Genomic DNA, 72,089 nt, shown 5'->3' on the forward strand with positions numbered 1-72,089 from the left:
TCTATAATATGCCAGCCAAAAGTATCTTAAGGTTTGTGTCGGAGATAGGACTTTTCTAAGTCATAGGTCAGGGGAGAACAATGGACCTAGGGTCGAAGTGCATGGTTGGGCATTCATGCCGCCCCGCCCCCTCTCAACAATAATTATAATTATCGTTCAAAAAATAAAAATTTCAAAACGGTGAAAAATTTAACGATTTTTCTGAAAATTCCAAAAGAAAAGGGTCCTTTCTTATAAACGCCTGGGCCGATCAAATTAGGACAACCTATATATTAACGATAATCCTATTCAGCATGGACATTATAAGTAAAGTACTTAAGGTATACTAGTCTTGCCACCTTACCTAGTGTTTCAAACTCCATGTAAAATGACCATGTACCATAAAGAAGGTATTAAGTATGTTTACACAAAGTATTTAGAAAGAGATTATTTATTGTTATGAAAACGGTAAATTTATAACATGGACACGGTAATGTTTTTACGGGGGGGGGTAGTTTAATTTAGCCTCAAAATGAGAGGGGCGCCAAAAATCCCCCTTGCCCGGGTGAAAATAATTTCTTGAGCCGGCCCTGTCCTTATTTGTGAGAGCTGCCATTTTATTACAGGTCTGATTTCAAATAGTGCATGCAAGGCCACGTCGCGGTCAAGTGCACGCGACGTCTCGAGCTGATGAGCACGTGTAGGCGCCCTTGCCTGTACTATTTTAAATTAGGCCTGTAATGAAATAGCCCACTTCGTAAAAGAGTGTATAGTCGCAAGCCAGATTTCCCGCACGTTACTGACGAGTCCCAAGTAGGACGAAACCGGTCTACCGTTGGAATTTGTGGCTATTTAATTTAATTTAATTTAGTTTTTCTCTTGAAGATCTATTTAGTCCGAGTTTCGCGTCTTTTTGTTCGCTCGAAGACCTATAGTAAGTTTTTAAATTTCTTCAAATTTGTTTAGGGTTTAGCTTTATTTTCCCTTTTCATAATGGACTATTCTACTTTTTTTTATTATATATCATCCTTTACAATGCAGTCCATAGGTGGTTCCTTTTAACTTAACACTGGATATTTTAGGTTAGGTTCACGTTAATGTTACTATTTTCTTATATTAACAATATTTAAAAAAAAAACAATTCCTGATGTTCGAAAAAACGAACAAACGATTATTCGAACAAATGAAATTCGCCAGTAAAGTTAACATAAATTGAACGACTAAATCACCAACAAAAGTTGTGATAAATTTTTCGGGCAAATGAAATACGTTTTCGGCCATACGATCCTGTTTTTCGGCATTCGGAAAAATGATCATTCGGACATTTGTACCACCGTTCGGACGAATTAATTTCGAATAAATGTACCCAAATCAATTTAACAACAAGTCGTACGTTAGCAGACCAATTTTCGATTAGTTTATACTTTATAAACGGTATAATATCCTAAGTCCTTCCTCGCTTGCTTAGTTCGTTCGGGCAAAAAGGAAAACCATTATATTTAATACTAGCTGGAAATATGGCTATTTGTATAACCAAGGGAAACACGCCAGCGAAGAAACTCCGAATTAAGAAACTCGGTCTTTTGGCTAAGATCCAAGAGTAGTACCTTCAATATAGTGGACATACCTAATTACTAAACAGGCCTGAGGCCCTTTTAACAGCGATGCGGGGGAATTTGATCCGCGTGGAAAGCGCTGTCACAGGTAATCGAAGTACTCGACGGAAAATGTCAAACGGGCAAACTCTGAGCAGGATGAGTTGTTCCGAGTTTTTACACAGTACCACAAGCCACTTTGCCCTATATAATGATATAATATTAATCAGCTAGGTTGACGCTCAAGGAGCCACCTTAAGCCGAAGTCATGGAGCACTATTTATTGTTAGTAAATTAGGGGGCTGGCTTATACTGCGTAGGAGGGTGCACCGAGAGAAAATGTTCTGTAGACATTACAGATAGCTACTAGCAACCCCTGATGCCAGAAAACCCATATATATATTTCAGACAAATCTGTATGTCGGTACTTCAGAACATTTCTATAAAAGTTACATATTTACCAATATTTTAAAAAACAAACCCATTTCTGTAAAATCTACAGTTGTCATGTATTCCTATTATATTTTTTTACAGAAATAAATATAATTTTCCTGGTTTCGTTCTGCATTGAAAACCGGTAATTTTGACCGTTGCCTACGTTATTATAAAGGCCCGTGCACGCTTCCCTAGAAGGGGGGTACTTTTTAACGTCGCGACGTCTTGTTTCGTTGCTTCTTATTCCCAAGAGATGGCGCACCGAGTTGGACATAATAAGGGGGTTTCATAAAGTTTCTTAATAACTTCTAAGGGGCCATATATAAAAGTAGAAAATTTGTAAGTTAATCAGAAATTTGTTGAATTTTAAATGTTTTATAATGATGACAATGTAATTAAAAGATTGTACAAATAAGATGGAAAAATAGCAGTTTATTTACCATACAATTTTGTAACTTTATGTACCTTCCTTGATAATGGAATGTAATTTAGAGGTTTCCGAATTTGTAAAGTATCAGTAGCGTCTCTGGCCTGATTATAAATATTTTTCCAGAAGTAATTTGGGTCTAGCTAAAATCTTTACAATTACAAACTAACACTTTGGTAAAATGGGGTAATATAATTTGTACCACTGTGGCTAATACTCGGTCTTCAGGTAAATTTTGCAAAACTAACTGTATAAATTTTGTTACCCCTACTAAAAGCAAAAATAATAATCTGCTAGGGTATCTTAAAGTTTATCTTTATAAGTAACATGAGTGAGTTTGCAAGAGACTTCCAAGCTATATTAGGCTTCCCTTTTTTCATTTCTATCAAAATATCTATTACATTTTATACTAAAACCATTTATATTATTGAAAATATGGATTATTAACTTTCTTTTTCTTTATCCTTCGAATTCAATTCTTTAAATAACTTAAGAAAACTTTAATTACATCCCAAGCTAGTCCTAACGCTGCCATTCGGACCGCCATATTTGTTACTAGCTGGGTAGCCCGTCCTTCGGCCGGGCCCCAGCTAGAACTAAAATCCCGTGAAGACTGTTTCGGCCGGGCCCTAGCTAGAACTAAAATCCCGTGAAGACTGTTTCGGCCGGGCCCCAGCTTGAACTAAAATCCCGTGAAGACTGTTTCGGCCGGGCCCCAGCTTGAACTAAAATCCCGTGAAGACTGTTTCGGCCGGGCCCCAGCTTGAACTAAAATCCCGTGAAGACTGTTTCGGCCGGGCCCCAGCTTGAACTAAAATCCCGTGAAGACTGTTTCAGCCGGGCCCTAGCTAGAACTAAAATCCCGTGAAGACTATTTCGACCGGGCCCCAGCTTGAACTAAAATCCCGTGAAGACTGTTTCGGCCGGGCCCCAGCTTGAACTAAAATCTCATGAAGACTGTTTCGGCCGGGCCCCAGCTAGAACTAAAATCCCGTGAAGGCAGTTGCGGCCGGGCCCCAGCTAGAACTAAAATCCCGTGAAGACTGAGTCATAAACCAACCCCCCCCCCCCTCCCAGCGCAGCCGCTAAATTGACTGAGGCAGAAAAATATTGGTTTAATAGGTGTATGGAGGTTGCAGGATTCACGGCACCGTGCCAGGGGCAAAAATACATTATTTAATTAATTAACTTAATTGGAAAGCGATCAAAATTGCGCGACTCGCTGCCTCTGGGAATAGCTGTGAGAAATGCTGAGAAGCCCGGCCCCAGCTAGAACTAAAACCCCGTTAAGACTGAGTCATAAACAAAACCCTACCCCCCCCCCCCCCGGGCCATAAGAATAGCTGTGAGAAATGCTGAGAAACCCGGCCCCAGTTAGAACTAAAACCCCGTTAAGACTGAGTCATAAACAAAACCCTACCCCCCCCCCGGGCCATAAGAATAGCTGTGAGAAATGCTGAGAAACCCGGCCCCAGTTAGAACTAAAACCCCGTTAAGACTGAGTCATAAACAAAACCCTACCCCCCCCCCCCCGGGCCATAAGAATAGCTGTGAGAAATGCTGAGAAACCCGGCCCCAGTTAGAACTAAAACCCCGTTAAGACTGAGTCATAAACAAAACCCTACCCCCCCCCCCCCGGGCCATAAGAATAACTGTGAGAAATGCTGAGAAACCCGGCCCCAGTTAGAACTAAAACCCCGTTAAGACTGAGTCATAAACAAAACCCTACCCCCCCCCCCGGGCCATAAGAATAGCTGTGAGAAATGCTGAGAAACCCGGCCCCAGTTAGAACTAAAACCCCGTTAAGACTGAGTCATAAACAAAACCCTACCCCCCCCCCCGGGCCATAAGAATAGCTGTGAGAAATGCTGAGAAACCCGGCCCCAGTTAGAACTAAAACCCCGTTAAGACTGAGTCATAAACAAAACCCTACCCCCCCCCCCCCCCGGGCCATAAGAATAGCTGTGAGAAATGCTGAGAAACCCGGCCCCAGTTAGAACTAAAACCCCGTTAAGACTGAGTCATAAACAAAACCCTACCCCCCCCCCCCCGGGCCATAAGAATAGCTGTGAGAAATGCTGAGAAACCCGGCCCCAGTTAGAACTAAAACCCCGTTAAGACTGAGTCATAAACAAAACCCTACCCCCCCCCCCCGGGCCATAAGAATAGCTGTGAGAAATGCTGAGAAACCCGGCCCCAGTTAGAACTAAAACCCCGTTAAGACTGAGTCATAAACAAAACCCTACCCCCCCCCCCCCGGGCCATAAGAATAGCTGTGAGAAATGCTGAGAAACCCGGCCCCAGTTAGAACTAAAACCCCGTTAAGACTGAGTCATAAACAAAACCCTACCCCCCCCCCCCCCGGGCCATAAGAATAGCTGTGAGAAATGCTGAGAAACCCGGCCCCAGTTAGAACTAAAACCCCGTTAAGACTGAGTCATAAACAAAACCCTACCCCCCCCCCCGGGCCATAAGAATAGCTGTGAGAAATGCTGAGAAACCCGGCCCCAGTTAGAACTAAAACCCCGTTAAGACTGAGTCATAAACAAAACCCTACCCCCCCCCCCCTCCGGGCCATAAGAATAGCTGTGAGAAATGCTGAGAAACCCGGCCCCAGTTAGAACTAAAACCCCGTTAAGACTGAGTCATAAACAAAACCCTACCCCCCCCCCGGGCCATAAGAATAGCTGTGAGAAATGCTGAGAAACCCGGCCCCAGTTAGAACTAAAATCCCGTTAAGACTGAGTCATAAACAAAACCCTACCCCCCCCCCGGGCCATAAGAATAGCTGTGAGAAATGCTGAGAAACCCGGCCCCAGTTAGAACTAAAACCCCGTTAAGACTGAGTCATAAACAAAACCCTACCCCCCCCCCCGGGCCATAAGAATAGCTGTGAGAAATGCTGAGAAACCCGGCCCCAGTTAGAACTAAAACCCCGTTAAGACTGAGTCATAAACAAAACCCTACCCCCCCCCCCCCCCGGGCCATAAGAATAGCTGTGAGAAATGCTGAGAAACCCGGCCCCAGTTAGAACTAAAACCCCGTTAAGACTGAGTCATAAACAAAACCCTACCCCCCCCCCCCGGGCCATAAGAATAGCTGTGAGAAATGCTGAGAAACCCGGCCCCAGTTAGAACTAAAACCCCGTTAAGACTGAGTCATAAACAAAACCCTACCCCCCCCCCCCTCCGGGCCATAAGAATAGCTGTGAGAAATGCTGAGAAACCCGGCCCCAGTTAGAACTAAAACCCCGTTAAGACTGAGTCATAAACAAAACCCTACCCCCCCCCCGGGCCATAAGAATAGCTGTGAGAAATGCTGAGAAACCCGGCCCCAGTTAGAACTAAAATCCCGTTAAGACTGAGTCATAAACAAAACCCTACCCCCCCCCCCCGGGCCATAAGAATAGCTGTGAGAAATGCTGAGAAACCCGGCCCCAGTTAGAACTAAAACCCCGTTAAGACTGAGTCATAAACAAAACCCTACCCCCCCCCCCCGGGCCATAAGAATAGCTGTGAGAAATGCTGAGAAACCCGGCCCCAGTTAGAACTAAAACCCCGTTAAGACTGAGTCATAAACAAAACCCTACCCCCCCCCCCCCCCCGGGCCATAAGAATAGCTGTGAGAAATGCTGAGAAACCCGGCCCCAGTTAGAACTAAAACCCCGTTAAGACTGAGTCATAAACAAAACCCTACCCCCCCCCCCCGGGCCATAAGAATAGCTGTGAGAAATGCTGAGAAACCCGGCCCCAGTTAGAACTAAAACCCCGTTAAGACTGAGTCATAAACAAAACCCTACCCCCCCCCCCGGGCCATAAGAATAGCTGTGAGAAATGCTGAGAAACCCGGCCCCAGTTAGAACTAAAACCCCGTTAAGACTGAGTCATAAACAAAACCCTACACCCCCCCCCCCCCGGGCCATAAGAATAGCTGTGAGAAATGCTGAGAAACCCGGCCCCAGTTAGAACTAAAACCCCGTTAAGACTGAGTCATAAACAAAACCCTACCCCCCCCCCCGGGCCATAAGAATAGCTGTGAGAAATGCTGAGAAACCCGGCCCCAGTTAGAACTAAAACCCCGTTAAGACTGAGTCATAAACAAAACCCTACCCCCCCCCCCCCCGGGCCATAAGAATAGCTGTGAGAAATGCTGAGAAACCCGGCCCCAGTTAGAACTAAAACCCCGTTAAGACTGAGTCATAAACAAAACCCTACCCCCCCCCCCCCCCGGGCCATAAGAATAGCTGTGAGAAATGCTGAGAAACCCGGCCCCAGTTAGAACTAAAACCCCGTTAAGACTGAGTCATAAACAAAACCCTACCCCCCCCCCCCCCGGGCCATAAGAATAGCTGTGAGAAATGCTGAGAAACCCGGCCCCAGTTAGAACTAAAACCCCGTTAAGACTGAGTCAGCAACAAAACCCAATTCCCCCCCCCCCCGGGCCATAAGAATAGCTGTGAGAAATGCTGAGAAACCCGGCCCCAGTTAGAACTAAAACCCCGTTAAGACTGAGTCAGCAACAAAACCCAATTCCCCCCCCCCCCGTCCCCCTTCTCCAAGTGACGATGACGCATCCGCGGAATTAACTGAGGCAGGAAAATATTGGTTGTATAGGTCTATGTAGGTTGCAGGATTCACGGCACCTTTCCAGGGGCAAAAATACAACTTAAACCAAATTGGAAATCGATGAAAATAGCGCGACTCGCTGCTTTTCCGCCATAAGTTAAGCTGTGAGAAATTTGGAGGTCCTAGGTTGAACGGCTCGGACGCCTATAAAGAAACAGATGCAAGACAGACAGAAGACACTTAGGAATAAAGTATAGATTGTGACTCGAGTCCAACTAGGAGAGATCCTAGCGGTAAGATTTGGCAAGCTAAAATGCCAGAAATAAATATAAAATATCTAGCGTGCACGGGCCTTTATAATAACGAAGGCAACGTTTTGACAGAAATATCTGAACATTTTACGGTTTTCACTGTGAGAAAAATTACTGCTGAAATTACATACCTTTTCTGATAGCACATTAGTAAGAGTTACAGGTACTACATCACGTAGAGTTTAAGAAAGTTTTGGCGAATTGAACAGAAATATCATTATCCGCAATTTCTGTCCTCGAAAACTGCCTATATCAGTGAGCGGGCCATTGCCATTAATAATGAAATTCTTCTCAATAATTGCACAGCGTTTCGATATTTATTGAACAACTTTTATGCTCGGCCATCCGTCGAAATTTAACGTTCGGATAAATGTTCCAAGTCGAAATTTGCAATGCACTGCTTAATTATACCGCAACATTGTTGTATTATAGTTCTACTGATACCACCATTTTCCGAGGATAGCCAGAGTTCCGTCACAGTACCGGTCTACTGTTAGAAGAAAAACCATTAAAATGTAATAGATGTTTAATTTTTTGAATTTTCCGATTTTCGGAAAATTTTCCACAATTCGAAACATTTTAAGCATTATATTTTCCCGGAAAATTAACAACTCTTTTGGAAAATAAATTTAATTCGTTGAAAAATGTTCGGAAATTTAAATGACTCATATTCTATACTGGTAATTTTTGGTCAAATTAATGGTAAACAATTAACATTGTTTTGCAAGAAAAAACATAATTTTCTGAGTACATTGCAAATGGTGGTCAATATTTAAATCATTTCCATTGGAAATATTACACTGCTGTAGTGGCTTCTTGACTGAGACGACCTTCATAGTCTCGACGTTAAGTATAATCTCATCAAGAATCACGGACGACAGATGTTTATGTTTATTTAAAAACTAAAATTATTATAAGATAAATCGTTATCATAATCGTGTATGCAATAGTAACTTAATGTCTACGAATGGTATTAAATGACAAGGATTATTTCAGCATCTTCAAATTGAAATGACTCCTTTCAACTTGATCTTGCTGTAATTCTTCGATTAATTTCTACATATAGTAAAAATATACGTTCCATTACTTCCCCGTGGAACTGAAGTAAGCGATGCTTTTTTGACAAATATGATATAAGGTTTTTATTATGATCAGTTAAGTTTAGAAAGGTAATTTATAGCTATATAAGGTTTGTGAAAGAAGATTAAATAAATGTTTATGAATATATTTTACCTATAATCAAGCTTTCCGGAGCGAATTCATTGTTAAATTGAGCTATCAGTTACATCAATTTATTTGAATATTATAGCTGCGGCCTAGCAATGCTCTACTTAACGACGTTTTTGTTCCTTTTGGGACTGACATTTGCAAATGGATACGTGGAAGACGAATACGACTACATTGTCGGTAAGCACTATTCGTTTTCTATTATTGAATTTTAATGGTAGTATGATAGTGGTTTTGGAACGGCTCAGTTGTACATCAAGTCAGTTGATGTTCTTCACGTTTTACGATTAAAGTGATAAATACAGAAAAGTAAATAAGATTTATCACTAAAGCTACTGTCGGCTTTATCATTGCAACCTGTATTGTGATTAGGCCTTGGTTATAAATATAACATTTATAATCTACTTATCTAAATTATATATCCCATGTAAAATATATTATTAAAAATTAAAATAATTTAAGTTCTTGTCAAATTTAGAAAACGAGCCAATCAAAGCGAAGGATACTTATGTCCCGCATTTTCGGTAAAAAATGTAGCTTAAGTATGTAGCTTTGATTTCGAAGCTAGTGACATCTGTTGAAAAAAAGAGCTACTTTACCTCGAGCCGACACTTGCTTTAAGTTCTTTATTGTTGGAATGCGACATTAGAAAGCATATTTTTCAACTACACAGATAAGTATCGGTTATGACATTTTAGACAAAGTCGTTATGAGTTTGTATATTAAAGGGACTCCAAAGTTCGGTGGCAAAATGTGTATAAAGTCAGTAAAGGCCGAGCGAGGGGTTGGGGGGGGGATGAAAAGCATGCTAGAGTTTAAATTAATATCTTTTAAAAGGGTTGTTTTCAGTTAATGGTGTTTCTTGGTTTTCTTTTTGGCACGAATTATTATGATGCAACATTAAGGATGAAATTGCGTCTTTCTATGAGGACCGCTTAGGTTTTAAAATAAGTAGTCCTGCTTTTAAATCCAAAATATAGTCTTCTGTTTTAAAATGACTAGAACAAATTCTCGAATATTTTGTTATGACTTTAGTTGAATTGCACTTTTCAATCCAAATGTCACTTTTAACAGGAAACCTACGTCTTTGTGTTTGGTCTTTTGGAATTTGTTGTTACATCCAAATACTGCGCAGTTGTAGCTCGACATTTGAGAGCTTTCAAATTAGGAAACCTGAGACGGAAGATTTATTTATTCATAACAATATTTATAAATAATATAATTAAAATCGTACTTACCATAGCTGTAGTAAAATTTTAAACGCAAGGCTTGAAGACGAAAACTGCGAGCGGGTTGCTCTCCTCTCTTGTTTCTCACGGAACGCGTTTCTTATAACCCACTGACGTCACTCAGGAGGGGAGCCCACTCTATACCCTTCCGACTATCACCTGTAAAGTTTTCCTCCGAAAACCGGGTCTATCAGCCAACCTAGTAGTGCATGCACGATTTTTAAAACCTTGACTGTTAATATAGTACTTGTTAAAATAATGGATATCTTTGGCCTTTGCTATTTATCCCCGATTTTCGGTGGTTAAAGATAAAATTATATCTATATCAGCTTATTTTATTTTGAAATAAATGTTTTGAAGGTGGAAATTCTCCATTTTCTTATGTAGTCAAGTTTGATGGACTTTTCGAAGATTTAGTTGTCGCTCTTTGTAGTATCTGTTATCCTTAAGAAAGGGTTTGTTCGAAATCTGACCAATTGATGATAAAAATTTAACCGATCAAATCTTCATTAAAATTCGAAGATCTTTGGTTAATATTATAAGTTTTCATCACGGTTTGGTCCGTCGATTTAAAAAACACACACATTTTGCGTACGAGTATTTATCTAGAAATGTAGGGGTTGTTCATATATAACGAAATGTTACTATATATATTTCAAATAATTTTCAATTAATAAACGTTATTCAATTTAGCTTACTCAAGATTTTGTTAATTAAATGATCAATTAGGAGTCGTCTATGAAGAGTTCTTACTTTGTATTTGTATCACCTTTCAAGGTAATAATAATAACATGAATTAGTATATATTAATCAAGCTTAAAAACTCGCTAAGACTCAGTAGGTTAAGCAGAGCTCTCTAAAAGTTTCAACGACAACGTCGGAGCTACCTAGACGTTCACGAAGAAAGATTCTACAAAATCCGTTAAGCTCGCCTTCATTTCGAGGGATAACGAAAAAGAACACATTACCGATACAATTTTAACCGATGGGCAGGTCACTTCCTTGATTAACAACGCACCCCTACAAAGATTAAATCCAATTTAACCGTGATTATTTTGCTTAAATTCGATTTAATCACGATTATGTTGATTACATCACTTTGAATCATGTTTAGAATGTTTAAATCTGATTTAATCATGTTTAAATGATTAAATCGGATTTAAATGATTAAATCATGATTAAAAAGATTAGATCATGATTAAAAAGATCAGATCATTATTAAAAAGATTAGATCATGATTAAAAAGATTAGATCGTGATTAAAAAGATTATATCATGATTAGAATGCTTAAATCACGTTAAATCATGGTTCAAATGTTTACATCTGATTTAATCATGATTGAATGATTAAATATGATTGAAATGATTAAATCCTGAATAAAAAGATTAGATCATGATTAGAATAATTAAATAACGTTTAAATTGTATTAGATTGATTAAATCATGATTAGATTTTATAATCTCGATTAAATTTTTTAATCTTGATCACCCTGATTTAATCACGATTATCCTGATTAAATCATTTTACTATGATTAAGACGCACCCAAAATGGAAGTGACCTGCCCCTCAATTTTAACACACTAAAGCACGACGAAAACAGAAAGGTGCTTGAACAGGACTAAAATAGAGGTGCAAAGTGACCAGAGTAAATGTAGCCCGAGTAGTCAAAGAAAAATTCCATGCATTTTTTAAATTTAACTTACATGTTTTTTCGACCTTTTCCTCATTTTTGGGGCCCTAGTTTGCTTTAACTTTGCGCCCCTTAAATATTGTTCATGACGGGCCCCGGCCCACCCGGCATTACCCGAGCATACGCCTTTGGACTAAAATGTGCTTTACAGTATTTAAGTATTATCTTAATACAAAATGTTTGTTTTCGTTGTTTCGCGTATACGTTATATTCGCAAATGTATACTCGTAACGATTTCTACTTAAACTATACAAGGCTTAGTCGCCTAGTGAACTCTACTAAATATTTGTTATTTCTTGTGATTACTGAATATATTTTTATTTTAAAGGGAAAAGAACCTTAGGTATTTCGTGTGGCATACCAACACTTCGAACATTGCGCGCTAGCTTCTAGGGCTTTAGACATTTTAGCGCTAGTGAGTCAAATCTTGCTGAAATTATTAGCATAAAAAACGACTTTAGGTTTGAATTCTAGGATTTCGATATATTTTTATTTCTGAAATATTTCTACTGATTACTTTTGAGTAGAAATCATTGGACAACGTTGCAGGCCCTAGAAATAATCGAGGCAAGAAATCATTGGTTCTACTTGAGACGTCGAAGGACTTCATTACGAGCCCTATATATCATCTGGCCTCATTACGGGCCCTAGATATTATCTGACTTCGTGACGCGCCCTAGATATTATCTGGCCTACTTTCAGGCCTTGTTACGGGTCATTGACATCAAAGGGTCTCGTTTCTGGCCCTAGATAATATTGGACCTCGTTTCGGGCAATACACATAATCAAGCCTGGTATCTATCGATTCGGGCCCTAAAGTTGATTGGGTCAATTTATCGGCCCTAAACATCAGAAATTATCAAACCTGGTTTCTGGCTCTAGATACCATCAGGTCTCGTTACAGTGCCTGGAGGTAATCGAGAATCGTTGCGGCCAACAAACAGTTTATTCTCGGACGGGCCCTAAGCCTCATCTAGTTGCGTAACGTTCCCTAAAAATTATTTAATGTAACACCCTTGAAATTATCTAGTTGGGTAACGGGCCCTGGAAATTATCAAGTTGCATAACGGGCCCTGAAAAATACCTAGTTTTGCAACGGGTCAAGATATGTAATTTCAATAAAAGTTCTTAATTTCACTGTTAAAGAAATAACCTTTTTCTAAAAGTCAAATTAAAATAATTTTTCTAAAAGGTGCCAATTACGTTTTCTCTCCAAAGCACATTTTAGGTGGAATAAAATAAATAGGTGCACAAAGGATAAAAGTAATTTAATATTTTTATTAAAAAAATTGTCGAGATGTTTCGAGCCGCGGCCCGTCATTCAGTCTGAATGACCAAAATATTAGGTAATTGTAAATATTGTACGCAAACGGCACTCCCAGCGGCAATTAGAAAAGCGTCTGACAGTTTCTATTTAATCCAGAAATACTGTGATCGTTTTGATGACTATTACTAAATACTACTATTTTACAAATATCTGATTTCGGAAATCATTATCGGTGTTTATTCTGGGAAAATGTGTGGTTACAAATGAGTCCTATAATGTTATTATTTCCGAATTTTTACCTCTCCGAGGGGACTTTTTACCCTAGGAGGGGTTATACAACCACCGTTTCTGTCTGTCTGTGGGTGGGTCTGTCTGTCAGGCCTGCGAATGCGTTCGCATTTTCGGGGCAAAGGGTAATCACTGCGTACCCAGTTTCTTAGAATCAGGGAAAAGGTTTTTCCAAAAGCGCCCTCTTTTTGTCATTGGGTGTAGTATAATTTTATAATCGGCCGGTATTCGAACCACTGATACAGTTACGCTTCACTGCCAACTTGTTCTAGAGTACTATTGTTTTCCTGTGATTGTTGGTAAATTATTTTTTATAACCAAAGAATTCTTGTGATTACCGGTGAATTCTGGATTTTTCTCAAAATATTTTTAAATTCCGCGTGATTACCCATGATAAGTTAAGTTAAAGTATAGGATATAGGTGCTGGCAAAGCTCAGTGCCATAGCGGCCCCCTTAACCCGTTTTTGGCGTGTTTTCACTGGGCCTCTGAATTTTCAGCTTTCACTCTGGACAGCCCTGTGTTACATTTAAAACATTTTCATTAAATACCTAAAATGCAGTGTTCCAAAAGCCTGATTTTTTGTCAAAATTCCAGAGAGTGCATATAATAAATATTTTTACATCATTCGTTTATTCAAATCTAAATATTTTTTGTGACCCTAGCGGCCAAGTTACCTTTTTATTGCATCTTGGACCATTTTGACTAAAACATTGGATAGATTAAGCTATCACGTAGTATTTTTTGGATGGTGATAATAATAAATATCGGAACGAAAACCATCTCAAAATGCAAAAAAATCAGCCATCTTGGACTGGATTTTTCTCCAAACGTTGCTAGCCAATTGCGTTTATCTTTTCACTGTGGGTTGACAAGATGTAATAAAGTAATAACGGTGCAAAATCGTCGCGATCTCCGTTGATTCGGAAACTATTGATAAAACAATTTCTTTAATATAGCAAAAAGCTAGCCAAGAATTGGGCGGTTTTTGGGCTAGATAAATAAAATGTTTAAAAAAAAATTGAAACTTTCCAAGTCTTCATTGCAATATTTTAAATCACGAAACGAAGAGCAAATCTGATATTCTAGGCCTAAAAATGGCAATTTTAAAATGAGTTTTTTTTACGTTTTTAATTTTTTTTTCAATGTTGTGTCACGAAATTTTATTAGGACACCTCAGATTCGGATTCAGCACTCCAAAAAAATATAGAATTTTCCGGGTAAAAACACAATATGGGTGGACTATTACTAGACAGAAGGAAATATTTAGGGTATAGGTTTTTTCCTTTTATTGATGGAGCCGCTACTTGTGTTATGAAATGTCCCTCACTTATACACCTGATTTGCAACCAGGGACGGAGTGGTGGCCTACTAGTCAGTTGAACATCTGAGCCTCACTGACCCCAACTCGTTCATTAACTAATATTTTTCGCGACCCCGTAGGATTTAACCAACTCTCCCGTGGCTTTCCGCACCTGATTCCTAGCCTTCTTTCTAAAAGACTAGCCTTTTTACCAGCTTTCGCTCGTCGAGTTTCGCATAATGGAAACATGTCGGTACTGGCTCCTTTTGGGGCCCTTGGCTAGAGAATGAAGAAGGGGCCCCTTAAGGGTCGTCCGGGGAGTATGGAACAAAAACTAAAATGGTTATTTATAGGGCAAAAATGACAAACGCTTTAGATTAAAAAAACATACCTACGTTACATCTAAAAAACCTCACTATCACATCACCTCACATCTCATACCTATCACCTCACAATATCACTTCAACACCTATCATCTGTACCTCACATATCACCTATCACTTATTATCTCACCTCATTTCACCTCACTGGCACACACGTATTAACTTTAACCTGATACTTATCACCTTAACTCACCTATCACATCACACTTCAACTACATCACACTTCACCTATCACATCACACTTCAACTATCACCTTAACTCACCTATCACATCACACTTCACCTATCACCTAATATCACCTATTACCTCAAACCTATCACATTACCTATCACCTCACACCTATCACTTCACACCTATCAGCTTTCCCTTCACCAGACGTAAATAAGATAAGTGGACTTTTCTATCTTTGGCTACTGCAAGACGTCCATTGACACCAGTAAAACCGGTTTCAAAATGAAAATTTAAAATAAGAAAATAGTTCTATTTTAGTTTGGCTCTTTCTATCTTGCTATAAAAATCCAACGTTATATTTGCTATTGATAATCCCTGAATGAACAAATTTGAAAATTAGACGCCTCTCCAGAAGCTAGAAGAGGGCCGCTTCTGATACTTACTTTTGCTATCACCTGTACCTTAACTATTACCTTTTACCATTCATCGTACCTATCATCTATCACCTATCACCTCACCTAAACAATACTTTAGTCGCAAGGAAGTCACTTGGGGGCCCAGAAGGTGACAGCAAGGTCATAAGTGTGGCGTTGACTTAGAAAAAGAAAGTCGAGAACGTGGTGAAAATTTCAGCATGCTACCTAGCAGCGTTTAAAAGTTATTAAAGGGATAGACATACATACATCCATCCAATCCATACAGGACAAACTGAGAAATATATAATAGATATTGTTACTGGATAACCTAATATGACCAACAGGCAGACAATTAAAGAAAATAATGTTTAAAAAGGCACATTTTACCTTTTCGGTTTGTGTGGAAAACCCCTGTGTTTTTCGTGAAATAAGACGGCAATCCGAGCAAAACCAAATCAACGCTTACGTAAGCTCGGAAATATAATATTTCGAATACAAATACAAAGTAAGAAATCTTTTTAGACGACCCCTAATTGATCATTTAGTTAAGCGCCCCAATCTTATAGTTCAAGAAACATTTGAATAAGCTAACATGAATAATGTTAATTAATTGATAATTGATTAAAAATAATACATACAGTAACATTTCGTTCTATAGGAACAACCCCTACATTTCTAGATAAATACTCGTACGCAAAATGTGTGTTTTTTTAAATCGACGGACCAAACCATGATGAAAATTTATAATATTAACGAAAGTTCATCAAATTTTAATCAAGATTTGATTGGTTAATTTTTTTATTATCAATTGGTCAGATTTCGATCAAACCCTTTCTTAAGGATATCCGATACTACCAAAAGCGACAACTAAATCTTTAAAAAGTACCCCAACTTGACTACATAAGAAAATGGAGAATTTCCACCTTCAAAACCTTTATTTCAAAATAAAATAAGCTGATATAGATATTTTTATCAAAAATATATGGTAACCTTTTAGTCTGTATGAACAGCCCCTGAAAAGCGGTCACTTATGAAAGCCGATTTCTGTATTTAGCCTAAAAAATTTAAGACCGACTTTCGGTGGCAAATAGCACGGTACGCGCGGCGAAGACTTTTTACCACCGAAACGAAAACACTTCAGATTTAGGGTGGAAATAGCATCCATCATTGATGAGACTATTTGCCACCAAAAGTCGGGGCTCGGTTCATGTCGGTGGGAAATAGCTTTGTCCGCGCGGCTTCGCTATTTGCCATCGAAAATTAAACACCACCGATTTTCGGTGGCAAATAGACTCGATCGCGCGGCGGTTGCTATTTGCCACCAAAATTCCCGAGCCCCGATTTTCGGTGGCAAATAGTCGTGGCCGCGCGATCGAGACTATTAACCCCCGACTTTCGGTGGCAGATAGCAATGGCCGCGCGGTTGCGCTATTTACCACCGAAAATCGGGGTATATAGACAGGGCGGAAATCTTTTACCTTTATACGGCAGCAACAAGCGTTCCCTTTTAACCAGGTAACATTTTTGACATATTAAGGCTCGGCAAAAATACGAAGTTGTGTTTACAGGTGAAAAAATTCCACTATTTCAACAAGATTTTATAAAAAATACCTGTTGGGTCCTGGCTCTCGGAAATATTACTTCTGGGCGATTTCCTGGGAGGATGATTTATTTAAGCGCCTACTGGGAATTTCAATTTCATATTTTGATAACCATGAACCAAAAAATAAATACAGAGATTGTCTAGCTAGAAGACAAAAAAATGGCTTCTAACGTTTGTTGAAGTGAAAGACGATAACTTAAAAAGATTGTGTCTCAATCCTGTTTTCAGACTTTCTAAACTCTCATATCTTTAAATCAGATTTATCCATAAAACCAGTTTCTCGCTACACTCATTCATTTGAAATTCAATATTTACAAAATGATAATTTAGATGAGTTCCTCTACGTGAAATCTAAATTAACGGATTTCCTTTAGCAGATTTCCAACCGGGCCCCTATGTAAAAGATTTATAATTTTTCTCAATAAAGCTATAAAATATAAAACCAATTCCTACTTAACTAACTTTAACTTAATTTTAATTGATTAATTTTGAACTTTAGGAACATTTTGCTTATAAACAACTAACAATTTTAAACTCTCACTACATATTTTGAGTATTTAAAAATTAAACATTTTTAAATTATTTTTTAAATTAACTTTCAAGTCTATAAATTGCTCAATAATCGCATTACAATTTAAAGAATTGTTTGAGAACTTCTTTTCTATACACAATATAGATTAATAGCTTATTTTTCCTGGTAAAGAGTTTTTCGTAGGTAATTTTTAACTCTTTTTAATACAGATAAAGATCTTTCGCCACTAGCGTTACAAATAGGTAAAGTCAAGTAAATTCTCAGTATAATTTCCAAATTGGGAAACGTTGATAACAGTTTGTGTCTATGAATAAATTCATTGAACTTCCCTCACTTTTCACAAAATAACTGAATTGCACCACCTCATTCTCAAGTTTTTCAACGTTTAGGTCGTTTTAGTATATCTCGCGAAGTCTTTTTTAACGCGTCTGAAAACGATTCAATATCGGCATTTACATTCAAGATCGGTTCGAATCTTACGTCCATTTTTTGTACACATCAAACCGTTTCTTTGTGTCGCTTATTAATATGTCGCGCACGACGTAATACAATTTAATTCCGAAGGTTTTGTAGTATGAGCTCTAGCGAACCAAAGAGTGTCTGTTATTCGTTTAATTGTCAGCTTAAAATAACTTTCGAGGACGTTTCATCAATCAGTGGAAGCGGAAAAAATTACTGAATAAAATTGAAAAATGAAGTTACTTCCAAACAACTCTCAGCCGCGTCAATTCCCACCAGGTTAAGAGAAAGGCTAGAGCACGGTATGAATGCCGCTGACGGACTATGCTTCTTCATTCGGTTAAGCAGGTCTTTGTATTTTCTCGACGTGTGAGCCGCACTATCGTTGCTTTGTCCGCGTCAGTCCTTAACATCTAATCCCAACTACTTAAGATACACTAAAATATCTTCTTCTGGGATTTTCCCAGTGTGAGACTTAATTGGTATAAATTCTAAAAGGTCTGTTTTATGCCATATGGTAGCACGTATGGAATAACAACCGTTCACTGATCGATGTGACTTATCTCCGGTGTTGAATCTAGAATTGTGGAGAAAAAATTCACGTCATTTACTTTTACCATAATTTGTTTCAAAACATTGTTATTAACAAAATAAATTCATCACATTTAGTGGAAGATAAATAATGAACATTGCCTTTTTCCAGGCTAACATACAATGCAATTGGCATTATGTTGATCAAAAAATATTTCGTTGGACCCACGAAAAGCGAGCCCGTAACTTGAGAGATATTTGATTATGGTCACTATACTCGTCTTCAAACTTGGCACCAGTATTTCTTTTCATTTATATGAGTTTATATGGTTGTGTAAATTTTCGTGTTTAAGGCTGAAGCTTGTTTCAAAAATATTTTACAAACATAACAAAGTAGTAAATCGTCTTTATGTACTTTTCATCCGTTGTACTATTCATAGCTTATTTTTGGGTAATTTTCTTTCTACCATATACTAACAAGAACAAGTCCACTTTGTGTATTATACATTTATTTAAAATAAAATAAAACGACTAGTTTCGTCATCCCATTCCGGGGCCTCATCAGGTCTGAATTCGACGTAGTTTCTAAACTGCTCTATAAAACCTCCGTTAGAGGGGTATTTTATAATAAAAACAACGGATATACAGGTTTTTCAGATCAAATTACAATACAAACTGAAGTATGAGATAATAGTTATAATTTATGTAAACCTCGTTTTTTATACAGACATTCGCGTCAATATTAACTGCATGACACGAAAACTAAAAAATAAAAAATTAAATTAAATTGAATAATAAAGAGCTTTATCGTGAGATAAACAATCAAAAGTTAATAATAACTTAAATTTTCAAACTATTAGTAAAAATTTCCGATATGATATTACCAGGTCCATTTTCTCTATTAAGTACTTTAAATTATTTCCAGAGATTTACTAATATTTAATTTCAAATAATTAACTGTTCTACTGCTTATTTTTACGTTATTAAATAATATTTCACGTTTTGATTTGGCAATGTGTTCGGCTAATGGGGATATAAAAGTTTTATTATTACGGACATAACCTTTCTGGTCGTTTCAAGAGAGCAATCCTATGTATTGAAAGAGCAAAATATTAAAATTTAAATATAACGCGCGCGGACAAACCAATTAAATACAAGTTCTTAATGAACTTCTCAGTGACAAGAACCCCTACACAGAAATTAAAAAAACCAACGAACACTTTAATTCCATCTGAATATAAGGAATTAGTTGGCTCCCATTAGTCTGCCCCAAGAATGTATGTCCTCCCCAAAGTTCATAAACCCGCTCTAAAATCCCGGCCCATCGTTGAAAATATTAACTGTTCAGCCAATCCAGCCAAACATTATAGAAAATGACATATTCGTGTCTTTCGGTATATTATTGCTATTCACCTGTTTCCCAGTCCAAAACGCCATAGAAACCTTTTGGCAACGCTTAATGGAAAATAACTTTAACTATTTAGAAATTAATTTACCTATTAGAACTCTGTAGAAGACCCGTTTCTTAGGGAAAACGATTAAATGTGCATACAAAATACAGGCCTCACAATGGGATCCCCTCCTAGCCCTTTACTCTGTGATATCTACCTAAACGAACTCGGAACCATTGCAAAATTGAACTCACAGTTTAAGAATCAATTTTGGAAAAGACATGTAGATGATAAACTTGCATTTTGGCACCATGGTTTAGAAATTTTAAATAATTATAGAAACTATTTAAACTCGATAGACCCGGCAATACAATTCACAATAGAAATAGAATCTAATAACCAGATACCGTTCCTAGAGGTCCTGAATAAAAAAAGTGCTGTACAATTCTATAAGCACACAAATCCATAGGAAACCATTCTCTGTAGCTACGCCCCCTTGCGAAATCGTAACACCCACCAACCCAAAAACATTGTCAGCGTTTTATTTATTTATTATATTAGCTCAAAATTAGCTCAAACGATTTTTATTTTAGACAATAAATAGCGTTCATAGAAGCCCAAGCTGTCAATCGCGGATATGATAAATCTATACTTAACAGAGGCATCGACCGCATCTCTAATAGAAATTTCAAAGCAAAAAATACTGCTCTTTTAAAGGACTTAAATTTATTAGGATGTGCTGTATTACCTTATATAAATAATATTTCTAACCCGATCGACAATGAGTTCACAAAAGAACACAATACACCTTGTTATAAACCTATTAATAAATGAATCGATAACCTCAAACAGCGTCGAAGAGATAAAAAAAGACCAACAACGTTTGGGGAAAATAAAAACATTTATTTATTAAATTGAACCGATTGGTGGTACTTCGCAGGAAAGGCCTTCTAGGCGAAGTTACAAGTTAATTTGCTTGCAATCAATACACAGTGTTTCGAAATCGACTTTTTAGTGACACAATTAAATATCAACTTAATATTATAAATGCATATATATTTTTAATTGTTGTTTGAAGTTGTATCCGAAAATATAAATTATATTTCGCTACCTGCCACCAGAGGGCCAAACGTTCCCTACATGGAATTCCACTGAAGTTCTTTTTGCAAAGCGTGTATAGAATTATGTTATACATCAATTTTAAGTTTGGTGAAATTCGGTTGCACAGATATTCTTTAACATGTAATCAAAGGGCCAATTTTGACCAAAATACGGCTTTTTCTAAAAGGCTTTTTATCCAAAAGTTGCAAGTTTTTGCAAAATATTTCATCACAGTCTTGTAGAACCGTTCCCTTAGGATAACTTACAAAAAACCTGAGCACCAATCACCTCCAAGTTTTTAAGATATATCAAGTTTTATCACATAGCTAATTCATGGTGTCTCTATATATCTTTTTTGCCTTTTCGTTACTATAAAACCTACTACGAAGGAGAAACCCCTAGCTCATTCTAATATTAGTAGGATTTTGTCGCGCTAGGCTTCAAAAAGGTTCGGTGCATGCGCAACTGTCCAAATGTAATTTTTGAAACTTGTAACTGTGAGGTGCAACGGGTACGCTACGTTAAAAATAAATATAAACAATTTTAACAAATGTCCGGGATTGACTATTTTGCATTTATAGCTGTCAGAACGGTTCTCTCTGACCTTTTTGACTATTTCGTTGAATGCTGAATTTCTGAACTGTCTGAACTTTTGGACTATTTTGCTATATGCTGAATTTCTGAACTGTCTGAACTTTTTGACCATTTTGCTGAATGCTGAATTTCTGAACTGTCTGAACTTTTTGACTATTTTGCTGAATGCTGAATTTCTGAACTAAAAATGTCAACAACGCATTTATAGCCGTCAGAACGGTTCTGTCTGAACTTTTGACTATTTTGCTGAATGCTGAATTTATGATCTGTCTGAACTTTTTGACTATTTTTCTAAATGCTCAATTTCTGAACTGTCTGAACTTTTAGACTTTTTTGCTGAATGCTGAATTTCTGATCTGTCGAAACTTTTTGACCATTTTGCTGAATGTTGAATTTATGAACTTTCTGACTACTTTGCTGAATACTGAACTTCTGAACTCAAAATTTCAACAACGCATTTATAGCCGTCAGAACGGTTCTGTCTGAACTTTTTACTATTTTGCTGAATGCTGTATCTCTGAACTCTAAATTTCAACAACGCATTTATAGCCGTCAAAACGGTTCTGTCTGAACTTTTTGACTATTTTTCTGAATGCTGAATTTCTGAACTGTAAATTTCAACAACGCATTTATAGCCGTCCAAACGGTTCTGTTTGAACTTTTTGACTATTTTTCTGAATGCTGAATTTCTGAACTGTCTGAACTTTTTGACTATTTTGCTGAATGCTGAATTTCTGAACTAAAAATGTCAACAACGCATTTATAGCCGTCAGAACGGTTCTGTCTGAACTTTTGACTATTTTGCTGAATGCTGAATTTATGATCTGTCTGAACTTTTGACTATTTTGCTGAATGCTGAATTTCTGAACTGTCTGAACTTTTAGACTTTTTTGCTGAATGCTGAATTTCTGATCTGTCGGAACTTTTTGACCATTTTGCTGAATGCTGAATTTCTGAACTTTCTGACTACTTTGCTGAATACTGAACTTCTGAACTCAAAATTTCAACAACGCATTTATAGCCGTCAGAACGGTTCTGTCTGAACTTTTTTACTATTTTGCTGAATGCTGAATCTCTGAACTCTAAATTTCAACAACGCATTTATAGCCGTCAAAACGGTTCTGTCTGAACTTTTTGACTATTTTTCTGAATGCTGAATTTCTGAACTGTAAATTTCAACAACGCATTTATAGCCGTCCAAACGGTTCTGTTTGAACTTTTTGACTATTTTTCTGAATGCTGAATTTCTGAACTGTCTGAACTTTTTGACTATTTTGCTGAATGCTGAATTTCTGAACTTAAAATGTCAACAACGCATTTATAGCCGTCAGAACGGTTCTGTCTGAACTTTTGACTATTTTGCTGAATGCTGAATTTATGATCTGTCTGAACTTTTGACTATTTTGCTGAATGCTGAATTTATGATCTGTCTGAACTTTTGACTATTTTGCTGAATGCTGTATTTATGATCTGTCTGAACTTTTTGACTATTTTTCTAAATGCTCAATTTCTGAACTCTCTGAACTTTTAGACTTTTTTGCTGAATGCTGAATTTCTGAACTTTCTGACTACTTTGCTGAATGCTGAATTTATGATCTGTCTGAACTTTTGACTATTTTGCTGAATGCTGAATTTATGATCTGTCTGAACTTTTTGACTATTTTTCTAAATGCTTAATTTCTGAACTGTCTGAACTTTTGGACTATTTTGCTATATGCTGAATTTCTGAACTGTCTGAACTTTTTGAAAATTTTGCTGAATGCTGAATTTCTGAATTGTCGGAACTTTTGGACTATTTTTCTATATGCTGAATTTCTGAACTGTCTGAACTTTTTGACCATTTTGCTGAATGCTGAATTTCTGAGCTCAAAATTTCAACAACGCATTTATAGCCGTCAAAACGGTTCTGTCTGAACTTTTTGACTATTTTTCTGAATGCTGAATTTCTGAACTGTAAATTTCAACAACGCATTTATAGCCGTCCAAACGGTTCTGTTTGAACTTTTTGACTATTTTGCTGAATGCTGAATTTCTGAACTCTAAATTTCAACAACGCATTTATAGCCGTCAAAACGGTTCTGTCTGAACTTTTTGACTATTTTTCTGAATGCTGAATTTCTGAACTGTAAAATTCAACAACGCATTTATAGCCGTCCAAACGGTTCTGTTTGAACTTTTTGACTATTTTTCTGAATGCTGAATTTCTGAACTGTCTGAACTTTTTGACTATTTTGCTGAATGCTGAATTTCTGAACTAAAAATGTCAACAACGCATTTATAGCCGTCAGAACGGTTCTGTCTGAACTTTTGACTATTTTGCTGAATGCTGAATTTATGATCTGTCTGAACTTTTGACTATTTTGCTGAATGCTGAATTTCTGAACTGTCTGAACTTTTAGACTTTTTTGCTGAATGCTGAATTTCTGATCTGTCGGAACTTTTTGATCATTTTGCTGAATGCTGAATTTTTGAACTTTCTGACTACTTTGCTGAATACTGAACTTCTGAACTCAAAATTTCAACAACGCATTTATAGCCGTCAGAACGGTTCTGTCTGAACTTTTTTACTATTTTGCTGAATGCTGAATTTCATAAAACTATCTTTGGCGTATGACTTTGGTGAAACGTAGTCTTTGCACTGGCGAAAATTAATTAAATTCCTTTAATTTGAGCCAAGGAAAAATCATTGCTTATAAGGTAACTATTCTAAACAATGAAAAAAGTTTAAATGATAATAAAACAGAATTGTACGTGATTTAATGCGTTTTATCATTTTTCTTTACTGTTTTCACACTGTTCAATAAATAGATATAATTTTGATGATTTTTGGTGGCTTTCATTTCCAAAGCAACAAGCTTAACTAGAACTTAGTCCATTTTTATTGAAGTGAGCTAGAAATTTTACCGCGGGTCTAAACGTTCATTCATGAACAACGTACACAATTTTTGATACTGAATTTTTTAACTTTCACGTCGGCTTTCAGTAGGGGGAGGGCAACTGATGGCTTTAAATGGTGGTCATACTGCTTAAATTTATTTCGTTATTAAAAATAACATCGGTGAAAATAGAAAAAAGTTGAAAGTACCTTAAGAATTGTTTTTAATTGTTAGTGTGTACTTCTTTTGGTCAATGAAAATTGAAAACTAATAAGTTTATAAAATATCTAGCCTAAAACTCTTTTAATCCGTTTGCAAACTTTTATGGTGGCGAATAACAGTTTCACGTGGTATTTAATCCTCAATTCTTTTTGCAGTCGGAGCAGGTTCTGCTGGAGCCACTTTGGCGAGTAGACTTGCAGATATAGAAACAGCCAAAGTTCTTCTGATCGAAGCCGGTGGAAAGCCTTCCGAAATAAGTGAGATCCCACTGTTGGCGCTCGATCTGCAAGACACGGCTGAAGATTGGAATTACACATCGGAGCCCCAAGAATTCGCCTGCCAGGGATTTCAAAATAAAGTAAGACAAGATTCCATATAACAAAATTACTCAAACACTGTTTTCAAGAAAACAGTGTAAAGAAAGAATTAAGGCTGTGGTGGTAGGGTTGGGTAGTTATATATTTTGGATCATCTAGAAAATATTTTACCTATATGTATATTTTATCAATTTTGAACCTTTTAACGGTTACCTTAAAATGTGAAAACGTTATGTAAATATTATCAAAGTTGATCCATTAATGGTGTTCGTTGAAACTCTAAAGCGTTGGGTTCTTACTCTGATTTTCTATTGGAATCGACTGCTACACTGTCGTAACTCTTTTGAGTACTATTTCCTCAAATGTTGAGCATTGTGAGAGTAAAGACTCTCTTTTCAAAAGACATTTGGCGCGCGACCCAGTATGCATACACTGATTACTTAAATATATGTTTTCTTGTGATTATATCAACTAATTACTGAGTAAATTCACTGAGTGTTCACGCAATAAACGAGTATTCACGAGTGCTAAGCCTAAATGTATTTTACATGGCTTTTTACCGCCTGTTTACTCACAATTATTACCGGGGGTCTGGGTGTGATCTATAATAACGTAATTCACCATCGAAATCGGTCTCTTCACTCTCTGTCTGCAGCCAGAGAAAACTTGAGGTACTCAGTATAAGGAGACGTCATAAGGCATTGTAGTCTTAACGACCTGGTCGTTAGAGTCATCACATATAATGATGACGAGAATATCTTAGCAAATTACGAAATCGTCGAGCCACAAGACTTGCCTCTACTCTCTGCAAAAGCGAATAGGAAGGCTGTGATGTGAAGGGAATCGCTTAAGAATTGAATCTAAGTATCGCACCGATTGAGAAACGAGATAGTTTTAGTATGGTTACGAAACAAAACCGTTTAGGAATTGAAAGTTTTACAAAAATACCTTTACTTAAGTCAAGAACAAGAATAAACAGTCCAGCCTACGTTATCGTTCCAAGAGCTCAATCACTTCTAAAGTTGTTTTCCAAAAGTGAGGCTAGCGCCAAGTCATTGTCTTACAGGAAACTAAACATCTTTACAAAACTCCAAATTAAATATAATTATTTTAGCATACGTATTATTGGCTATATACAAAAATAGGGTATATATTTTCTAACCAAGTAAACAAAGCAACGGAATTTCTCAAAATGTTTCTACAAAACGCTTCAGCCAAAGGAATCACGAAAATACAAAAACACTTAGTGTCGAATTTCGAATTGAAGGTAATGCAAGAAATAAAATTTGGTAGGGCTTTTCCGGTGATTTCTTCGTGAATACCCTGATTATCTCAAGATTATTAGGAGGTTATTATTGAATATATTTATTTTAACAGATAGTTTTTTATTTCGTTTTTATATTATTATTCCTCCAATGATTACCGATGAATTCGTAAGATTATTTTAAGTTCTGTGTAAAGATCGAAAAATTAAAGTGTAGGGCATTGTTAATAATATTAATTATTAATTTTCCAATTAAGATATAATAAATCATACAAATCTTCTGAAAACTGCATGACCTAATGAAGGGCTTTTCCTAGAAATGTTTTTACCCGCGGGGGAAAGTGCTAGGAGGTTCCAGTACTTTGAACTATATGATTTACGCCAGAGGCAACAGGAAGGACTTCGACGACTGGGCCGCGAACGGAGCGACCGGATGGAGTTACGACGAGGTTTTGCCCTACTTCAAAAAATCGGAAGACATCAGAATAACCGAAAATATTGATCCAGGTATGAAAGTTTGATTAAAAATTTAAAATAAATTACACTTTATTATAATAAACCGTTTGTTATCTTAATAACAAAGATTTATACTCCGTTTAAATGTTACTTATGTACAGTCCCGGACAAAAGTTCCGGGCCGTTTAGTTTTTGTTGCCATTTTTTTGTAGTTCGAGCTGGAAATTTCAGTGATAGCTTTTTGGAAAGAACAACATCGTGAGCATACAAATCTTTAAATATATTTGCGGTAACGAATATTGCGCCAAAATGAAACCGGAAGTGGTCACACCCCTCGAAGTCAACTTCTCATAATTCCCCAGGAACGTTTCTACAAGGGTTGCATTATACGCACTGAATCCAAATATCTTTACAGATTTAAAATCGCTGAAGTATTTCAAAAGATATTAAACAAACAATTGAGCTTTTAAACTAAAAGTTTAACCCTAATGTTATTTATGGAGTGAACATTGTAGCAAAAGTTAATACGGTAAAACAATACTGTTCACTACCACAACATGTTTAACCTAACCTTTGTTTTTTTATGTCGTAAGTTATGAAATTTCGTATTTTTATTAACAAATCACAGAACTGTTCGGTTTTAGTAAATACGAATTTAGATCATTGGTGACCGAGACTACAATTATTTTTCAAATCAAAGCCATAACCCATGGACAACACCTTGAAAATAATTTCCTATTTAAAAATTCGGTAAAACTCTTTCGTCGTCGTGTGTCCATTAAATGTCTTCTCTAATGTAGGCGCACAATATTAACAAGTCAGCAAGCCAAAATATACCTCTCCTCGGAAGAATGGTCCCTAGTGGTATTAATTTCTCGACACGACCCCCAAAGATATCTCCGCAATTCAGAGTTATTTACGAAAAACGTATTCTCGGTTTAAACCCAGCCCGGTATAAAATTTTAATATTAATTTAAATAATTGAGACGAAACAATCGAGTTTAATTTATTCAGAATATTATAAATTAAGTAGTTACAACAGCGAGTTAGACTTACTAAAACAATGCACAATTGAATTTAACCCTTTTTACAGTACATGTTTATCAGTTGAATATAATACTAAGCAAATTTTAATGAAAGAAATATCTACAGATGGTATTTGTATTTTTCTCGCTTACGAAATACTTGCCGCATCTTTAACGCTCATTATATTTCAACGCTCGTAGACTTCCAGTTGACGTTGTGACACATACCGCGTGAAAAAAACCAATGCCGTCCAATTTCCTATATCATATAATGACTCGCGCACCCAGGAAATCATTGACTGCGTTAGAAATCGTAGATATCCAAATATCCACTCAAATATATTTACAAGAAGCAAAAACCTTACCATCAACAAAGCACAAAGAGCCACTTGACTAACCGCCAGCTCTTAAAGCAATTAACGTTAAATTATCTCCTTTGAATTAACACAACTATATATAGGTCGTTAAAAATACCCGTAAATAAATAACAAAAAAACTAACAAAGTGGACCACCCACAGGGTCTACCCTTTAACCCTCTAATCTCGGCTGACTGCGCTAAAACAAGATTTAACCTTTAAAATTTCATTCGTAAAAAAACCAGATTAGGCCATCATAAATTCATTAATAAAAAAAGACTTTATTACCTATTATGCTTACGATGGGTGTCTTAATTTCAGTGAGCCTAAGCAGCTATCGGTGGTTCTGTGGTAGAGCGCTCGACTGCCAAGCCGAATGGCCTGGGTTCGAAACCTGGGTGGCGCATTTGTTTTTAATCAATAGAGAAACGCTAAATTAGAATTTCTTCGATGCAATAATTTCAATTTCAATTCTATTTCAATTAAACCAAAATTTCGTACTCTATTAAATACGCTTCCGATAAAGCTGAAGGTCTAATTTTCAATAAAGCTTAACAAGTGTCGGTGGTTCTGTGGTAGAACGTCCGCCTGTCAAGCAGGAGGTCCCGGGTTCAAATCCCGCCCGATGCGATCGCAAAATGATACTAATACGATTTCCGTGTACAACTGGTGGAAACCCTGCCATTGGACGTTGAGAGGTAGCATTACACTCAACACTCGGTCCGTCCCAAAGTCATTAGGAAGAAGTAGGAGAGAAAACGCCCATACGAACACAACAAACTCAACATGCACAACCATCAAAACACAAACACAACAAACTCAACACTCACAACCTACGCATAAACATTACAAAAACGTAATACACCGAACCGTCACGACGGTGAGCGAAAAAACACCATCCAAACCAAACCGCAAATGATTCCATTAACGCTCACCGTCACACGGTGGTTTCGCCAACCCTTCGAGAAACTGCGCACGCAGTTATTACACTTTGCACCGAAAATGCGAACGCGTTCGCAGGCCAGACAGACAGACCCACATACAGACACGGTGATTGTATAACCCCTCCTAGGGGACATAGTCCCCTCGGAGAGGTAACAATGGGGGGAGGGGGTGAAAAACGCGTTAAGAAATATGTCGATAAATAGTGCTTTTATAGGTATGGAATTTCGAATTTTTCGTAAATGCATATATAGAATAGCGTCACAGTCGAACCTTGCCGCGCAGAAATAATGCTGTCGTATTTACTTTATTGTAGAACTAAGCGACGAAAAGAGTTTTACAAAATTTTTAAGTGAAACATTCTGCAAATTTAGAACCAAATAGGAAATTATTTTCAAGGTGCTGTCCACGGGTTATGGCTTTGATTTGAAAAATAATCGTAGTCTCGGTCACTAATGATCTAAATTCGTATTTACTAAAACCGAACAGTTCTGTGATTTGTTAATAAAAAAAAGAACATGTTGGGGTAGTATTGTTCACGCCATAAATAACATTATTGTTAAATTTTTAGTTTAAAAGCTGAATTGTTTGTTTAATATCTTTTGAAATCTGTAAAGATATTTGGATTCAGTGCAACAAGGCGCGTATAATGCATAGGTTTCTTCTAACTTAACTTAGCGTATAATGCAACCCTTGTAGAAACGTTCCTGGGGAGTTATGAGAAGTTGACTTCGAGGGGTGTGACCACTTCTTGTTTCATTTTGGCGCAATATTCGTCAACGTAAATATATTTAAAGATGTGTATGCTCAGGATGTTGTCCTTTCCAAAAAGCTATCACTGAAATTTCTAGCTCGAACTACCCAAAAATGGCAACAAAAACTAAACGGCCCGGAACGTTTGTCCGGTACTGTACGTTGTCTGCCACTACTAAGATATCTTATCTTTAGATGTCATCCATATCAAAGATTTAATTATATAACATAAGCTTAAGCTTTTAACTAAAACTGGTTACTGAAAAAATATATCATTAAAAGAAATCGGAAAATGACTATCTTGGAGGTTTTCTTTCTTGTCTTGGGTCGAGCTCCGATCTGCTTCGCTACAAGCACTTCTTAAGGTTGGAGACTTGGGATCAAAAGCTATACGCAATTGTATCTTCTTTTTTCACATCGATTATCCAGTCCTCTTCTCCATTTTAATAATAATAATATTAATTATCAGCTAGGCTAATACCCAAAGTTATGCAGTTTTTAATGCTATAACGTTGCTTTCTGGGTTTTCAATTTTTCCAACGAGTTATCATGGAGAAACTGTGGGATTGAAATATTCATTGGTAATTCATAATGTTAAACTAAACTTACGCGTAATTAATAGTTTTGCTGGTCTCTATAATAATAATTCAATTCAATTCAAACTTTTTTATTCTGTATAAAAACATGTTAGTTAAACACTTTTAAAATTTATACAGGGTTAGTTTGTTGTTATATTATTTTCTAAAACGTATATTGAAAAAAAGTAAAAAACGACACAAATTAAATAATAATAATAATAATTATAATACTAATAATAATAATAATTTGTCAGTTTGCCCAATAAACGCCTAACTGCTTGACAGATAGGATTAAACTGAAAAAACCAAATAATAATAATAATAATAATAATAATCAGCTAGGTTAATACCCAAGGCACCACCCTAGGCCTAAGTCATCAAGTGATTTTTTTAATTAGCCAATGGTGGAGTATGGTGGGCTAACAAGGCTTGATAAGCATCTTCGTATTTCTGAAACTTTTAATTATCTTAAATTTTGAATAAAATGCGAATTAGGGCAGCGAATACAAATAGTCACCAAGCGAAGCCCTATGAAGAAAGGTTTTGGATACGAGGGATACATTGTCATGCTAAAGTGCTTTCGCGATTTTTGAAATAAAAATTCGACAGAACTAGAATTCCTGGAGCTAACGAGCTATTTCTAGAGCAACAGCCAAACCATCACGACCGAAAGAACCAAGAATTTCGATAGTTCTCTAGACCAAAGCATTTGGCCTTCTTCTATAATTCAGCCTGAGTGACGGCGCAAAGAGGTTCTATAGGGGAAGAAGACCAATACGAAGTCGCGAGTAAAATCCCAAATCACTGTGTGTCCTCTAGATAATGGTATCAACGACAAGCCATCCGGTTGTTGGTCATCTTCTCGTGAGAAATCAGGGGGTTCAAAATTTACGGGGTAACAAGAGCGCGTTTTATATTGTCATTGACGCCCCCTTTTCAGGAAAGACGTCTGAGCTCTTTTTTCAGCTCAAAACGTGAGTTCGGAAAGAATCTACATGGTTGCCACAGTTGTAAGCGTGTGGCACCAAAATTCGAGCACTAAAACGAAGGCCGGCAATCCTAAAGGAGTCGTCATTTAAAAGCGTACCCAACAACGGCGACAGTTCAGCGCTTAGCCAACACCGGGAGTCTTTAGAAGCTCATATTTCCATTTATTTGTGAAAAGCATTTATTTATCTGCATATTCTTAGTACTTTGTAGCACAGTTGGTGGCTTAAGTATATTCGACAAACATTGGCAAATAATTGATAGGTAGGTTCGTAGGTTATATGGCATTTTCCGTCAATTAAATGATCCAAACATTTTACTCTTCCGAATAATAACTGTCATTTTGCTCTGTTAAACGTGATTAACGTATCTGAAAGGCGTTGTAGTACCATTTTCTCTTCCCGTGCCGTTTACATTTCTGTCGTAAATCTCAAGTTTCTTCAAAATGTTCATCAATCTTAATGTAATCAGCTAGGCTAGATTAAGTCATCAAGCGCCTTTTAAAGCCTTTAATTTAGGTGGCCAGGTTAGAATGCGTAGGAGGGTGGTGGGCTGGTGACAAGCCCTTCATGCCACGCGAGTCAGCAGCTCCCTAAACTAACTATTACCGTTAACCTCAACAAGTTTTTATGGAAGGGGAAACCGCAGAACTCGGGGGTAAACCCCTTAAACCAGTGGGAAGAGAACTTGCAAACTCAACGCGGAAGTAGTAGTTCCGAGTTTCCATCCAGTGCCACAAGCTGGGATTGAACCCTAACCACTACGCCATCCCACCTTTAACCCACTGAGGATCAGTGCTTCTTACAACGTGTACTGAGGTTTTCGTGCATTGTTGAACAATGTGTGCCTTAATACACTTGTAGAAAATTGTATTTGCTTCTGGTCATTTCACTCTTGAGTGATATCTCACTAGACCTCTTCTACGATATCCTACTTGACATAAAGACCTGTTTTGCTGTAGCAAACGAATTTCAAACTTCGGGGTTTGGTTGTATCTTACCAGGCAGTACAAACAACTGTACATACAACCACATACTTTCTCCCTTTACCCGCGTTAATTATAGCTGACTGTCAAGTGGTAGACGTTCAGATGGGGTTTGGTCCCTTATTTCGACTACCAGCCTATCACAAATTAACTAATCACACTTATCTATAAGATTAGGAATTCTTCGACAAACCATATAAAGCTGTAAATAATTCTTCCCTGGTCAAGATGGCTCCATAATGGCTGTAAAAACGATCTTTATTATACGGTAATTCCCTTGATCTGTCATTGAAAGTTAAAATTTAACTATGTCATATACTTGAGGACACATGAAATATAACAAGGCATTAAGTTTATCATTTTCATCACTCCCGCTTGCCGGAACCTCCGACCACTTCAATGTTTCTAGAGCTGATATTTAGAAAGTGGCAATTAAAGATTTCACCCCTTCACCGTCTGAGAGAGCATCAGCATCATGCTCACCGATCTATGACCTCGATCCTTTATAGATGGTCCCTGAATTAATAATAATAACCCAAAGCATCGTCTTAGTCCTAAGTCGTCTAGCGACCGTTAGTGCGTTTAAATCAGGTGGCCGGGTTACAATGCGGAGGAGGGTGGTGGCACGCCTTTTATACCACGCGAGCCAACACCTATCTACACTAACTATTAATGTTAACCTCTACAATTTTTTACGGAAAGAGGAAACCAGTGGGTTGAGAACTGCAAAGAAGGAGAAGTTCCAATTCTTCACCCAGTGCCACAAGCTGGGATCTAACCCGGCCCCTCTTGCTGCGAGGCGAAACCACTCCACCACCCCACATTATTATCTAATTGTCAAGTTACGGTTTGACACTCAAATTTCCCCAGTTGAAAATTTGGTGAAAAAAATTATAGCCAGTTTTAATGTGACTTAAAATGTTTAATAAAAGTGCATACAGAGCGCAAAGTGTCTCACAAGATCCATGCCTGTACCTTGTCCGCCATCTCTAACAAAGATGCGGAAATATATTGAAATTACACATAAGAAACGTATTATGTTTTTTAATTTCAGAATTTCATGGAACCAATGGGGAATTAACAGTTTCTTCTATTGATTACCAATCGAATCTTGTAAAAGCCTATTTGGAAGCTGGTAAACTGTTGGGCTATCCAACATTAGATATTAATGGGAAAAGTCAATTAGGTAAGTAAATGTGGTACATTTTCCAAATTATATATATTTTATTTAAAATAATATATTTTAATATTGTACACAATCAATATCATTGACTTTAAATTTTTATTCTTTTATTAAATTACCAGTAGCCAAATAAGATTTTAATTATACATTTATGACTATAATTAATCGAAAGTGGAATTGTTTAAATATTCGTTGTGCCTTTTTGATAGTTTAAAATTTACCTACAGGGTTCACTCCAGTTCCAACTACAACCAGGGACGGATTAAGATGTAGTACCGAAAAAGCCTTTATTCGTCAATCAGACCAAAAGAAAAACTTTAATGTCATTACAAACGCTTTGGCCACAAAAGTAAATTTAAATGATTGAGCTTTTTTCTAGTTAATCTAAGTTTAAAACTTGGTTTCAGTAATAATAAATATTTTTAGTTATTTATATTGTCTAATTCTTATGAAGATTAACATCCAGGACAAAGTAGCTCGTGGCGTTTTCTATAAAGTTGACGGAGAGATCCGTCACGTTAAAGCCAGGAGAGAAGTGATCGTGTCTGCTGGAGCAATTAATACGCCTCAACTTCTCATGTTGTCCGGAATCGGACCTAAAGAACACCTTCGTGATCTAGGAGTACGACTATGCCGGATACTTTAGAGCGTCTGAATTAAAAAAGGGTGGCTTTTAAAGTAAAACGAAAAATGATTAACGTTTAAACTTGGATTATAATCCTGGGTTGTTTTTTATTTCGTTAAATGAAGCATGCTAATATTTTGTTTTTAGAATTGAAAGCTCTAAATGTTTCCTGGTAAATCAAACGCCTTATTGAAGATTTATTTATAATTAAATACTTTTACCTAGATTGAGGTAGTAGCGGATTTGCCAGTTGGTCAAAATCATCAAGATCACGTATTATCTTGGGGTGTTCATTATACCATAGACACTCAAGATGCCTTTGTTTTTTCTCGATTTCAAGAAGACAAAATTACTCCTGGAACCGGTTAGTTTTGAAATACGTTCTCAAGTGTCTTTGTTTAAAACGCGTGAAAATGCTAGTTTTTCTCGAAATGTAATTAACATGGAATTGTAAAACGTGTAGGATATATTTATTCTTCACATAAGAAAGCTGTAAAGCATAGTCGAAAATAAAAAATAAGGTGGGCTCTATTTTTAACTATTATTGTGGTTATGGGAAAAACCATGTTAGTGTTACCTTAACTTTGTTTTTGGTGGGATTTTTCTTTAAATCTTTGAATTTTATTTATACGAGATTGAATATATATTTAAAAGTGCACAAGATGAATTTATTTATTTATTAATGAAAATGAACCCGACTAGTTTCGGATACGCGATTGCTCCGTCATCAGGGCTCTAGTCCATTTACAAACACTGATCCTTATAAATAACACCTGGTAGTTTCTCATTTGAAAAAGTAATTCATTCCATTGTTTAAAAGTATCGACACCAGGACCTAGGTTACTGTTTAAGCATTGATTTTTATCTATTGATTTTTTAATAAAATATGCTTCACAAATTCTAATTCTATTTTTTACAAGTTTGTAGTTTACTGTTCTCGAATTCAATCTTGTGTTGTAAGTTTGTTGCATGTGCCACCAGAGCTGATTTATCTTCCCTTTTGCGTAGAAACGAACTGTACATATCGGTGACGACAGACACAAAAGGTAAGATAAATCAGCTCTAGTGGCATATGCGACTAACTTACAACATAAGATTGATTTCGAAAACCAACTTTTCTCTACGACCACATAATTTACTCAAAAATAAGCTAATTTACATCTTACCAACTTTATTTATGAGTTTTCGACTATATATACTGTACAGGTTTCTAATTGAAATGTTAAATACATTTAGAGACAAATAATTTGAGTTCAATTTAAGACATCGTGTCACCTCACGGCTATGTTTCAATCATTGATATTATAAAACGTCATTTATTATTATTTTCATAATTGGCCACAGGATATTCAACTTCGTGTGGTGGTGTTGAAACCATTGGCTTCGTGAGAACTAAATATGCAGATGGCCCTGATGACCTGCCGGATGTTGAACTGGTTATGTTGTCTACGATGATGACTTGTAAACATCACAATAATAAGGTAGTTCGTAAATATGGTACAAAACTTACCAAAACAATCAAATGCTAAAGAAACTTCAACAATTTACGGAGCGCCATGGTTGATGAATGCGGTTGCGGCAAATCCCGTACACTCTAGAGAAAATTGATTTTAGAAATCTTGAAGTCAACTTGAAAATCCCGAAATCTCGGCGAAAATTAGATCCAAAATTTGGAAATTAGCTTTAAAAACCAGAACTCAACAAGAAAATCGTGCTCTGAAATCTAAGTTAATGATTTAAGAAATCACTTTGTGATTCAAAACGTGCACATACTCAAAGAAATTTTAAAACACCAATTTGGAGACGAAAACTAATTTTTTAAAACTATCTATGCATTTGCGCAATCGTTGTGAAATACTCTGATACAATGGTTAATCTATTTTTAACCGATTGGCGTGGTTGTTAATTTTGATAGAGCTTGGCATAAAATATGTTGACCCAATACGCGGCTTCAGGGATGTCAGGGACCCTAATTAAGCAGAAGCATAGGGACTCAGATTAACTCCACAAAATTAATGAGACCCTCAAATCTTCCTTTTCCTTTTAGTGTAACGTTAGGTTAGGTAAGAAACCTTATGGATATGTAATACTGTTTATTTCCTAAGGAAATATAATTTTGCTAAAACCCAAAAATTAATTAATAATTTTTTAGCTTAAAGGTTTTTTGGGGCAGTACCTCGATCGTGATGTGTTCTCTATCTTGCCCATAATCATGCGTCCTTTGTCTGTTGGTAACGTCACATTAAGAAGCGCCAATCCAGAGGACAAACCACTTATCAATATGCCCTTTCTTAGCAACAAAGACGACTTGAAAATTCTTGTGGAAGGTAATTAGTAGTATTTATTTAAATTGTTCAAAATATATTTTCAGTTAAACATTTATTATACCATTTAAAATCCTCGATAATACGAAGGAACCTGATTTTCGAATTATTTGATGGGGAAAACTAATTTCCGTTTGTTTGATGGGTAAATTAAATAATTGCAGAAATCACACGTGATTTTATTAATTTTTATCCTTTAAAACGAAGATTAATAGATTCCACGACTTCGCTATCAGTAATGTATCAAAAAAATCAGAAATATAAAAAATTTATCTTACTAGTGAAGTATCAATATAGAAATTTAAAATGAAACACGTACCTTGACGAAGATTCAGTTGGGATTGAATTTCGTTAAAAATAGTAAAATGTAAAAATTACACTGCGCAGTTATATTGATAGACCAGTGAGTTAGTATTCGGAAATTAATATTGGACGGTTTTCATCCCTCTCAATATTTACTTCGCAAACTTGATTTTGAAAATTCAACGGAATCCTGCTTGTACATGTTTCTACCACATCACATTAACAAGATAGGTAGATTAATACTTATCCCGTAAGATATTATATACTTCTGATGATATCTACTAGTCAACTAAAGTCCACAATCTTAATTATATCCATATGTTTTCTTAATTTTTTTTGATTAAAAATTGGTTGTCAAAGCTAAAGGTATTTACAAAAATTGACGTGGTACCAAAAATTAAAAAAAAATAAAAGTTTCCTAATATCCTCAGAAATGTGTATCTTTAAAGTTTTAACATTGGTCCCAATAGGGTTGAAGATAGCCATTCAACTCGCAGAATCGGAGCCGTTAAAACGCTTCGGAGCGAAGCCAATTGATCATCCAATTCCCGGTTGTGAGTCGTATCAGCCCAGCTCCGATCAGTATTTGGAATGTCTTGCTAAAATGACTGCCACTACGGCCTATCACTCGCTTGGAACTGCCAAAATGGGAGACCCTGAAAGCCTGGACACGGTGGTCGACCCGCAACTCAGGTGCCGTATTTTATTTTTAACGACACTGGAGTTAGAACAAGGTTTTTTATATTGAAAGCTTGGAGTTTGAACAAGGTTTTTTTATATTGAAAGCTTGGAGTTTGAACAAGGTTTTTTATATTGAAAGCTTGGAGTTCGAACAAGGTTTTTTATATTGAAAGCTTGGAGTTTGAACAAAAATGAGCTAGCTAACGTTTCATGATCACAAAAGATCTTATGATTAAACGAGGAAACTTTTAATATAAGGAACTTTATCAGAAGTTAATGTAAAGAGGTTTTCGGATAAGAATAGCTTAAACGTGACTCTTAACGGACCGAGGGCTGCAAAACCTTGTGGCTTTTCCAGGGTGGGGGGTCCGGTAGAAAAATCTCATTAATAATCGGTATGAAAACCGTTGAAAAATAGTGATGGAAAAATGGAAAACATTACATTTGGAGATAGCCATACCAGTTCTTTAGTCTGCTATAAGATCAAGTAGATGTATTTTACATTAAGCCACTGGTGACTTTATCCTCATAGTATTAAATTAGTATTGAAATATTTAAATAAAATATTTAAAATAAAAATACACAATGAAAGAATAGAAACATTTTCTTTTCTGGACATTCCAGAAAATTAAATATTTAAAAAATACTAAATACCTAGAAAGATAATATTAATTGAATATTATTAACACAGTCCTTATTAATTCAGTGCAAACATGTTTAAAGTGCTGTTGCGAGCGAAGTCTTAGTTAAAAAAATGTTATACCCCACTAAGATATTACAACTGATTTTACACTGAGAGATCAGTATCGAAGAAACTTAAGCACATTAAAATTTGGAAGTTTTTATATTTCCATGCCTAAATATTAATTTGATAATTAAAAGGACACAGGGTTTGTGTATATTAATCTAGTTCAAATATGTTTAAAGGGCTGTTAAAAACATGCATATACACCCATGAGATATTACAAACAATTTTAGACTGCGAGGTTCATATTTATATCAAAGCAACTTAAGGATATTAAAATATAATGTTTGTACATATTTATCATTAATAAACTGTTTAAGCCAAATGTAAAGGGGGAACTTGTTCTTCAAGTTCTACATTTTCAGTTGCTGGCTTAACCTCTATAATATTGGGCGTTTTAATAAACTTCCATTATATCCTGTGGGCTAAAAGGTGAAATACGTTTGGTGCCAAATTTTTAATTTAGTTTGACATTTTATGTTTTACTGCCTATTAAATCGATTTATTTAAATAATTACAGGTAGTCACTGCCAACTATTTTTCGAGGGGCTAACCACTCCCCGTAATCGGTGTACAACCTTTGACTGCACTAAAATGATTACGTAAATGAGTACAGATTTAGCACTACCAAAGGCTGTACTCATTGGTAATCGGTGTACAGATTTTCAGTGAGTGGTTAGCCCCTCGCTATTTTTATTCCACAAGATAGGCATTTTTAATCTAGCACTACTCATAATTTTCTTGTAAGGCTGACAGAGATAACTACTCTCTTTATTAATCCTAGGGCATATGCTCATTTCAAACCAAAGTAAAAAAATTTGATTAATAAAGGTTGATGTTTATTAAATATTGAAATACATTTTACATAGATAAGGTAAAAATAAAATGTAATATCGCAGCCCATTGCATTCACCTATTTTAATTTGTCAATAGGTGAAAGCAATAACCTTGGTCGACTTTTCGGATCCAGCTGTGCTTGGGGCGTCGGAAACTTCACAAAAAAATAATAAATTTTAGCTAATACCCGAGCACCACCGAAGTCATTTAGCGACATTTAATGCCTTTAAATTGGAGGCCGGGTTACTTCTGGGCGTGGACTCTCGTGGGCTGGGTGCCTATCGGCGTCGCTACATGAATCATCCTTATTCCCTCCCTCTGTGTGTGTGTGTGTGAAGTATGGATTTGTCTTCCCATTGCAGCATTTTCCCTATTCGTTGCCCTTATTTCAGAGTGCATTCCCCTTTCTAGCCAAATCTCCTCCCTCGCACACCTTTCTGTCTTATGTAAAAACCTAGGAGCAACAAACACAGCACCCCACACAAAGAGAACGCAACCCGTCCAAAGTAGTGCATTTTCTTGCGTACATTTTTCATTGGTTAGACGCTTTAGCGTCTGCTGCCGTTGGAAGGGGAAAGTACGGAAATTTTCTTCCCCCCTGCCCGGAAAACGCTCAGCGTAAAGGCTCGTCCAATGAAATTTGTACACCGCGTTAGCGTGTTTAAAGGCTAGCTGCGTTCCCCTTGCGTTTGTTACTCCTAGTGTAAAACTGTGTTAATGTAATTTTCGATGTCTCTTAAAGTTCTAGGCGTGTGCTTAGTATGCCTATTGGGTAATCCGTCACTTCCTTAGTTTGTGGTTTGCACATGAACCAAAGCTACAGGGTTAATTGATTTTGCAATGGTGTAAATAAGTCTACTATTTGATAAAACCCATCTCGCTTTATTCTTTAAAAATATCAAATCTAAGAAAAGAAAAATGGTAGGTTTGACCTTTTACTTAATTTTATTTCCAGAGTGAAAGGAATTCGAGGCTTGAGGGTCGCGGATGCCTCAGTGATGCCAAGCATGATAACTGGTCACACGAACGCGGCTGCCATCATGGTCGGAGAAAAAGCCGCAGACTTGATCAAGGAAACGTATTACGACACTAAGTCCAAAAATACTCACGAAGACGAGCTGTAGATTACCAACGTTTTTATCAGTTGTTATCGTTGTATTTTACCAGGAATTAATTAAAATATTTTATCACACATTTTCAAAAAGTAGATTTTTATTAGTATTTCGTATGTATTCGTCGTAATATAGTACAAATGCGTCTATATTTACCAAATATAATATAACTACGTACCCTAGATTCGAAATCACGGCGTTTATCGATAGCGCGTTTTCTCGTGAGGCTTTTACTGAGTTCGCGCCGGAAGTCGGAAAAATCGGGCTCCATAGGCAGGGTGAGAAATAAGGAATTTCAATAGATAACCCAAGATTATATTACTCACCTTTAGTTTTCTTTCGTTTAGAAATATTTTTAGAGCTACAGGCATGATCCATTATTGTTTTAAAACAATAACGCAAAAATATCTGGTATCTTGAAAACCGCGAGTCCAAAACCACGGCGCAATTTTCACTAAAACATTTTAACTAGATGTCGGTAGCCGTGCCAGCAGCGGCTCTATGGAGGCAGTTTTTTCCGCCTTCCGCCGGGAACTCAGTAAGAGCCTGCGTTTACGTGCAAGGAGCTGGATTTCGAATCTAGGGTACGTAGTTATAGTATAATCTTTGTATTAACATAATGAGGTTACACGTTTTTCACAAAGAAGTTTTTACATATTTAAATGCAATGAGTTACTCCGCGTAAGAACGTTTCTCTACGGTTCAACATAAATAAGATATTGCAATTAATTATTTTTATAACACATTTGTCAAAAAACGTTTTTCGTTATTCCTCCTTTTACAGTAAAAGCGTCGTTGTAAAATTATCTTAAGTTCAAAGTTTTTAAATTAATAATAAATTACTGTAACTAGAGAGCACCTATAAGGTTTTAGTGCTAATTGAAACCGAGTTGTAATTGGAGATTTAATACAGTTATAAAGCCAGTGGCGGCTTTTTCATTGCCACCTGTGTTATCATAAGTGTACCAGAAACGTTATTTCCTCAATGAAACCTTGTTCAGGCGACGTCACTTTCATTTCGTGACGAAATTTAACAATAGCCTGACGAGAGGCCACAGCCCGAAAGCTAGCGTATTTTATTTTATTCTAAATTTACGTTATCTTCGGAGATCGGAAACGGAAACTACGGGGACCGCCCACTTAAAATCCGGGCCGCGTAAACAGACGGATTTTCTCCAAGGCTTAAGCAATGAATCTTGATGCTATAATTTGTGATAAAATTAACTTAAATATAATGAAAGTATTCAGCCAAACTGGTAGTAAAATTGATTTACATAACATAATAAATAATATAGGTTGCTTAATTGTAATTGTTCGCGATCTTTTAAGTACTTTTTTAAAAATTTATGAGAAAAATAAGCCATCACAAAAAAATGTTAAAGCCAAGTTTCAAGTTTCAAAGCGATCAAACATCAGATCTTATAGAAAATTTAAATTTATGTGGCGTACCTATACGATAAGTAATAACACTATCTATTGTCTCGGGAAGCACAGACTGCAATAATTAAGATTTAGTAAAATTATTTAAATAAATAAATACATTTCTTTATCATTTCCAGAATTTTGTCCATCAGCGTTGTTCAGAACTTCTTCCATGATTGTTAAAAATCAGAGTTAATCCACGCATTTACTTGCTTCATTTGGTTGTGTTTCTTTTCCCTAAGGTTCACTCGCATTTCTTTTAGTTTAGCTTCAACCTTGTCAGCTTTTATTTTAAATTTTTGAAATCTATACACAGTGAACTTCGGTTTAAACTTGTTGGAGAAAGGTATTTTGGAGGGCAGTCAGATGATGGTTGAATCCTCTTTCTACGAGCTGGGGACAATATTGCTTCATCTCGACGCTTATTACAAACTTTCAAGTATCTTTGTACAAGTATGTATTTGCATTCGCTACAAATATCTTTAGCTTTTTCATCATACTTCTTAAACCAACCTTCACAACTTGTTGAGATTATGTGTGTGCAAGGAAGTTCTCCCTTTCTTAGTTTATTAGGTATGTTTGGAAGTTTTTTATAATGGTATCTTTTTCAATCCCAAGGCCTTCGAAATAAACATAATTTGTTTTCCGTAGAAGATGTTCTTCTAAATTCAACTGAAACTGCACTGTTACTGGAAATTCTTTTCTGAAAGAACTCTAAAGTGTGAAATTCTGCAACTACATTTCTAAAGGGGATTCTAATGTAGTCAGGAAATAGTTCAACAACAATGGTTTGAGTCAATTTAAGATAAAAATTTAGTTTTAAAACGGGGATAATTTATTTAAAAACAAATAAAAAGATGAAGAACCATGGATTTTAGATAAAACATGATGTTTTTATTTTGATCTATCAAAATAAAAACGTCATGTTTCATCTATAATCCATGGTTCTTCCTCTTTTTATTTTTTTAAATAAAATATCCCCGTTTTAAAACGTTTATTCATGGACACTAATTTTTATATTTAAAAATTTAGTTTAGTTATATGATTTAATTTACTAGGATGCGTTCTTTAGAAACTTACAGCACAAGCTTTACTGACTTGGCTTTTCTTTAACAAATCTTGTATCAAAGTAATAGATATTTTTGGTTCAAGACATTATCTCTGTAATATAACAAATTTAGAAAATGTTATTACTCAAGGTTTTTTTTACAAACCTGATTTTCTTTTATGACACATGATTTTGGTTCTACAATGGGCCTAGGTTACCCCGCAACTTAAATGAACCTATCCCAAGTCCCAAACTTTCCAGCATCGGTGAAGGTGAGGTACTGTAACCCTTCCGGTTCATCTTCCCCCGCATACTTAAATTTTGTTATTTTTTTTTAGGATCTATTTACTTTAGTTATTACATTTCCCCCCGCTCTCTTGACCATCTAAATTGATTATTGTTAAGTATTACTAAAACCAATATGTCAAATGACCCAGAATTCAAGAATCGATTAAATAAAAATCATTCCCAGTTGTTGAATATAATTTAAATTAATTAAGCTAATTAATTAAACCATTCTCTTACAATAAAGTATTAACTAAATCCCTGCCTTCCGCAAGGCTAAAATTAAATCCCTCGTTAATCAAAGTGTTTTCTCTCTGTAACAAGACCATGGTGCAATACTTTCCGAGTCGTCCCAACCCAGGTTTTTCCCAAAACTTGACGAACTAGCCCCAAAAGGTCAGAACTAGCTAGCCATGTAAGGATATTTTCAAGACTTGGACAGTCCGAGTGCACGGCATGCGCGATCAATCGTGCTGATACATTTTATGAATACCGTCGCTAACTATCAAGATGAGAACAGCATTGTACAAATTGCTATGAATCCGGGAAAAGTAATGCCCTCAACACCCTCAAATCACCCAATATCTAGCAGTTCCGAGAGAAGAAAACCAGATGACCGAGACCGATTCCCCCGCCTAACCAGACGTTTTAGACCGAAACCCGAAATACCTACGCCCGCTTGTAAGTAGTTCGTCTTCGTCATCCGGAAATCCGTACCGTAATCCGGCTCGTTAGTTACCGTAATCCGTAACTTTCAATTCCAGTAGATTATATATTCCGTATGCAAGGACTATATATCGATTGAGTTGTGAGTCTACTTATATGTTCCATGTGAAATAAGGTTTCATTCAAAATTTTTGTAATTATGTTACGTATGTTATTATAAAAAAGCCTCTGCTATTAGAGATGGCCATGAATCTTTCCGATTCTTCTAAAAACGCGACTTTACTGGAGAGCGTGGTGCCATCTATTTATAGCAAAACGAAACTTAAATGTAAATTAATAACGTAATCAGAGGGCCATTGTAGAGTTATCTATTTAGTCAACTTTAACCTTAATTATATATCACATCCCATGTAAAATGTTTGTTTAAATTGCTGTAATTTATGTTATTGACCAATTTATAAAAGATCCAATCAACGCGAGGGTCCCAGGTAGAAATTGGACGTTTATATTTGGTATATTTCCGTATACGACATGGATATAACGACTTACGTTTTATTTTAGCGTCTTAAAAACGTTCACGTTTGGTAAAGTTATAGCTAAGATATAACGCGTTAAGGCAGTGGAACATTAAACGATTAAATATGGTCTACCTTTGTTTTAAATTATCACCACTAGAGGCCGCAGTAACGGTTATTTATAAAACTTTATTTAAACGTAAAAGATGATGAATCTTAAACTTTTAACATTACCTGATTTAAATCATATTTAACTTTAGAATTAAGTAACGTGTTTGGCATTAAAAATATTTAAAACATTTAATAAAATGTACGATATTTAAAATTGGATTTGGCCAAACAAAACCATTAAATTTTTGACCATAAGTAACTTCTGCAAAAGGCTAAACCATTCGTTATTGACACCATAAATATATTCATGTTAACACTGTTTTATAAAATAGACCTATTGTTAAAATATTGTAAATTTTCAAGCGACTGCGAGCCAGGTTGTGAGAAGGGGGGGAAATGGCATAGAGCTTTATGATAAGAGCGATTTTTTTCTCCTCCTGCCCAACCTACGACCAAGGTTCGAACCACGGCCAACTTCGACCGAGCTTACCTCGGTAGGCGCGGTCCAAGTTACCCCTGTGGAGCCATATGGCGAGAGAAAAAAAACTATAAAGTTTTTTTGTTCATATTTTTTTGTATTTTAAAAAAAATTGATTTATACATCCCATAATCCTATATTTTATAATTTCCCATGGTATACCTCAAATATAATCAAAAATCCCCAATTGATTAAAAATCCTTTAATACACTTGATTAACCCCTACGATACTTGGTATGTCATGCGTGGTATGGTTAGAAAGCCCCAGAAAAATCCCAGAAAATAGATATAAATTTAAAATTCTAAATATTAAAATTAAATTAAAAAACCCCTAAAAACTGAAAAGTTTATTTAAAACCATAATTTAGCGAATCCATTCTTTGTCCCACCTTAGTGTTACCTTCCCCCTGATAGACAATCCGGCGCCAGGAAAAATAGAAAATCCACCCAGAAGGTCAGGTTGCACCATGAGTTCGAAACCAGAATGAGCGTCCGGATTTCCCCCTTTCTCCACGCAAACTATGTGACGGCCGACCTAACCCCTGCCTTACAGTGTGAAAAGTCATATTCGGCTCTGGAAAAATCCCTCAAACTTCGTTGCCAAGGACGAAAACGTGAAAATCGTCCAAATGTATAGAAACAGAGACCCCTCCAATAGAAAATAGCGCCGCCTTCCAAACCCCCGAGAAAGTAAAACTGCAAATAAAAACCACTACCAAGCCTACACCCGACCCCCCTCCCCTCCCCTAGACGGAAGAACAAGAAAACCAGAGAACGCAAGGGAACCAGAGGAAGAAACAGGAAGGGTTCGAACAGAATCGGAACTAGGAGAGATCCCCAACCCAGTCCGGGCTTAGGCCGCGATATCCCAAGAACGTAGTCCCCGATGTCCCAATAAAAGATGCATAATGCATAATTTAACGGTCAACCCAAAAGAGGCGAAATGCCCAGCGCGTTTAATTTCAAATGAATCCCTAAATCAAGGAGCATTTCCCCGTTGTGGAAAAACTATCAGCAGATCGAGTCAACTAAGGGCACCCCTCCAAACCCATCTGTCGTCGAAGTATCATCCCACTGGCAAAGGACATTCCTGGGTTCCATTCCCCTTCTTTAGAAGCAAGTGTGCGTGTGTCTTGCGTTATCCGGAACCCCGTAACCCGGAAGCTCCCGTCATCCGGAATCCCGTAAATCGAAGAGCAGCCACAAAGAAATAAAGTTGTCCACGTCGCTTTGCAGTAACCCGATATTCGAGACACCAAGAGAAAGAGCCAGCAAAAAGAAGACAACATCCCCTGACTACCTCCTTAAAGCCCCCCTCACTATTACCTGAGACGGAAAAACTACGTTTAAGCATATATGCCAATCCCCGACAAGTTAAAATATTGAGTCTAGAGCCCCTAAAACTATGTTAAATCGATACTCCCCAATGATTCCTCCAATACCAAGTTAGAGTGTTTTGTTAATTTCCTGTCCAGAGAGCGAGAAACACCCCGTGTCGAGAGCCCCAAACAATACTCCTTTATCCCGACTAGTATAAAGACCGAGCCCCCAGCCCGTAACGGTATCTTAACCGATTTCTACCTATTCCACGCCAGTCATAAGTTTAGAGTTACTTCCCCAATAAATCTTATTAATTGTAAATTTAAGCGCCTAACGCAAGTTCTTTTTCTTTATTATTTTTCTTTACCGCCCCAATTTAAGTGTTATTACTCGACATGGCTACCAGGTATCCCGAGCATACACCCGATTTATATAAGAAGTCCCATTTTTAACTTTTCGTTTATAGTGTTCATTTTTGTGTTATTTTATACCTACCAATAAAAGCATTTCAATCAAAGTTTCATTGAGTATCCTAATCACTGTCCGGCATTATCATCTTTCTTTTACTTATTATCATCAACGCACTGCTACGTCGTAATATAACGATACGCGGGAGCGAAACGGTAATAAGTATTGATTGTTTCAAAAAGTGTTTTACAGCTATTTTGTAAATTTTAAAATGATTTTAATCACAGAAAACGAATAAATTGAAATAATAACGTTCTAGTCCTTTAAATCGGGGTTCAGTTAACTTTTTATCTCTGCTCGAACTCGTGCCTCGTGGGCAAGGCTTAGGTTTACTCAGTGGCGTAACTAGGAACTCCGGGGCCCCCCGCGAAAAACGACTCAGAGCCCTTTTAAATAGCACCGATTTTAATCATACACGTTTGGGGGCCCCCTAGTTCTCGGGCGCCCCCCGCCCCCCGCGCCGCGGTGTCTGTGGGGGCGCTATTTACGCCACTGGGTTTACTGTAAAGGATAAGAGCTAGGTCCGTGGATTAATAATATAGCACTTCTACCTTCCGCAAGGCATTCATTCGGGTCGCTCAAAACGGAGAAAAAGTCGATGGGTATCGCGTGGGCGGCATGAAATTTTTGGTGATACAAGCTCTTTGCGCAGGCGAGGTTTTTCGAAAATTCAAAATAACGGTTTTAAATATTTGCCTCCAATTTTTTTTATCGTCCCTTCAAGAGCTCCAGCAGTTTTACTATTCGAATTAAAAATTATAAAAAAAATCAGACAAACATGGGCGGAGATGGCATCCACTTGCAATAAAATGGGGTTTGTACCAATATCATAAATCGCCCACCGCCTATAGAAGTTTAGCGGATTCTAAAATATTACAGTACTTTGTTTCGTCTTACACCAAAAGAAAAGGGTACCCTGGGATTTTCTGACGAGGTGTTAAACCAAATGAAAAGAGACAAAGCCTGAAACTCTTCCGCCTTACAAGCAATATTACAGTATCCTCTTAGATGAAATAAAAGCTAAAGACGAACTAATTTATAAAATGGAAACTGGTGAAATAATAGGGTACACTAACTTAAATGAAGCCAGAAATAATATAAATTCAAAGGATGAATATTCAAACAAAGCAGTTGCGACACAGGTGTTAATGTTGATGCTTCGTGGTGCAACGAGCCACGTGAAATATCCTTTCGCACATTTTGCAATGAACAGTTTAACCGCAGACGATATGAATTCTATAATAAGGGAGGTTGTGGATAAACTAGAATCTTTAGGCTTCAAAATTAATACCATTATTGGAGATTGGGCGGCAACCAATCGAAATTTTTACAATATTAACACATATTGCACTCCAGAAATTCCTCACTGCTGTGTCAACCCATACTGTTTAGATGAGGAAAGACCTATTTTCTCTATGTTAGACCAGCCCCATCTATTAAAAACTACTCGAAATTGTCTGCCAAGAAGGTTCCAAGATGTACAAAAATTGGCAAAACATTACTTGGCACCCGATATATGAGCTTTATAGAAGATAAATGTTGAACGCAGAAAATTTACGTAAAATTTACCATTTCAGGCTTAATTCATATAGCAAGATGAAAGTTCGTTTTGCTTCTCAGGTGTTGAGTAGCTTAGTTGCAAATGCAATAGAATCAATCTTCGAAGAATATGAGAAAGAAAAATACACCGAAATAGTAATTTTATCCGATTATTTGATAAGTGGTTCGACATCAACTTCAAATAATCTTACCACAAAAGAAAGCCGAACAAAATGCCATTTTGCTCTATTAATCATAGCCGTCTTAAGGTGATAATAATGAAACAGTTGTACTAATTTTCAATATATTAACATTTGGTACTCTTTCAGTGGCTGGGAAATTATTTTATAAATTACTTTGATGACTGGGAGCAGGATATCATGCAACGCCCCGGTAATTATGAACTGGCTGATAGAAATAAAATTATACTCTCTCTAGAAACTCTCTCCGGATTAAAACAAACGGGTAAATACCAAATTTCTTTCTGCACAGAAAAAAATCATTTAATATATTCATTTCATTACAGCTAAAGCCATGATAGGAATTCTTAAATTGCTTTTGCTTAAAAGGGCTAAATTTGTACTTACGGGCAATTTTAACTAGGATCCGATTGAGTTAGAGTTCTCTAGACCACGAGGAGCAAATGGCTCGAATGAGAACCCTACTGTAGATACAATTGGGAACAACCGCGAAGCTCTGTTTATGCTATAAACATATAAAATTACTTTTCACAGTACATTGGCGAACACTTCAATGGAGTCTGTGGAAGAAACTTTGGAATAAATTAAGTCATTTTAAAAACAAACACTTCATTTATTAAACCCTAATGACATTTGCTGTAATTGATTTCTTTCCCTATCTTTGGCATTGGCTTTAGATTTTGAAGCTTTTGTTTTGAAATCGTCTTTCAACTTCTTTCAATGTCCGTTTGATATAATTTCGGATGCAATGATTCAATAATTTAATTTTCTCTTTTTCCGGAACATTGTTTTAAAAAAACTATTCCACTTTAATTGAATGGTTTCGCTCGACAAAATTATTATTTTTAGCCTTTTCCACTCTATTGTCGGTAGTATTTTGCAATCTGACTATACATTGCTACAAAAACCTCATATGCTTCCGTTGTTGGCTAAAATAATCCCCCTCTGTCTTGAGCCTCTATCCATGTACTGAGTTCCTTAGAGGTATTTTCCTTAGTAGTTGTTAATCTTTTAGCCAGTTCAACATCCAAATCAGACCTCCTACCAATAGGCGAAACTATAAATGATTTTTGGTCTTGCTCAACTTGTTAAAGTGGGAAAACAAAACCCCGTGATCATCAAGCTACGGCCAATTGGTTCAGGGTGAGTTGGCTGTTTTTCAGTAAATAAGGAACTTGGCGCGTAAAAATCAAGGAGTGAACTATGGAACTGGAACTTGCACATAAATTAAAAAAGTAAGATCAAAATACTATATATGTATATAAAAGCTAAGCCTTGTATTTAAAATTGTTGAATGTTTCATTGAAAATTACTATTTTAGTACTTCCTTGAAGCATAAAACGAAAGCAATAAATACTAAATTCAATTTACCAAAGGGAAACTGGAGCAAGCAGCTAAAATTAGTCCCTGCTCGTATAAACGAATCCATTATTACTTCACATCATCTTAACTTGCAAGCCAAAAAACACCTGACTCTTGGATACCGCATGTTCAAGGCTAGTAAAGTTAGCCAATTATTTTTAAGCCCTGGATCAAAAACGTATGATAGTAATTCGCTATCGAAAGACTCATCGCAACATGTTTATATTAAAAGCATTGTAGAAGCTTCGTTTACTATCTCATCGAAGTACGAAGTTGCAATAAAAATGAATAAAGAAAGTGGAAACATCGACAAGACGGTGTGGTTGTAAGGCGGTAAGTAGTGATGTATGTAAACACGCTGGCCCATTAATGTGGTACATTTTGATTTGAAAAAGGGGAGCAAAGACTTTTGTTCCTGATGACCTCGTTTGTACACCAAAGTCAAGCACATGGATTGCCCCAAATGAAAACAGGAAACTTAACAAAACCAATTTTGACGACTTCGATTTCGTTAAGCACAATGTTGGAAAATGTAGTGAAGACCTTAAATTGAGGAAGAAAAACCAACAAAAATATTCAGCTTTGGATAATAAGGGAATGTATGAGGATGAAATTAACGTGCGAAATAGGATTAAGAACGTAACTGACAGATTGAATTCCGGTACACGCCGCCCATTTTTCTGACTTATACAAGAAGATAATAATTTCAATTATGCTAAACGACTACCATATAATCCTGAAGAGCCTAGTCAAACCACTACCAGTACAATGACAGCACCCAAAGATACTTTGGCTATTAGAATCTCCCTGCCAGTAGCAGCGTTAGAAATGGTTGACAATCTGAAAGATCTCATAACTCAGACAATGAACAGAACTGCAGATGAGTTGAAGCAAAGAATATAAAGCCCCGTGAATGGAAGGATTGATATTATTGGCTGCGTGTTTTGGTTGCGTTAGAAACTTCCAGCAAACAAAGCCAATCAGAGTAACCGGAAACGGTTAACGCAACCCGGTCTCTCTTTAAAAACGAGAGGCGCAAAAGTACCACTAGACGGAGCTACACCTTCCATTCCTGGGGCTTTATATTCTTTGCTTGAAGCTAACATTAGCTGCCTCTATTAACCTGGAGTTGGAAACAAGGGAGCAGTCAAACTGCTGGAGATTCAGAATTACTGCGTCCAAGTTTGGTGCCATATGTAAGTGAAAAAAAGAGGTGAATGAGGTTTTTTTTAAATCAATGTTTAATGGTGCCGATCTGTCTCGCAACTGGCAGTAACTTGTCTTAAATGTTGCGACTTCTTAGTTGACATAGGTGATGAGAATCCGTTCTGCCAGCGTATAAATTTTGATAAGAAATCTTTCAATGAAAATATGGTTACTATTTTGTTACAAATTTACAAAAAACCATGCCAAATCGTACCTTGAAAAGCAAACTTAATATTTTGAAAGCATTTGTGATATCCAAATTCAATTTAAATGAATTATTTTAACTAACGTCGTAAGTACCTGATTGTAAATGAAACACATAAGGCGAGTTCATAAGTACTGCTTTATTAGCTTGAATTTACAAATTAAAGTCCTAGGTTTTCTTCTGCCGGTCACCCTTTAAATTTACTTTCCTGCCAAACAAATACCCTGGTGGAAGGCCAACCGCAGAAAAGTTGGCCTACCACCAGGGTATTTGTTTGGCAGGAAAGTACATTTGTAGAGTGACTGGCAGAAGAAAACCTAAGTCTTTAATTTTTTAAATAAACGTGTTTTTAAACTGATTTGTTTGCGTTATCACTCTTTCTATTTAATAAAGGCTCTTTGCAGAAGTTGACTAAATAGTTACAAATCTTCCAAATTTTGTTAAGCTGATTGTGCATCGAGTTAGGGAAAACATGGCTTAATATATTGTACTCCTTAACACCTCTGATTACTCGTTCAACGGGTATGCTTACACTTGCGATCTCTCTTGCGTATTTCTCTTCTTCTTCCGAAAGTTGAGCTTTGCCGTTTAAAAAGGGAGGCATGTTTTAAGCGACTCCTTTCTCATTTAGGAAATCCCTATCCGCCATGACAGAGTCCCCCGGTTCAAGAAGTTCGAGTAGGCCCGATCGTTCAGTCAACTCAACATCAGACATTCTGCCGGGAACTAAGTTGGAGACGAAACTAATAAAGCCATTTGGTGCTACACCGATGAGTCCTTTCACAGTGTTGAGTCTTGTAATACGACCACGTATCACTTTGCGTTTTGAAATCATTAGGTTTTTGAATAAGCCAATCCGATGCATCTATGATAACCCTAGTTTTTTCGAACTTGGCTTTAATTCTTCTGGCATGAAACGATTTACAAGTTCTCGTGAAGGCCAAATGTTAAATTAAGTTAAACGATTTTCCATTAAACCGATGCAAATAGTACAGACGTTAGAAACTGTGCTCTTCGATACACAAAACCGATAGGCTAAATCTTCCTCCAATAGTCCTACTTTCAAGCGGCATAATACCAAAAACAATTGTTCTTTTAAGTTAATACCATTGGGTGACCTACTCAGTTTTCATTAATTCGATCAAATTTTCGTTTATAACCCATGGCATTGTTATACATTTTTAAATCTTTAAAATCAGGTTCAAACATCAGCACTCTCACAACCTGTATAAAACCGTAATTTGGCTGGGGGATCCTCTACACTATATAAAGAAAATCGCGCACTTTCAACTAGTTGCTTTCCTAAATTATCAATTTTCCTTTTTAATTCGTTATTAATGCCTATATTGGCCTTGATTCGGGTCTGATAAATCTAGGTTTTGTTTCTCTAACTCTTTTAAGTCGCTATTTAGATTAGAAAACGAAGCTTTCATTGTCACATTTTCATTTGTTAAAATAATATTTACACGTTTAAGCTGTTCGTTTTCTAATGCAAGTTGTCTCACTGTGGTTTCATGTTCATGACACTCTGATAGAAGATTTCCTATTTTTCTGGTTAAATATAAGATAATTCAACGGTTATTTAAGAATTTTAACTAGAATTTAAAAATATTTACCTGAATGGTAGACGCTGTTGTTACGATTAATACACGTCTGGTTTTCCAAAGAAATTCCCACTTCATGAGTAGTAGAAGACGAAATTACTGCTTCTGTAATGTCATATTCATTCGATAAATCAGGGACATCATTCCGTTCGACTTTTCTTCCGAAGTACTTTGGGACCTTATCCAAAATGTTGACGTTCTAGTGGTTTCCTGGCTGGAATACTCCATGGTCGTTTGTCACTCACTTCAGTAATACTGAAAGTATTTATCTCAATTATTCTCAGCCATTCCTTGCGAAGATTATCATTCTTCGGAAATGGGCTAAAACGTATGCAGGGGTTTCGAAGTGTGGTTGATTTACAATTCAGCACACAACATTGCCGAACCATAACAAATGTATCAAAGTTGAAATTTCCTTCAATTAAAGCAGGATTGGGACATAGGGATGATTAGGCTGATTGTTGCCCAAGGCTTAATAGTTAAGATGAAAATTCCTAAAAATAACGACCAAATTAATGGTAAAAATAATTTAGAGTGAATAAAGGTACTTGTAATTCAAAAATTCAAATTTACCTGAATCAATCACTAGTTTGATTAAGCTATAACTCCAAAATAACTTAAGAAATTATGTTGTGCCTCGTTAAAAAAATTCGAAGCGCAATTTAGAAAATATTAGTAGCATTTTTTGATAATAGATGGCGCGTAGAGCGCACTTGGTCACGTGATTCCCATTTTTTCGTCCCCCCTCGACTTTATAGTTTCGCCTATTGACCTCAATACAACCACAATGACATACATTAACGTATCTTTTGCTTCTTCAACTGGAACATTAAGGTCAATTGGTGTTTTTTTTGGTACTGAACCAACTTCTACAGTCTCCTCAGTCTGCCTAATTATTAAACTGTTCATAGCAAATTTCCGTTCTTGTAATTGCAGATTTTGATAACCCCATAATAGAAGAAAATTTCTTTGTTGAATGAAACTAAGATAATTTTTCAGAACTTCGTTGCAAAAGTTTACTTAATGTGGAATGTTTCAATGAGTGGAGTATCTGTTGAATTTTCTTCTGATTCCTAATTAATTTATTTAATTTTATTGACACTTTGTCTTCCGTTGTTTGAGTGAGGATTTCTCTAACTGCCCCTTTGAGTTCACTCAATTCCCTGAAATTCAGGCAAGAAATACATGCTATTGCACGTCTTCCCACTTGCTGAATATTCCAATTTCGTATTTTTCATTCTACTTTGAACTTCAGTGATAATACCACCAAGTTCCGCATCATATATGTTGGCTAAATGTGTTAAAAGCATTAGAAAGATATTTTTGCCATCACTGTTATTTTTACACTTACGTTGAATCATATGATGTCGAATTATCCTTTATCCCCTTTTTAGTGGAGGCTTTTGTTTCTGACTAGAATTTGAGATGCTGCGGATGGAAATTAACAATAAATATTTAAAATTTAAATTGAAAAATGTTAATCTTTACTTTGTTAAAGTCGCTAGAGGTAATCGATTTTTCCCTTTCGTTTTTAAAGAAGACGTGTTCATTTCTTGGTAAAACCTATCTATTTCTTCATTACTGAGAAATTCGTCACCACTGGTTAAATGTTCATCTAGGTAGAGGCAAAACAAGCTATACATATTCTAATTATAAAATTAAATGTTATCTTATATACCTGAAGAGCTATCAAGACCACTATCCCTTTCTTCCATATTTTTAATATGGATGCTTATCCTTTCATTCACACTGTCATCTAATTGTTAAAAGGTTAATTTCTCAAAGAAGTATGCTCCAATACCAATAAATAGAAAGAAATCATACCAGATGATTCCGATATGTTGCACTTTCCTGTATTTCCATCTGATTCTTCCGTGAGTTCTGTTTCAAACAAACAATTTAAATATCTCTTATTAAAGAAAAAAATCAATGGTTTTTACCTAAAGATTCAGTATCTGAACTGACTAAGTTCCTTTTAGGGTTCGGAATCCCTAACACTTCATAAGTGTCCCAACAATTCATTATTTTACTTCAATTTAATTTCCTAAAAATTTAAAACTGTTAACAGTTTAAAAAAAGTATTATTATTATTTTATATTAAATAATAAATAAATAGATACTTATAAAACTTACCAAAAGAAATTCTATAAATCCATTGTTTATGTAATTAAATCTATTGTTGCACGCCGCCGAACACGTGTCTAAATAACAACGCGCGTGTACAAAAAAATGTGTCACACCAATCCAGTAGTTACATTTTCGTACCGATAGATGGCGCTAGAGGTGCGCTGCGAACTTTGAACGACGCCTAAAAATTTAAGTGCTATGTCCAGTAGCATATTATTTATCCAAGCTAGGTCTGTGTATTGTTTTATCTAGTGGCGTGCATCGCGAAAAAAGGACCGAGCTTTCATGCGTATTCAGTGGCTAAAGAGAAGAAAATCATAATTTAAAAAGTAAGTAAAGTATGTTTTATGTTTTTAAAGGAGAAGTGCAGGTTCGTCAATTCATTAAGTCGAGAAATTTAGCTACTTAATAAATTTGTTTGGACAAAATTTTGGGCTCGTTTGAAATTTCCGGTTTTTTGGTTGGGCTAGATTTACGATCAATTAGGCGATTTTCTCCAAAGGGTTTCTGGCAGTTCTGGTCAGTGCGACAAAAGCGCGGGCTGTGACGTCGGTGCTACAAAGTGCAGGTTGGCCGCTTACAAGGTTAATAAATTTTTGGCAAGGCGGCTTACTCTTCACTGTTTCATATCCGCGCTCTTGTTGGCCCTGGACTTGACCTTTAATTGAAAAATTAATTACATAGTTGTGTCATCCTTAATCCTTATGATCGAATGAAACAATTTATATTGCCCTCCAATAGCCCAACTCGATTTTTATTTGGTCTTAGATAGTAGCCAAAAATAAAAAATCGTTTGGTAGTTATCTTTCAAATTAAAAAGAAAGTTTCCAAAGTATAATTTTCCTTCTAAATAATCTCAAATTAAATTAAAATCCCCTTACGTAACAGGCATCATTTATCGCTATTTGTGAATTTTCTAGAAATGAAGCGTTATGGGCAAAAAATTCGAAATATCACGGTTAATGTAAACCAACATATCAGAGATTTGTTAGCCGACAGATCAGAATTGCAAGCTGAGGGACCAAACCACCAGAGGAATGAAATATTTTTAAATCCTCCGAAAATAGTGATAGACCAATTTAATTTTATTACCAAAGATTATAATTCTGAGCCTGAAGAACTTAGTGCGGAAGAGAATTCAGACAATGATTCTGAGCGTGATAATATTTATGTTAAAAGTGATAGTGACGGAAATGGTTCAGCAATAAATTTTTCAAATAGCGATCCAGAAACCAATGACACTGCTGAAGAAGATATGCCAGATTTACGCCAAGACATAAAACAATGGGCTCTGAAGGACAAAATTAGCCATGCTTCATTAAATGATTTACTTGAAATTTTGAAACCTCATCATCCTCTTCTACCCGTTGATTCACGTACATTTTTAGAAAGTTCAGGGGCGTCAGCACTTGTAGTTGATAAACTAGACAATGGTGAATACTATCACATGGGCTTAAAAACTGGTCTTTTAGAGAAAATGAAATGTTATTATAAAAATGGGAAAAAAGTTTATCGTTTTGAATTTATTGTTTAATATAGATGGAATACCAGTATATAAGAGTGCCTATTCGGATTTCTGGCCAATCTTAGCGAGATGTTGTGATACAACTGATTCCGAGCCTTTGGTTGTTGGGTTATTTATTGGTAATGGCCGAGGGGTAAGTCACTCTCGTATGACCTGTACACCGAGTTCGCGTAATTAGTACTGTTAATGGAACTGATTTTAAAGAGTTCACGAACTCTTATTAGCACAGTTAGAGGAACGACAGTGTACACCGAGTTCGCGGAGTGACCAACCAAAACCCCTTAAATCATATCTAGAAAAATTTATTACTGAAGCGGTTCAGTTATGCCAGTTGGGTCTTCAGTTTGAAAATACTATATACAGAATAAAACTTGGCCCCTTTATATGCGATGCACCAGCTAAAGCATATATAAAATGTTGTAAAAATCACAATGGCTATTTTGGTGGCGATTACTGTGAGCCACGAGGCTAAGATGAAGTAGACCAATGGAAAGCAACTGAATTCAGACAGCACTTATTGTATACGGGAGTATTTGCTTTTAGATATATTCTTCCAAATAATTTGGTAGATCATTTTCAGTTATTGCACTGTGCAATTACAATCTTGTGCATAAAACCCGGTAAATGATATGATAGATTTTACTGGTATTCTTCTTGTTAATTTTGTTGAGGTAGCTGATCAGTTTTATGGGAAGGAAATGCAAATATACACAATCTTGTTCATCTATCGGATTTTGACCAAATATACGGGAGCTTGGATAATATTTCAGCTTTTCCATTTGAATCCTTTCTAGGACAGTTAAAAAAGTTGGTTAGGTCACCCTACAAACCCCTTCAGCAAGTTGTAAATAGACTAAATGAACTAAAAACTTTAGAAAAACAAACATTAGATCAAAAATATATTATGAGATTAGAAGCCCAAATAGATCATAGTAATGGCCCTCTGATAGATGGTGTCAACGGATTACAGTTTCAAAGATTACTGTACAAAGGGTTTGTTTATAGAAATAGATCTCCAGACAATTGTTTGTTTAAAAACGGGAGAGGTTGTCCTTATAGTTAACATTGTAAAACATTGGCAAACGCAAGAAGTTATTTTAATTGGTAAATATTTTAAATCCTCTGGTGACGCTTATACATATCTTTTTCCGTCAACTAATATTGGCATTAAACGAGTTTCGGGGTTGTCTTATTTAAAATCGTGGTCTGTTGATATGATTGCCCAAAAGTGCTTTAACTTGCCCATTTCTAAATAACCGTTAATTGGTACATTAGTTCCGCTATTACATTCAAATGATATATAATTTTTTTCTATTGAATAAGGACAAGAATGTATTTATATATATATTTTTTTTTAAAATAGAGCTAATACCCAAGGCATCACCTTCGACCACATAAGCAATGTTGCTTGTGCGTGATCAAGTAACAGGTGGCCGGGTTACAATGCGTAGGAGGGTGGTGGCAAGCCCTTCATGCCACGCGAGCCAACAGCTCCCTACACTAACTATTACCGTTAACCTCAGCAAGTTTTTATGGGAAGGGGAAACCGAATATCTCGGTGGAAAACCCCTTTAACCAGTGGGGAGAGAACTTACTTACTCTACGCAGAAGGAGTGGTTCCGGATTTTCACCCAGTGCCACTAGCTGGGATCGAACCCGGCTCCTCTTGCTGCGAGGCTAAAGTGCTAACCACTCAGCCACCCCACCTTTTAGGGAGAATGATTATGTTGCGACCATCGACGGACACATTCAACGCCTTTTTTTCGTCTCGCGTAGGCTGTTTGAAAAAAAAAAACGTTTAAAAACATCTCGCCGCCCCATAGACATTCTCCCTAGGTATAAATAAATACATTCCTGAAAAGTAGTGGAATTCTCAGAAGTATATGGAAGTGGAGAATTTAAGGAACAAAGGCTTGATGCTCATAAAAAAAGTGTTTTTGGCCACCTTACAAATCAAAGTGGTAAGTTTATTGAGATAGAAATTAGTAATTATAGTGATTGACTAAACATGATTAATTTTTAGATACCTACAAGGAAGCGGAAGAAAAATCTTTTTTTTTAAGTCAGCTCAGATGTAGGACAAAGGACTGAGGTTGAACATTATAGTAGTGACCTACGTAACCGAAGGAGAAAGCACGTGGGACGTCCGTAAAACGGATTTTTGGATTCTGTTTATCTAGTTTCTGAAGACGATGATGACGGTATAAATTTTATATTGTATAGTTATGGTTTTTGAATTTACATGACATAATATTTTTAGAACGAGATGAACCACATGAAAAGAAGAGACGGACACCGCAAAAGAAGAATATTAGCCTACCTAAACCACCACCACCACCATTTCCCAGCTCGGGTAATATTTTTTTTGGATTATACATTATCAAAAGTGACATAATTACTTAAAGTATGACTTATACTAAAGTTTTAATGAATAATGGACTCGAGGTCGACCACATGAAAGACTATTTATGATCGCCCCTTACTGTCTCTTTTTTAGTCTGGTATTATATCGTAGGTAGATAGTGTCTCTATAGACTGACTAAAAATCAATAACTACACTAGCTTTGACCAGTTCTACAATTTTTGTAGGAAGTTAAAGCGGACACCTAGTCTAAAAAGGTGAAGCATGTATTTGTAGGGAGGGGAAGTGTATGCCTAGTGAAGGGAGATGAAGCCTACATTTTATGTAGGAAGGGAAAACGTACGCCTAGTGTAAAGTAGTGTATTGAGGGAAAGCTGTCAGAAAGGTTTAGAGGGAAAGCCTGTATTACAAAAAATAGTAAACGATTTATATATCCGTAAATAACGTTGAAATCCAAGTATCAACCCGAATTTAAAAAGTATGTATAACGCTTATATTCGTTACATATCTTACCCATAAAAACTGTATATAATCGTTTTAATTTCGTTGAAAATACTTCATTCAAATGAAATTGCATAACGTTTAATATTCCGTTTTTTGAGGTGAAGTCGTGAACGAATTTTATACGTTCGAATAGAAGTTTGAAATATATCGTTTATCGACGTTTAATAATCCCTTTTTCCTACCTGGGGTACCTATAAGTACCTTCTTTTTGATTTCTACGTTAGTGACATCTTTTGGAAAAAGAGCTACTTCATGTCGAGCCGTCTCTTGTTGTAGAAAGTTTTTATTAATAGTGACGTCGTTGGGATTTCGATTGAGCTAGGAAACTAATTTGTTTAATCATTTCTATGGCGGGAGTTGAGTAATGTTTGGACGCAGACAAAGTTTGTTATATCATTTTCGCTGCTTTATTTTCGATAAATAGAATTGACTTTTATTGTTCGATCAAGCGATTAAATATTTATGAGTTTTAAGAAAGGACTTTTGTTAGGGAGTTTAAACTTAATCTGGAAATAGTCTTCAAAAGAATGAACTGCTGTTAACGTTACTATTGCCAACCTACATTTACAATAAGAAAATCGAACACGTGCCACGCCTTATTTTGCACGTTAGTAGCGCCAATCATCCTTAACTGCTGGTTAACCTGCTGGCAGAAACGTGGGAAATGAAACTTTATACTCCCTTGAAGAACCGTTCGATATAAATGGCACTAGAAATATCAACGGTTGGCGAAAGCGTTGTAGGTGGGTATTTCCTCAGCATCCATATAATAAGCACATAATTTGTGCTAATAAATTGACGTTTTTATTTAAACGCTATAAAAATTATCGAGGGGGTAACGACTACGTTTAGTAGGTGTACATTTTGAAAAAGTAATACTTTAAGTATTAGGAAATATCGAAAATAAATAATAATGTATTCAAAATCTTATATTACCGCTTAATATTGTGTTTTACGCGGAAAACGAGATGAAGCACTCAGAATATTCTTAATATTTCGTGAAGTATAACGAATATTAAGAATATTCGTGAAGTATTTCGCGAAGTATCACGGATATTTAATAATTGAGAAAATCACGAAATATTTCAATTCCATATAATATTGAGAAATACCGTAGGAAAAGGAGAAAATATCGTGGGAATACGGTGAGCGACGATGAGTATTGGTAGTAGCGAGGATTTGAATTCTTGATATTTGGCAGTTTTTCGGTGTAGTCTAAATAGTTTTTTGGTTTTCGTCGCGAATCTTACTATACCTCAAAATCTTCTTGGGAAGTTATTTCGACCGATTATCAGTGGTTCAAAACCTTCTAAAACTCTCATGGCATTGGAGTCTACTTTTACTAATGAAAACGCCTCGTAACAAGCTAATATGGTAAATTATTATCGAGATTATTCTAGACCAATTTTATAGGGATGTGCAGATTATTCAATTAGACCAAATAATTTTATGGAAATCAAATAGTACTCGAAAAGTTGGCGATTATTCATTAAATTACTGACGTACTTTTGAAATTTACAGAGCAGCAAAGTAAAACTAAAACAAAGCTGTAATCTCGGCGCCGATGCCAACAAAATTCATTCCCGCTTAGTGTTAAAAGCAAAAACTCAATTGGAGGGGGGGGTGATATCCTGATTTTAGGGCCCCTAATTCCTAAGTAGTCGTCATATCTTTCAAATGCCTTACGCTATAATAATTTGAAAGGTATCAGTTTAAAGATATGTGATCAAGGAATATCGATGAATACTAAGATACAACCCTACTATAATTATACGTAATGTTAAGTTAAAAGGAACCACCTATGGACTGCATTGTAAAGGATGATAAAATTGGCGAATAAGTAGATAAGTCCATAATGAAAAGGGATAATAAAGCTAAACCCTAAATAAATTTGAAGAAATTAAAAAACTTACTAATAGCTCGTACCGATAGGTCTTCGAGCAAACAAAAAACGCGAAACTCGGGCCAAATAGATCTTCGAGTGAATAATTAAATTAAATTAAATTTAATTTAATTATTCACTCGAAGATCTATTATGCTCCTTGCAGTGTTTGGTTTGTACCTTCTTAGACTAGCAAATACAGCCGACTAATGAAGCGTGTTATGGGAACGAAATAGGCCGTGGAACTTGGCAGTGGGTGCATTATAAATATGTGAGTACGGCCAGCTAGGATCAAGTGTTACCATGGTAATCAAATTTGGCCGTATAATTTAAGTTTTGGGACCTGTCAAAGCTGTTCAGTACTTGTTTGTTCAACAAATGGAGAAGTTAGGTGACGCCGGAACAGACGTTTTATTTCGGTCGCGGGTCTCGCCTTGGGAATAAGGGGGAAGGGAAAATAGGAGATGGTTGGGCAGTGCGTCGGAATAATGATGAAACTCAAGTCAAAAGTAAATAAAACTTTAATCGACACTTTTTCAAAATAAACAATAAAACAACAAAATAAAGGAAATTATAACTTACACATATCCCGATCAGGGTTACTTTGAATCGGAGACATTAATTTAGAGAATTGTAGACGGTTCCCCATAGAGGGGATATAAAACTATTCGTGTCTTAAGGACTTAATTTAACACTGGGGACAAATATAGCTATGGGGAATTTAAAAAAAAACTATATATATCGAGGAATTAAAACACTTTTAAAATAGATATACGGGAAAATTAATAAAATGGCACTAGAAAAAATTATGGAAATTAAAAGCTAAGAATGAATATAATTCTGGGGGGGCACTCTTTATACGTGTTTTCTTTGGGGATTTTCCATTTGGCAAGGAGAGTGGAGGGGGTATGCCATACCCCCTCCACTCACCTTGGGTTACTTTCTTAGGGGCTAATATTGGGCCACGAACGGAAACTATGAGGGGAGGGGGGGTTATAACAGGCTTTCTAGGGATGAGAAGTGAAATGTCAACGTTACGATTTGATGATCAAGGGTTGGGCGTCTTCACTTTCTGGAGATGTTCTTTCTTGATGTCTCGAAATTTTGGATGTTTACAGGCGACGAGGTCGACTTTGTTTCTCGACAAAGAAGGGACGGAACCAGGATTGTGGCTTGGAAACGGGTTGAATTCGACGACGGATGGAACAGACTCCCTTTCTGATGATTACGATTGCCCGGAGATTGTTCTTTCGAACGCTGACAGTTCTTAATTTTGGGGTTTTCTTAACTTGGGAATTGCGTTTGTGCTAATTTGCATCTTTTCATTGGGGATTATTTGGGCCTTTTGCCTCTTTCATTACGACTTGGGGTTGTCGCGGAACCGAGTCCGAATTGGGGCATCTGTCATGGTTATAAGTTCGACATTGCTTTTCTCTTCCGACCAGCTGAGTTCTGTTTCTTTTGGGGCCTGCTTTCTGGTTTTGTTCTTTGCCAATTTGGGGAGGGTTGCAAAAAAAGGGGTTCGAATCTGTAGGCTTGGCTGTACTAATTAGTTTTGGTTATGGTTGGGGCTGTTGCTATCCTTTGGAAATAACAAGGACGCTTCATTAGGCTCGCCCTTATCCACTCTCTTCTTTCGTCTTTGGGGTGACGAACGGAAATTTCCTTGGTCCCTGGGCCTCTAGGTTGCTATGCTGGACGCTAGTGATGAGGTATAGTCCTTGGTAGGGGGGTGTTGGGGTTCTTTTGGTCGAGTTGAGGTCTTTGGTGCAATCGACCTTCGCCTTGTTTTTCTAGTTTTCGTTGGCTCCAAGTAGGCGGGAAGGAGGAAGGTGTGAAATGGTGGACAATGGGAAAGGATTTAACTAAGCCAAGGCTTATAATTTATTTAAAGGGGTTTTTCAACTTAGGATTTCAATTTAACGTTAAATGGGGAATATATTGTGGTAGCTTGTGACGGGCGTTTTCTGGGCATACCAAACATTAAAGGTTTGTAGTGAATCTAAGGGGTTTTGGGGGTCGATTACCTATTTCACATAGTCCCGCGGTTATTCTGTAAACATTATAAACAATCAGACAAATATCAAACACAATTCTATTAAATTATATAGGTACTACATTTGGCATTTTATTTAGGGGTTAATTTAAACCTTTAAGAAATTCGGAAGTGATGTAATAATTATTTAAGATGTTGATAAATATTAATTTAAACATAGGGGGTCATAATTTGTTATAAAGGGGCATTAAAATTAAAATTATATTCGGTGTCCTTTCTGAGTTGGGGAAAATATACTTTATTAAGGGTGACTTTTATGGGCTAAGGTTTTCAAATAATTTAAACAGACAAATAACATTTAAGAATTTTATCCCTTTTATAGGGGAAATTAGAATTTTATTTAAAAAAAAAGAGATGATGAAAAGAAAACATTGTTAAAAAATGAAATGAAAAAAATATAAACAGAAAAAAAAGACAAACATATCAGAAGTAAACAAAAATAATTTTAGTTTTCGGGGAGGAAGTGAGCCTTCAGGGGTAACAGGTTCTAAACGATCAGAAAAAATAGAAGAGCGATTGAAAGAAGTTTATCTGACCAACTGGTGTGTTAAAATGGAGAAAGGAGAGGAAGCCGCAATGGTAATCTAATTTGAGAATTATTTTCTTAATATGCCCTAATACTACATCCAAAAGTTTGTTTTTACTTGATGGTTCGCTTTAACGATGCAGGGGGAGGGGAAAGATGCAGGGGGGGGAGAGAGGCAGAGGAAAGAGGGGAGCGAAGTCTCACGATAAACCGTGAAACTTACAAACTATCGTATAAATATCCAACTCGGTAGACCCTCACAGACAACTCTCAGCCACCCAAGTAGTTTTGCATCTAACGCAATGATAAGTTCCAATCTCAAGGAACAGTCGCGTATCTTATTAATTTCGAACTCGGCTGACCCTAGCAGTACGTATTATAATCGAATCTCACAGACGACTCTCACCCAGCGAAGTAGTTTTGCCTCTCACGCAACGATAGGTTGTAATATCCTGGAAAACTTCGTCGAACGTGTTATTTTCGCATCTCACAGACATCTCTCACCGAGCGAAGTATTTTCGGCTCTCACCAAACTCTCACGCAATGATAAGTTCAAATCTCAAGGAACACTCGCGTATCGTATTAATTTCTAACTCGGCAGACCCTAGCCGTACGTATTATAATCGAATCTCACAAACGACTCTCACCCAGCGAAGTAGTTTTGCCTCTCACGCAACGTGAAGTCTTTCTCTCAGGGAACTCTCACGCAATGATAGGTTGTAATCTCCTGGAAAACTTCGTCGAACGTGTTATTTTCGCATCTCACAGACACCTCTCACCGAGCGAAGTATTTTCGGCTCTCACCAAACTCTCACGCAATGATAGGTTCAAATCTCACCGAAAACTCACGTAACGTTAAGTCCTACTCTCGGCGAAAGCGCATGGTACTTCCCCGAAAATGTCTCAAGTGCTTAAAAATAAGCTATGTCCTAAGTATCCATTGGGGGTTCCGTGATAGTACAATTTAACGTTGCGTGAGGGTCGAGTGATAGTAAACATTAACATTGCGTGAGAGTTCCGTGAGAGTTTGACTTAACGTTGCGTGAGAGTTGGCTGAGAATTTGTGTTAACAATGCATGAGAGTCAAAACTACTTAGCTGGGTGAGAGATGTCCGTGAGATATGTATAGTTAGGGTGAAGGAGAGAGACGATATATGTATATGTATATGTAAAGTAAAGGTGAGGGAGCTGACTTAACGTTGCGTGAGATGTGGGTGAGAGTTTGAGTTAACATTGCGTGAGAGTTAAAACTACTTAGCTGGGTGAGAGATGTCTGTGAGATATATCTTATCTCATTCCCCAGTACTATACATATGTATAGGCATGTTTATTTACTTATATATATATGTATATGGAGAGTAAAGGTGAGGGAGCTGACTAGCTTTGAGTGAGAAGTGGCTGAGAGTTTGACTTAACGTTGCGTGAGAGGTGGGTGAGAGGTTGACTTAACGTTGCGTGAGAGTTGGGTGAGAGTTTGAGTTAACATTGCGTGAGAGTCAAAACTACTTAGCTGAGTGAGAGATTGTTGAGGGATTGAAATTTATGCGTTGGTATTGGAAGGTCATGAAATGTATTGGCATTTGAAAGTCTGGCAAAGCGGGAAATATATTTTATAAAAGATAGTCGAGTTTTTTGCGCCTTATCGGGGGATTTGTTTTACCCCAGAGAGTTGCCTTCTGTGGTGTTAATTTGTGTTAAAAATGTTGTAGTCGCTTTAATTTTGATTGTGTGCCGTAAGCTACGTGGCCTTAAATATTTATAATTTAATTTTGAAAATATACAATAAACAAATTTCATAGTTTAAAATTGTTTCGTTGTTTTACCTTGCGGGATCGGGAAACTTAATAAAGTAGTTGGTAATTCTGTAAATTATGGGGAAATATAGATAGTGGCTGATATTTCTGTAAATAAGGGAAATTAAGATAGTGGCTGGTAACCCTGTAAATGAGGGAAATATAGATAGTGGCTGGTAACTCTTTAGAATTAGGGGAAGTTTGAATCGAGGGTTGGTCGCGTCGTTATAGGGAAATAAGATAGTGGCTGGTAACTACGTAAATTACGGAATTTTAGAAAGTGGCTGGTAACCCTGTAAATTAGGGAAATATAGATAGTGGCTGGTAACCCTGTAAATAAGGAGAATTAAGTTAGTGATTGGTAACCCTGTAAATAAGGAGAATTAAGTTAGTGATTGGTAACCCTGTAAATAAGGAGAATTAAGTTAGTGATTGGTAACCCTGTAAATAAGGGCAATTTAGGAAGTGGGAAGGAAAGGTCGTTATATTAAATCCCCTGGAAGGGACAGTAGCAAAATGCATTCCCCCTGTAAGGGAAAAGAGAAAAGGGGAAATGAGAGAAGGGGTGGAATGGGGAAAGGTGAAAGTAGTGGAATGGTATCCCAACTATCTAGTGTGTACGGTTTCGTATACGCGTCGTGAGAGATCTCGTGAAAAATCTCATGAGATGTTTCGAGAGTTGAAAAGTAAAGCGCGTCGTGAGATATCTCGTGAGATATCACATGAGATGTTTCGAGAGTTGAAAAGTAAAGCGCGTCGTGAGAGATCTCGTGAGAAATCTCGTGAGATATCTCATGAGATGTTTCGAGAGATGAAAAGTAATGCGCCTGTTGACAGATCTCGAGAGTTATTTTGAGAGGGGTCACGTGATTCACGCGGCGCATGTGCGGATTGCCTTCATGCTCCTTTTAAACTATAAAAGGAAGGTACTCTCGGTGTTCATAATCATTTCAATCGTTTGTTCATTTGTATTTATTCCGTATTTATTTTGTTCGGAAAAGTCTATCGTACGGCTTTGACTATTTTTACTCTCGTTTTTAGGCCTCGTTCAATATATTTCAATTACGCGATGGATCTGGTCGCTTATTCGATATCAAAAGCATTTCGCTGCGAGACGATGGAAGCTCTCGGCTATTATAATTTTAAGCTGGCGGATTTTGAAATTGTAGATTTCGGCAGCAATATCCTGGATCCGAGGCTTTTTGGTTCGAAGGTGCTTTGTTCACCCCGATTATTGTCAATGGACCTAAAGCTTCCGTCTTGGGCGAAGATACCTAGTAAGCGTCAAGAAACGTGGTTGTTGGGTGGAGTTTAATAACGTTTCTTATTTTCAAGCATTTCCGTCTGAGCCGGCTCACTTGAAGAGAAAAACGTATAAAGACGTTTCGTATAAGGAAATAGACGACGAGGTGGTGGAAAAGAATCGCCGTTCTGAATCAACAACAAGCGAAGAAGAAGAATATTTCGAGAAAATGTATTTAGAGCTTCTGCGGTTGGAGGAGGAGAAATGCGTTCAGAAACGAACGGCGTGAAGAAATAATTTTTAAAATAACTTATAAAGAAATAAAATACAAGTGTGTATTTGTTAAATAAAATGTTTTAATTTGTTTAAATATCCTTGTTTTTCTTTATTTTATCCTTACTTATTAATGAAGCTTGTATAAAGGTACACGTCAGGCGGATATATTATTTGTTAGTGGTTGGTAACTGAAAAAAGTGGGGGTAAATTAGAAAATGGATTTTAATATTGTGTATTGGGGCAATTAAGGTTGTCGTTGGTGGCTCTGTAAAGCGGGGGAAATTTTAGATAGTGTTTGGTAACCCTGTAGAAATGGGGGAAATAAAATAGTGTTTGGAAACGTTGAAAATTAGGGAAGTTTGAGTCGAGTGTTGGTCGCGTCGTTTTTTGGGAAAATAATATAGTGTTTGGTGACTCTGTAAATTAGGGGAATTTAGATTAGGGGAAATGAGATAGTGACTGGCAGCATTCCTAAATGGGCATTTCCCTAGGGGCGAAAGCGTGTTAGTTCTCTCGTTACACTGCAAATTGGGGGAGATTATAGGTGACTGGTAGCATTGCAAAACTGGGGAATGTTACTTATGGGTTGGTAACATTGCAATTTTGGGTATAAATTGAATTAGGTTCGTTAGGTAAAGAATCGAGGGTTGGTCGCGTCGTTGTTGGGATAAATAAAATAGTGGCTGGTAACTCTGTAAAGTAGGGGAATTTTGATAGTGTTTGGTAACTCTGTAAATTAAGGAAATTTAGGTTAGGGGAATTTAGATAGTGACTGGCAGCATTGCTAAACGGGAATTTCACTAGTGGTCCATTCGTTGTTAAACTCAGAGTCGTATGAATTTTATTAATCTTCTAAAGTTTTAGTTATAAAGGAGCTTATTTACTGTTGCGTGAGGGTTCACTGTGAGTCCAATGAAAGTCCGAGTTAACGTTGCGTGAGAGGCAAACTATTGGCTACACGGTATAATGGGGAATGGGTAATGTAATAGTAGTAACACTATAATTGTGTAATATACCAAGGAGCTGGTAACGCTGTATAAGGAGAAATGGGTAATTTATTACTGGTAACCCTGTAAAATGGGGAATATACTTCGGAGCTGGTAACGCTGTATAAGGAGGAATGGGTAATTTATTACTGGTAACCCTATAAAATGGGGAATATATTTCGGAGCTGTTAACGCTGTATAAGGAGGATTGGGTAATTTATTACTGGTAACCCTGTAAAATGGGGAATATACTTCGGAGCTGGTAACGCTGCAAAACGGGTATATAAACACGGTTATAGTTGTGTAAAATCAGTTGCTATTTGGATTTGGTAGAGGTCGGACGTTTAACTAAATAGTTATGGAAAGTTTTTCGATTGAGCGGTTTAGTGTTTACCGCGGTTGATTTAAAAGAAAGTAGTTGCGTTGTAATTGGGCCGACCGGCATTGGAAAAACAACCTTTGCAAAATCGCACTTTAAAAATCCCGCGGTTGTCCGATGCCGGGAGGATTGGAACTTGTTGAACGTCGGAGAAATAGATGGTGTCGTGTTTCACAACATGAATACGCGGGTGTGGAGTCCTCTTTCGTTTTTGAGGTTGGTAGATGTAGCTGAGCCCTACGTCCAGGAGAGAGTAGGCGGTTTCGTGGTGTTACCGGCCGGTATGCCCAGAATTTTTTGCGCCTTATCGGGGGATTTGTTTTACCCCAGAGAGTTGCCTTCTGTGGTGGGAGCGGCCATAGGACGCCGGGTAAACGTAAAATACGTGTCCGGTCGGTTGTATCATTTACCGACTGTTGTGCGAGACCTGCCTTTGGATTTTTTCGAAGAAGATGAGATCCACTTTTCTCCATCCGTGGGAAATAGTCAATCTCCGGAGGTACTACCGGTAGCGGTTATGGTGATTGGTAAAAATGAGATTGAGATTGGGAATTTTCTAATAATAAATTGATTTCAGGGAGAAGAAAACGATCAAGAACGCGGAAAAGGCGAAGAGGGAAATTCAGAGTCCGTTGTTTGGGAGGTATTGGATGAAGTTGTTACGCTGGTGGTGGAAATAGTGGAAAATGTGTACGAGCCCCCCAAAAAATATTTTTGTGTTAGTCCTTTCGTTTAAAAATTATTCTTTTATAATCACAATTTTTTAAATTGTTAATTGTTAATTTGTGTTTAAGAATTTTGTAATCCTTTAATTTTGATTGTGTGCCGTAAGCTACGTTGCCTTAATTATTAATAATTTAATTATGAATATATATAATAAACAAATTTCATAGTTTAAAGTTGTTTCGTTATTTTACCTTGCGGGTTCGGGAAACTTAATAAAGTAGTTGGTAATTCTGTAAATTATGGGGATTCAGATAAGGGGAATTTATATAGTGACTGGTAGCATTGCCAAACGGGATTTTCGCTAGTGGTAAAAGCTAGTTATTATCTCGTAACATTGCAAATAAGTGGGAATTGTTCGGTGACTGGTAGCATTTCAAAACCGGGGAATTAGATTGTGGCTGGTAACTCTGTAGACTAAGGCGAAGTTTGAATCGAGGGTTGGTCGCGTCGTTATTGGAGGAACTAAGATAGTGGCTGGTAACCCTGTTAATTTCGGAATTTTAGATGGTGGCTGGTAACCCTGTAGAATTGGGAGTATTAAGGTAATAGTTGGAAACACTGTAAATAAGGAGAATTAAGTTAGTGACTGGTAACCCTGTAAAATGCGGTTAAATATACTGTGACCCGTAGTATTGCAAAACCGGGTAATGCTAGTTTTGGGCTGGTAACATATCGATCTTGAGTATAAATTAAATTAGGTTCGTTAGTTAAGGAATCGAAGGCTGGTCGCGTCCTTATTGGGAGAAATAAGATAGTGGCTGGTAACCCTGTAAATTACGGGAATTTAGATTGTTGCTGGTAACCCTGTAAATTTGGCGAAATTTAGATAGTGGCTGGTAGCATTGCCAAATGGGAATTACACTTGTGGGGAAAGCGAGTCAGTGCTTTGGAACCCTGTAAATTGAAGGGAAATTATAATGTGACTGGTAGCATCGCAAAACCGGGGAATGTTAGTTTTGGGTTGGTAACAATGCTATTTTCGGTATAAATTGAATTAGGTTCGTAAATTAAGGAATCGAAGGTGGGTCGCGTCGTTGTTGGGAGAAATAAGATAGTGGCTGGTAACTCTGTAAATTAGGGGAAATGTTGTAACGACGCCCTTTAGGGTCACCCCCTTTCATATACATATGGTCAGATATGGACAATGACCAACCCTTTCTCCCCTCCAGGCGAGAACGGTTGGGCAACGCGTGGAAATGTACGCGAGCCGTTTATACCTTGTGAAAATAAAGGCAGTTCTTTTTTGGATGTAAAATCATAAAGACGTCTTCGTCGTCCCGTAAATTATTCTAGATTATCATCTAAGTATTAGTTATTAAGTTTTATCATCGTAACTAATTATTTATAACGTGTTTTATCCGGGCCACGTTATAATTGGCGCCCGATTGCGGAATTTCTTCTTTTACCCTCCGTTATCCTTTTATGCCGTCTGATAACGCTCACAAAGAATTTTTAAATCGTCAACGGGAGGAGCGTCTCCACAAAAGAACCCTCGTACGCGACGAGCTCTTCCCTCACCGTTCAACACCGTCCTTTTCCATGGCACCAACTGGTGAGTCCTCTTCTAGCGTGCCGTCTGTGTCGGTCCAGGACTTATTCACCCTTTTCCGCGAGGACCGCGCTGATCGCGACCGCCAACGTCAAGAAGATGCTACGGAACGCGCCCGCGTCCGACAAGAGGAGATGGACGAACGCGAGCGTGTTCGCGCCGACGAACGACGTGAACGGGACGAACAACGGGAAGCTGAGAATGCCCGTTATGATCACCTTATTGCCGCTTTTACGGCTACGTCTACTACTGGTCAGCGCGCCCCACTTCGTGGTGCACCGCCGGTAAACGATACCTCTGCCAACGATTCCGCGCATCCGATTTTTCCGCCGTCATCAGCCGATCGTGCCGCCGCTCTCCTCACGAAGCCTGAAATTCTCCCTTTCTTTAGTAACGATGGCGCGATCTCGGCTCGTGAGTTTTTGGACCGCGCTCACGCGTGCTTTGATTCCGGCTTTCTCACCGCGGATATGTTTTTAAAACAACTAAACTTTCGCCTTCGCGGTCCGGCTTACGATTGGTGGCAGCTTTGCCGTTCTCACGTTAACACGTGGGATGATTTCGTCCCTCGCTTCCGTCAAATGTTCGACGATACTACGCTTAAAGACGACTTACGTCGTAAACTAAAGCGCCGCGAACAACGCGAACACGAATCAACCCGCTCCTTCGCTCTGGATATTTCCTCTCTGTGTCGCAAGATCGACCCCCAAGTTTCCGAAACTAAAGTCGCCAGGAAAATCTTGACCGCCATGAACCCAATTTTAAAGGAAAAAATGAATCTTCCTCAACCACCACACACGGTGGAAGCCATAGTGGCCGAAGGTACTCGCGTCGAGACTATTTTGTCCGAACAAAAACTTTACCTAAAACGGATGTCGTACTCCAGCCGCTCAACTACTTCTACGCGCCGGTCCCGTGATCAACCATCCGACGATTCCCGTTCTCACTCGCTGCTGCCTGATGGTCATTCTTCCACTGACTCTATTCCGCCATCACAAGAAGAGTCCCGTGACAAACGGCGCCCACAATGCCGTTATTGTCATCGTTTTGGCCACCTCCTTGAAGACTGCAACAAGCGAAAACAGCGTAACCTCCAGCACGTCTCGTCCACAACTCCCAACTCCACGGATGTCCCACCCGCTACCCCTACCGCCGACTCCAAGAATCCGTCTCTTCAGGGAAACGACAGCGGGAGACGCTCTTAGAGGGCGACGTCACCATCCCGCCCTTTCGCCCTCTTCCAACGGCCGCGAGCTTGATGGGTGATACTTCTTCTCCATTACCTGGTGCGGATTCCTTCGTCCACATATCAATTGGAAGTTCCTGGAGTGGCACGGCGCTGTTTGATAGCGGCGCTCTTCGTGTGTCTCTTTTACTCTCCACGATCTGGGAGTCTCTCGCCAGTGAAAAATATCACTCTGAACCGTACCATGGTTCCCTTAAGCTCGCTGACTCTAGTATCACTACCAATCACCGCATGATTCGCGTTAAGGTGCCCGTATACATCGACGACAACATTTTCATTCATAATTTTCTTGTCTTGCCCGAGCTCAGTGCGCCGGTTATTCTCGGTTCCGACTTCTTACGTAAGCACCGCGTCGTTCTTTCCCCCCATACCGGTCAGTTCGGTTTCGTCGCCCCCGGAGAAAATTTTCCA

The 72,089-nt window shown here is 37.1% G+C and overlaps 1 protein-coding gene across 1 annotated transcript; it reads left to right on the forward strand.

Moving 5' to 3' along the window:
• The first annotated feature begins 8,325 nt into the window (after positions 1-8,325).
• LOC149943288 (glucose dehydrogenase [FAD, quinone]-like) lies at positions 8,326-40,151 on the forward strand. Its single transcript, XM_090177988.1, has 12 exons — positions 8,326-8,416; positions 8,622-8,719; positions 24,751-24,953; positions 26,494-26,683; positions 33,314-33,445; positions 33,670-33,791; positions 33,897-34,064; positions 34,293-34,431; positions 35,412-35,548; positions 36,220-36,394; positions 37,165-37,387; positions 39,913-40,151. Exons 2-12 carry the CDS (start codon positions 8,635-8,637, stop codon positions 40,079-40,081), a joined length of 1,743 nt encoding a protein of 580 aa, XP_090034114.1. The 5' UTR covers positions 8,326-8,416; positions 8,622-8,634; the 3' UTR covers positions 40,082-40,151.
• Positions 40,152-72,089: the final 31,938 nt, after the last annotated feature.

This window comes from Leiobunum rupestre, chromosome 6 (genome assembly GCF_980474605.1).
Source record: "Leiobunum rupestre chromosome 6, qqLeiRupe1.1.hap1, whole genome shotgun sequence".
Taxonomy (NCBI): domain Eukaryota; kingdom Metazoa; phylum Arthropoda; class Arachnida; order Opiliones; family Sclerosomatidae; genus Leiobunum; species Leiobunum rupestre.

Coding starts and splice junctions, on each gene's coding strand:
- LOC149943288 (XM_090177988.1), top strand. CDS start 8,635: ATGCTCTACTTAACGACGTTTTTGTTCCTTTTGGGACTGACATTTGCA. Junction 34,065..34,292: donor AACACCTTCGTGATCTAGGA/GTACGACTATGC, acceptor ACTTTTACCTAG/ATTGAGGTAGTAGCGGATTT. Junction 35,549..36,219: donor GTAAACATCACAATAATAAG/GTAGTTCGTAAA, acceptor ATAATTTTTTAG/CTTAAAGGTTTTTTGGGGCA.